This window comes from Silene latifolia, chromosome 8 (assembly GCF_048544455.1).
Source record: "Silene latifolia isolate original U9 population chromosome 8, ASM4854445v1, whole genome shotgun sequence".
NCBI lineage: Eukaryota > Viridiplantae > Streptophyta > Magnoliopsida > Caryophyllales > Caryophyllaceae > Silene > Silene latifolia.
In genome coordinates, this window is record NC_133533.1 from 18,903,174 (window position 1) to 18,975,262 (window position 72,089).

Here is a 72,089-nt window from a genome sequence, read left to right on the forward strand (position 1 = left end):
TTTTGGAATAAAAATATATGTAAGAATGGTATCTAAAAGTGTGTGATTAACACCCCTTATATAGGAAATAAGAGAGTGAAATTTGTAGAGAAATCCAAAATGGCATCCTAAGCACACTCTTAATTTTCTCTTTAATTTTTGGTTTAATGCTCAAGGTATCCAAAGTTGGTGCTTTAATGCCTTATTTATGAGTGAGATTAAGAGCATCAAGGAGGGCATCTTAAGTATTTTGACATTCCCAGCTCTTCTTTAGCATCCAAATTTTCCACCACATTTTGGACTTGAATTCTTGGGCTTTGACTTGCACAATGACTTTCCTTGCATTTTCATTTTGATCCAACACTTTCTTCATGCAAAATTCATGCACTTCCAACACTTAGTCCAATCTTGCTCTCATACTTAGCATTGTTTTTAGTGTTAACACATTTTATAGTACTTTACCTCATTTAGCTCATTTTCCTACAAAACACACTTGAACACACAATTGCACTAGAAACACAATATTAGCTTAGAAGCACTTTGATAAGTGTTAAATGATATATAAAATCAAACTAATATAAGGGGTTAAAATGTATAAAATATGCACTTATTAAATAATATTAATATTAATAATAATAATAATAATAATAATAATAATAATAATAATAAATAAATAAATAATAATAATATTAAAAAAAAAAAAATCATAATAATAATAATAATAAACAACTCATGAAGAAATTGGCAGATATATATTTCGCGAAGGTTGCCGCTACTTCAGACTTTGTTTTTTCGTTGACTCCACGTCAGGTTGCATTGTGGAAGTCTCAGCAGAGGGCTCACTCTTCTGATTGGTTGCGTGTTGTTCCTATTTCTGAGTTGGGGCAGATTATGAATGAGAGGACCTATCGTAGTGTGCTTAGCTATCGACTCGGCGTCCCGTTATTCACGGTGTCTAGGCTCCGTCCTGCCAATTCTCGGGTTTTTGATGGGGATGTCTATGGCGATCATGATGTGTCATGTGCTAGTACTGTGGACGTTAAGCATCGACATAACCTCGTTCGTGACACTTTATTGGACATCTGCTACAGGCCGGGGATCTCTGCTGGTAGGGAGGTTGATATCGGTTTGGTTGATGGACATGGTTGCTCCCTTCGTCCGGCAGATCTGCTTCTTTATTCCCGGGATAGAGGGCATGATGTGTGTGTCAATCTGACGGGGTCTTCCCCCTTGTCTGAGATTGGGTTGTCCGATTTTGTGCCTGGTCGGGTTCTTGCTGATGATGCTCAGCGAAAGTGTGCCAAGTACCGGGATTTGTGCATGACGGCTGGTTATGGTTTCCTACCTTTCTCTTTTTCTTTGCTGGGAGAGCTAGATACGGATGTTGTGGCTTTGCTCAAGCGGATCCAAAAATTCTCTATTTCTCAGGATTTAGGGGCTCGCGCGACCGCTTTCATTTTTAATAGACTTAGCTCTATTATCGCTAATGGAGTGGAGGCCCAGATTTTATCTCGGCTGCCCACTAACCGTAGTGTGCTTGGATATCGACTCGGTGTTCCGTTATTCACGATATCTAGGCCTTGTCCTCCTTGCTCTCGGGTTTTTTCTGATGATGTTTACGGGGACCACACTGTTTCTTGTACTGGTACTGTGGGTGTTAAGCATCAGCACAACCTTGTTCGTGACACCTTATTCGACATCTGCTATAGATCTCGTATTTCTACGGGTAAGGAGGTCGATATCGGTTTAGTTGACGGACATGGTGGCTCTCTTCGTCCTGCGGATTTCCTGCTTTATTCTTGGGACAGAGGGCGTGATGTGTGCGTCGATTTGACAGGGTCTTCTCCCTTGACTCAGACTGGGATGATAGATTTTGTGCCCGGCCGGGTTGTCGCTGATGCTGTTCAGCGTAAGTGTGCTAAGTATGGGGATTTATGCGCGACAACTGGCTATTGTTTCCTTCTCTTCTCCTTCTCTTCGCTTGGGGAGCTGTGTTCGGATGTTGTTGCCTTGCTCAAGCGGATCCAGAAATTCTCTGTATCTCAGGATGCGGGGGCTCGGGTGGCTGCTTATATTTTTACTAGACTTAACTTTGTTGTTGTTAAGGGTGTAGGGGCCCAGCTTGTCTCTCGGCTCCCCACCAATTTCATGTAAACTTTTATTTTTCTATCTATGAAAGCTGCGCGCATCCTTTTATAATAATAATAATAATAACAATAGTAATAATAATTTATGAATGAATGGATTATAAAAATGTCATGTAAAATAAAATTAAATAGTTTAGTTAGCCTTTTGATTGTATATGTATTTGAAATAAAATTAAATGGTTTAGATAGCCTTTGTTTAATTTTACCCTTTTAATTTTAACTAGTATAGTTTCCGTGCTACAGCACGGTATTTTTTAGATTTATTTTATAAAGAAACTTTCTTATTAAATTAATTGCATAAATTAACTATACTTGCAGTTTAATATTATAATGTACGGAGTACTAAATATAATCTTAGTAAGAGATAGAAAACGAAAGTTTACTACCATCAAAGGACACTTTAAGTTAAGTTATTTTTGTCTCAAACTATTTTTACTTTACTGTTAAAAATAACACTATAATGTTATATCGTTACATGATATGACATTAAAATAAATTTAAGTGATGTAAGATCAAATTAAAATGTGTATTACCTTATAACGAAAACATGTAAAAACAGTATACTACGCGTTTAAAAAGACAATTTACAAATAATTAACTAATATTTTTATTTTTATTTTTTATTTTTAATAAAAAAATACATAAAAATTTGTTTCATTTAGAAAATCATATTTAGAGTCTAACTGATGATGAATAATTAAAAAGGAGATTTGCGTAACTTTAGAGTGTAATGGATGAAGGATAACATTTATGGAAATGATTGTATAATAAATTAGGGATAATAATTATTTCTTGTAAAAGAGGTAAAATACAAATGTAATATTCTTTCCAGGTATAGTTTTGAGAGTTATTTTCTTAGGCGGGAAAAGATAGAATTCACGGGAAAAGGAAATTCATATGAACTTAAAAATCATGTGAATTGTATAAATCTTGTTTGGTTGAATGTGAGAACTTTATTCATGTGGGAATTCCCACTTACCTAGGGGGGGCTAGGTAAGTGGCTTCCTACATCATGTAGGAATTGAAGTTCCATAGGAAGTTCTACTTCCCATGAATTAGGCAACCAAACAAGACTTTATTTTGCAACTTCCCATGATTTTCCAATTCCCATGAATTTGGAAGGCAACCAAACAACCCCTAAGAGTTTTTATTCTCTTAGTAGTAGGGGGATTAATAATAATATAATATTTCATGGATTAATGAATTATAAAAATGTCACACGGATTAAAATTAAATGTTTCGGTTTGGATGAGACCCAGATCCTTTGGGTCGGACCCTAATGGGTCGGGTGTGAAACTTAGATAAGTATTTTGGGTTCAGGTTTGATTTATGGGACCCGTACTCAACCCTTAGACCTGTATACTTTAAAAAAAAAAAAAAATAAGCGTGTAACACACATGCTTCTATTTTCTGGATTAGAATCATCCCCAATTACTTATCTCAACCTCATTTAATAATAATTTCCTCTCTAGCTTTCATTTTTCCTTTACTTTTAAAATTAAATTTAGGACCGTTGAATCTCGACGTAAGTTTGAACTCGAATATGGACTCCTATTTTACTGTCTTTCATTACCAAAATCCCAGTTCTTTCCTTGAACCCAAAACCCACCTCTAGCTCTGACCCTAAACTCACCTCTAACCATAAACTGAGATTATACGGCAACCGACGACGATAGTGACCGGCGAAGACGACGACCAGCAAGAAGGATAAATCCCTCTTTTTTTATTCCTATTTCAAATCCATCAATTATTTAGTAAGTATGATTTTAATCTTTTTATTGTTTTTAATTTCATATGCTTATTTGAATTGAATCTCATACGAATTTGCTATTCAGTTTTCTATTCAAACGAATTTGCCCTTAAATTAGTAGTTTAGTACTGTATTAATTTGCTATTCAATTGATATTAATTTTGTTCTTAATTTCATATGTTTCGTCTGATTTTACTGATGATGATTTGTCGAAGAGTGTGCTAGTTAATGAATGAATGCTTTAAACTTTGAGCTTTGCTTATTTGATTTTCAGGGAGAATGTACATGTGCTAGTTAATGCAATTGAAATCAGTGGTGTTTGAATTTTAATTTTGCGTATACCTTTCCAATTACAAAAAAATGCATTAATTACTCTAGATAATTGTCCTCTTATTCTTTTGAGGTAAATCCAGTAGAAGAATAAGAAGATGGTGGCCGAAATTGGTAGTGAGAGAAGGATAGTGTCATAATTTGGAGTGGGTATAATGCAATTCTTTCGTGTAGCGGAAGAGGCTTTGTGAATTTTGGGATGAGCCATGCCGGGTTTTGGGCGAGTGGTTTGCTGCTTTCGCTTAAAAATAATATCTACCATGAGGGGTTGTTGCCGAATTCAAAGGAGTGGTGGTCGAATTTTAGTAGTGAGATAGTGCAATTTTGGTGGTAATTTGGCCAAGAGGCTGGTGGCCAATAATTTTGGCGGTGGTTGACCAAAGGAGTTGCGGCAAAACATTAATAGTGGGTTTGCTGTAGTTCTTGGGGTTGTGTAAGGTGGATTAAGGGTGGTGGTAGTGGAAGAAGATTAACTCTTAATTAAGGCGTTAACTTTTATCAAGAGCCTCACTCTACCACATTTGAAAAACATCTCAATCAAAGCTTTAAGGTTATGATCGACTCAATCAGTGATCATATATCTTATATCTTGGGCCATTGAAATTAAGAAACCGTTGCTTAGGAATTAGAAGAGGAGTTTTTAAATTCTAAATTTCCAATTAAAGAAGAAAAGAGTTGGGAATTCGGGTCTTTAGAAAAAAAAAAAAGAGGGTAGAGAGTCAGGGTGAGAAATTAGAAAAGCATTGCTTTGTTTTTACTAAATTAGATTTTTTTTCTTTTCCTACCACTATTATTATTTTAAAACTCTGAACAATGAGCGCTTTTCTAGCTTCGGCCCTGGGCCGCCGCCCCTCCAGACGACCCCAGAACCGGGCCTGGTGCAAACACACAATCACATTGATCAAATAAAGTCAAAATGGATCTAATCTCACTTTTACAACCCTTCATCCCTTCTTGGACCTCTGTAAGTTTCACCCTTTTCATCTCTATATATTTACCATAATTTCCCTTTTCACTTCCGCATTTTAATTCTCTTGATTTTACTGTTGTAAACAGGCAGAGTTATTGTTGACTTATTTTGGGTACTTGGCTATATTTGGGTCTTTTTTACCAGGCAAGATCGTTGCTGGTGCTACTTTGCCTGATGCTACTCATCTCAACTATTCTTGCAATGGTCTCTTTATCCATTTATCTATTCCAATTCCAATTCCGTCTTTTTCAATAGAATTGCTCATTTCGTAATCATTAATTTGATGGGTGTTTAGGTCTGTTGCAACTTTTTTTGCTGGTCTTGCTCCTTGCTGCTGGAGTTGCTGCTGGACTTGTTTCATCTACAGTAAGCTATTTTATTTATAGATATTATCGTTAAATTTCTGTCTCGTGGGTCTCAAGTAGACTCGTGAGTTTGCCGATGTTTACTAGCTTAGTTGGTAACGTCCTAGGGTATCATAGACTAATGGCTTGGAAACATGTAAAGATTGTATCATTGTCTTTTTTGGGTCCTCGTCCATAGTTGGTGATCACTTGAGAAAAAGATCCAATGAGGCTTATCTACTTAACTGGCGGGAGTATCATGCAATTCAATTTTACTTTGTTGATGGCTCTCAGTTATTGGTGCTGAGTTATTGGTGCGTCACTGTCCTACATTTCAACTTTTTTTTGAAAGAAAAGAAAAATTCATTAATAGAACGCCATACGGCACTTACAAAGGAAAAATATAATCGAAAACAAATCTAATGGAAACTAAAGAAAAAATAATTTTCTTATAAACTAAGGATCTCAAAAAAGCATCTGACAATTCGGCTCGTCCTATTATCGCTATCTTTATGTAGCTTTTGAGGGGATCCTTCGTTTGATTTATGAGATAAAATTTACCTCTGACTAGTTCCAAAGATCGTTGACAAATCACTTGTACCATTTGAAAGAACAAGCTATGAACCTTTAACGAACTACTCTTGACTGTATTACTGATGAGACTAAACCCACGAATAAATGGAAAACCCCGAAATAAGGGACAGAAAAACGATTCTCACCAAAAAGGAGATTTTAATCGAATAGAAGATAAATCTGCATACTATTAATTGAACTATGAAATAATTTTGGGGTTTACCATCGATTGATAATAGATGGAAGCCCCGTGTATAACTGATGGAGGCTAGGGTTTTAGAGAGGTTTTTTAGAGAGAGAGATATGTTATTTGTTATGAAGAAAATATAAGAAAGATAAGAGCAACGTCACTGTAGCTGAATGAGTGTGTTAAAGTCTTGTTGTTGGGTTTTAATGCTCTATAGAATGGGATTCTGCGATATGGGTGTATACGTGACGGGGTGAATGGTTTTTAGGGGTGTATGGGTGTATAGCTGTCATGGTGGATTTTAATTACTGGACATAGAACCCAAGTTATGAATTGGTGAAGGGTAACAATGAGGAAATTTTTTGAAGTGCAGATAGTCTTTTTCTGCAATTTTCTGTGTAACTTGGCTATAGCTTACAAATTTGTCACTAGATTAAGCTCTTATGCAGGCCATTGCTGATAGGGGACTTGAGCTACTCTCTGCAACATTAATTTTCAGTATTGTTGTAAGTACTACTTTTCATTTGACACAAATTAAACATAATGTTTCATGAGCTTTCGTATTCGTGTCTGTTCCGATAGTATCCACAATTGTCTTTGGTTTCCATTTTTTGCTGCCCATGTACTAGCTACAGTTTGTGATTTGTCATGGATCCTCGGCCTTTTCTAATCTTTGACTTTGGTGTATGATTGAATTTAACAAAATGGTTCAGTAAATCTCCATGTAATCTTCAGAACATGGAAGCTTTAGTTTCCTAGTGTGTCAGTGGGTGTTCTTTGCTATGTATGTTACTCTGATTCAATTGCTAGTGTCAAACACGGCACGATGTCGGATACGGTTATTTTATGGAAAGTTATCAAATTTTTGGTCAAGTGAAGCACCGAAGTCTCGTGTTGGATACTCCCAAGTATTGTACACGTGACACGACTAAAGTGAGGTGTTGAAGTAACATAGGTTCTTTGTGCACTGTGAATGGGGAATCTATTGATTTTTTATACCCTCTTTTCTCTTGGTCTCATCATTGTGACACTATCCAACTCTTGTCTGTTATTGTCTCGAGTTGGATGATGCTAAAGGTGCTATTTCAATTCGTAAGAGGGATGAAAAGCGTTAGAATAGTTTAATGAAGCTTTAGAAAATAGTTCCCTAGGATATTTGGTGGTATACTTGGATTGAAAGGAATCATTGTATTTTTTTACTATACTGCTTTTATGAGTCAAAAATTTCAAATTTTGCTTCCTTAAGTTGCCTGGTTTGAGACTTAGTGGTTTCTCATGGATTTACAATTGCATAGGATAATCCAATTGTTGGGAAATTGGGAATTAAGCTCCTTGACGAAATTCTCGTGTATTTGGCAAGAGGGTTTGGTTGCCAACTTGCCATTATATTAATAATTTAATTATACCGGAATCACTGATTGTCTATGGTACCAAAGGGTTTAGTCGCATGTATAGGAATGTAATTGTTTTGGAATCGCTGATTGTCTAAGGGAGTTAGGTAAGCCAATTCCACATATTATGAAGGGACTAGAAAATCATGGAAGCTTTATATTTCCTACATTTTGCCAAAACAAATAGCAACCAAAAACTCTTAAATGCAATTCGCGGGCTTTCTAATCCTTACATTAATACATTCTACAAGGTTCAACCAAACGTGAGAGTCAAGTGATGTGCTCTAATGACAGTATGACACTTTTCTTCTTTTATACATTAGATACCTCGTGAGTCGTGATAGTTTGAGAGCTTAATTATCCAGCATTCCAGCCCTCCTTCTTTTATAATATCCAGTATGCAACTCCCTTGGCATCTTTTTGTTGACATCTCCTATTACAAAAACAACATTACCCCAACCTTAAGGGGTCTCACAAATCGTGAGGTAAGGGGGTTTGGACGTAGACAACATTTATCCTGCATGAACAACAAAAAAGACGTTTCCAAGCTAAGTTTGCCATTTTGCTTTATTTCTTCATAATCCTGAACCAATTTAGTGTGCCATTTTGCTTTATTTCTTCATAATCCTGAACCAAAGTACAATGAGTCTTTGGCTCCATTGGAAAATGAAAAGAAGTTGATATCTTGTATTAAAAAAGTTTGTAGCTGATTGAATCGTTTCTGATGAATTTGTTCTGTTCTGATTAAATAGATTCCTCATGTTCACAAAAATGTTTTGCTTTATGTTTCATGAATTAAGGAGTAAGCGATTTTGTTAACTTCGCTTATTTATTCTGAATGTATGTATTTCCCCATTATGCATTTACCTATTTCTTTATTTCATTTGCTGAGCTACTAAAGTATAGTTCTGGTCTTATAGAGCTGTTATTGTTTATATAACGTGTCTCTATTCCTGTATGCTCAGGCAAATTTGTTTATAATACTATTGTTTCAAGTTCAGGTAACCTTATTACTTTATGTTACGGGCCGGGTTTCACGTCATCAAGGTTCATCGCTGAAACCGCATGTCTCTGGAAACTTGATTCATGACTGGTATTTCTGATTGATATCTTAACTTACCATTTAAGGTTTTCAATGTTGCCTTGTTTTCTAAGCGTCAGAATGTAGGGCAATTTAGCTTAATGGGCATGTCAATGTTTTGTTCATTATGAACAAATGATATCTAAAATGTATAGGGGAAGTGTTATGCACTCTTGTAGCTGAAAGCCTGAAACAACTTAGCACACTCATATTTAGGGGCGCACATTAGGGAAAGTGACATAATTCACCTTCGTAGATGCTACTCAGAGATATGCGATGCTACTCAGAGATATGCTTTCTCATATATAATTGCCTTCTGGGAGTTGTTGCGAAACACAAATTTGCACACACCAAACTGAATTAATTGATGGAATTGTTGACTCCTGTACACGTTAGAATGTTTGAATAACCCTCATAAATAACTTATTGCTATGAATATGGAATTCGAATTTAACAGCTACTAAGGATTTAGTGCCGTTCTATTAGTTGAAACTACATGGTACATTAAACTATTTGTCGGTTTTTTATAATTTCTATGTAATAATACACGTTGTATTCTCAAAGTGGTTGGATGGGAGAAGTCCGGGTCTCATTCGCCTACTTCGTTTCCTTGGTTGACCGAGCAATCGTTGTCCAGTCATTAAGAATATAGTGGTATTGTAGAATGAATTAACGCATTTTTTCTCTTTACGACCATTAAAATGAACCGAGTTTTTGTCAGATTTGATGCTGCTACTACAAAGCTCAACCACAAATTCTTGCTAGGGTGATATAATTTTATTATATACTGAGGATGCAGTGTTTGCTCAACTAATGCGTCTTCCAATTGTAGTATCTTATAGGGGGTACAGTGTTTCCTCTCAACTAAGTTGTCTTTCAATTGTGGTTTCTTATAGGTGGTTTGGGATACAGTTGAATCCGCAATTCATGGGTATTGATTTGAAGTATGTCTCTGTTTTCGCTTCCATTTTATACTTTTTGCAGATAGGATTTTCACATAGTGATCCTATAAATGATAACATGTAGTTCCTCCATCACATAGTGATCCTCCTAGAACTTAGTCTTGAGTAAAACAAAAGCTAGAACTTATTCTAAAAATCAGAATAATTGTTTTGATAAGTACAATGTGATATACTTAACTTCTTATTGCTACAGTGTACATTTGTAGTTTTGTACATATATAGAGAGAAATTAATTGGAAAAGATGATATTGTTTGACAACCAAAGCCAAACGAGGTCACTACAAATAGTCAAATATGATAAAGGAAGTCATTTCTTTTTGCTACAGTGTACATTTGTACTTAACTTCTTATTGCTACAGTGTACATTTGTACTTAACTTTTTTTTTTTTTTTTTTTTGGCCTTTCCATTTCACTTAAAACTGGTCTCATTTCTTTTCTAGTTTGTTGCAAATTAATTTTCTTTAGTCTAAATTTAGGAAATCATTATGATCTCCTAAGTTTACTCCCTTAAATAAAAGCACATCCAAGCTCACCTTTCCTTGACAACTCCATATCAACAAATCTCTAAGCCAAAATTATTATTTCATCACATTTGATAAAAAGTTAAAAACGGCCTTGGAAAATGAGGGCAATATAAAAGTTGAAATATGGGAGTGACAAGTTAAAAGACTCTTATAGCGACGTCATTTTCTTTGTTTCAAAATGGTTATAGGTCATCGAGGCAAAACTTGTGTAATCAAAGTTTGTGGGAGCTTCAACTCATATCCATTCTTCATTGAGTTAACATTAGACAATTTTTGCGCACAAGAACATAAGTTTTGAACTGATTTGTGCTTCATAAGTCCCCTTTTTTCTCTGTTCTTTTTTCATCGTACGTGTGTTAAATTTAGTAAAGCTCTATCATGCATCAATATTCATAACCGAGATTATGTCAACCTCAAAAAGTGTACTTGGAGTAATTGTAACTACTATGGCCACTTGTGACCTTTTACATCACACTAGGGCGACTAGGCTTCCCAAGTGTCTTGCATTTTTGTCTTTATTTGAATACATTATTTGGCGCTGGCGCTGTTGGTGTTAGCCGACCCAAGCATATTGGGTTGTTGTGATTGTGGTTGTGGATCAATGTTGAATTAGCCTAGCCTATGGGGTTTCCTTAAGTTACTTCATTTCCAGTGCTTTTCATTTGCAGATTTTTCTTCGTTCGAGCTGGAATGTTGGGGTGGTTGCTTATTAACCTTTCCGTTTTGGCTAAAAGTATCGAAGATGGCAGCTTAAACCGATCAATGGTTCTGTACCAGCTGTTCTGCACTGTAATATCTCCCTCCCCTCTCCTCTATCTTTCTCTCTCACACACCCCCACACCCACCCATACACACATGCGCACGCACACGACTCTTTCATACAGATTACCTAATTATTTTCTGTCATTATGTTTTCCATTGGACTCTAATATATGTTACTTATACTATGTATCTTTTTGTTTTTTTCCAGTTCTATATCTTGGACTACTTCTTTCACGAGGAATTCATGACTTCCACGTAAGTACCTTTCTCAATGCTAATTAAATCAAAGTATTAGATATTTGACTTTGGCTTTGAATGCTGCGATCATTTGTTTATCCTCAATCCTAGAGGAGGAGGAGGTTGTGAAATGGTTTTCTCATATTAAAAAACTTTGAAGCAATAGGAGTTCTCAATAATTGGGATGGGTATGTGCGAGAGACTTTTTCAAAGGTTCCTTAGAGTAACAAAAGTTGATTGCTATAATAGTGAGCCATCTTCAATCACCATTATATTTATTTGGAGCTTTTATTTATTTTCTTCTCAGCGAAACACCACCTTAGAATTCCTAAGTGAAACTGTTACATACAACAACAACAACATTACCCCAGTGCCTCAATGGCTCCCGCAAATTGCGGGGTAAGGGGGGGTCGGATGTACGCAACCTTACCCTTGTGTTAGAAACACAAAGAGGCTGTTTCCGAATGACCCAAGATGAAAATTGCGTCGAGAACTGCATTGAAGGACTGCTACTTCACAAGAGAAAGAAGCGCAGTCACTTTAGTAAGCCATTTTGCTTTACTCCATCATAATCCACAACCAAAGAGTAACGAGTCTTTGGCTCCATTGGAAATATGGAGAATAAGTGAAACTGTTACATACTTAGAAATAATGAGAAGTGAGGCCGTATCTTGTTTTTTTTTGTTGTGGTATGACATGTTTTAAAATCTCGCAAAGTCATATCACCCGAGATGTATTAGTATCAGAGGCGGCCGATACTAGATATCTCAGGTAAATTAAAAATAGCAAAATATCGGCCGATTAATAACGTTAACATATCGTGTATCGGCCAACCCGGCCAGATACGGTCCACGATGAAGTCGGGATGAACGAGTTATACTTGAGAGTGACCAAATTTTGTAATGCAAAGCTCTTAAAGTTGTATAGCATTGGTCAAACTGATTATTCTAAATAGAATTAATCTTAACTTTATATGAAATAGCCAATAGATGATAAATTATCTACAAAAGCTTGTATAACAAATATCACGTGATAACCGCAATCCTGAGCGCGACGACCTAGTCGAGGACGTCCATGACACCGTTACCACGATCACAATTGCGACCAATACCCGCAATTTTAAACCTTGGTTTATTTATTTACTTTTCCATTTTGACCTAGATAGTTCTCAAGAAGTGTCCTCTAGGTTAAGATCCATTCTAGTTTAGACTTAGAGCTTGAGTTTTGTTCTTGCCATTGGTTCTTGTTATTGTGCTTGTATCCTAGTCTATTTTGGCTTATGTTGTGTTAATCAGCGCAATGCTAAAGGCCTAAATATGTCCTTTAGGCGTGGGAGAGAAGGATGAAAAACGGTATGGAGTTTGGAAGAAGGTTCCTTCAACAATTTGGTGGTGTACTTGGATATCAAGGAACCATCATAGTTTTGATGACATTGTTTCTTCACATCATTTAATTTACATAAAATTTGACTACTTTATACCTTAGGTCACCAGAGTGAGGAACCTAAGGTCTCGCCATTGTGGTAAACAGCTCAAACCTCGGGCCATCGAATTTGAGTTAGCGAAACCTCATGCCACTAGTGTAATTAGATCAAACCTTAAGGCATCAAAGTGGAAATTTTCCCTTATAAAATCCCCTCTCTTTCCCCTGACTATCTCTCTCTATTTGGACTTTTCGTATTTTGGTTTCTCTTTGTTTGTTAAACAATTTTATTTGATTTTTGTTTGTTGTGGGTGGTGATACTTGATAGTTACATTATCTGAATGTATGTTCTCTTACTTTGGCAGGTGGGATATAATCGCCGAAAGACTGGGATTTATGTTGGTTTTTGGGGATCTAGTGTGGATTCCTTTCACTTTTAGTATCCAGGTACATCATTTCAAAAATCCAGCTGCGGCTTTTGAAATTTTTAGATTGCCTGTTAGCGTAAGGTCGTCCCATTTTCGGTTTAAGGGCCGCTTGGAAATATTTTGCTATTATAGGGACCTTGCATCCAGCCAACTCTTCTTGGAGCATGAGCCTCTAAATAGGCACTGTAGTTAGGAGAATGATTTGGTATTAGAGGCCTTGTAGTTGATTTTTCTTAGGGACACGTGTGGATTGTGTTTGTGTTTGTGTTTGTAAGTTGTGGATAAATACTACGGAGCAATTCATAAATTTTAGAATTTATATGCACGGTGCTACTGCCTATTTTGCCATTTTGTGGAAAAAAATTCGTGGATACAAGTCTTACAGACTAGATTAATCTATAATTATTTTTATGTCTCCTTTATTAGATGCAACTTGCATTTCTTGCTATGCCTGGACAAGTTTAAGCTCACCTATCTTTATGTCCTTTTGGATGGAAACTCTTAAAACGGGGAAATTTCGTGAGCCTTATTGATAAAGAGAACTTCTAAGAAGCTTGAAGAAGTGCTTTATGAAATGTTGGGAGGTTTAGATGGAATGAGAGGTGTCTGGAAGGGATCTTATTCTTACCTACTCCTTTAGGTAGTAACCGTTGACTATTTTCTATTTATAGTCGTCATTTTCCAAGAGCTAGCTACGAATTTAGCATGAGCAATGAGAGGCATACTCTGTTAAGCATCACAAGAATGTGACATGCGTTTTGAGAGTTTGGCGTTCAGTTTTTCTTTCTGAACTTGATAGTTGATAATATTTGGCTTCAGTTTGTGACTGTTATTGTCATTGTCATTTGGAATATTTGTGACCCTTCTGAAATTTATCTTCCACGTATTTTAGAAGTTCTTTTCCTTGATCACGTGTAAAGATGGGAAGTGATGAGCAGTATGGTTTATGGTCTGGAAAGAACCATGGGCAGGGAGCAACTATTTTCTATATCTTTCCTTTGTAACTTCCATCTTTTTTACATGGTTCCACTTTACCTGTCCTTGTAACTTGTAAGGGATAATATGTACATTCGTAAAATTTGCGTGTAAGATAAATTTCACATTTGGGTATGAGGTGAGCTTTACTAATTTGCTGGGTGTTGAAGGTTTGTATTTCGGATTGTCTGGATTGGAGAATTTGGATGGGGTTTGGGGCTTTCTCTGGCACATTTTACTAGTAGTTCCACGTTCTTTTTGTGAGTTCCACTTAGAAACTTCGTCATAATCTCCTCCTGTTCCAAGTGTCTTGCAAAAGATGCCAAAGAAGGCCAAGGCTTAGTGTCGGCAACTTGCTTACTCAAAAAATAATAATAAATGGCACGTTTCACCCAAATTGTTGTGTGAAACGGGTCCACCTAAAAAGGTTATTATATTGATGTATCCTGTAATGTCTGTATGAAGCATAAAGTCTGAAAGATGACTATTATTACCTGTCCTAAAGAGCAAATTGTTTGCAGGGGTGGTGGCTCTTGAAAAATAATGTTGAGTTAACAACAGCTGCAGTTGTCGCCAATTGTATAGTTTTTCTGATGGGGTAAGTTGTCTATATATTTCGGCTGTTCTCCCGTGTCTTTTTTCTAATTTTTCCCATCTTTCTAAATTAAAGATTTTTGGCATTTCTTTTGACATACTTGGCTTATATGTCAATTGACTATTTGTTGTGTTTCCCTTTCCATTTTTTCTTTATTTTTTTCCCCTTCAATACTACCTGTTTACGGTTTTACACGATAATTCATGTGAGCCGACCCGAACTCAAATTGAGATTAAGGATCTGCTGTTGTTGATGTCTGTTTCTCTTTCAGTGTTCTCACTGCTTGTCCCTAGCACTCTTAGTAGCTATAAGAACCAGCTTTGGTACCCTTCCTTTCTTTTGCTGACAGTTTCTTACAAAGTTTCGTAATTATCACAGGTATCGCATCTTCAGAGGCGCTAACAAGCAAAAACACGTGTTCAAGAAGAATCCTAAATCCCTTATTTGGGGCCGTCCTCCGAAGGTTATAGGGGGAAAGTTGCTTGCTTCTGGCTATTGGTAAGGGGTTTTTACTTGCACACCCTTTAAAAAATTTAGTAAATTTCCTGCTAGTAATTTTCTCTGGACCGTGACTTGTCAATTATCGAGTCAGGAACTACTTGGACAGAAATTAAGGAAACTTAGAGATACATTACACTGTCATCGAAACTCGGTTGCCAGCGTTGGATGCAAGTGCGTCTCAAATTCTCGGACACAGATATTATGTTAAAACGTTCTTTCCGCTTAAAAATACTAAAAGAAAGCCACAAGGAGAGTTTTGATGATGACGAGATTTGTGATGAACCTCACCCTCGCGGGTCGGGACTTTATTAGCTATAGCTTAGCTAACTTGCATATCCTAAAATAATGTGTTGGCCTTGTTTCCACCAAACACTTTTAAGTTTATTATTGCAAAATTCTGTGATTATAATTACTAATTCTGTGTTGACAGGGGAATCGCTAGACACTGTAATTACTTAGGAGACTTGTTGTTGGCATTGTCTTTTAGTTTACCTTGTGGAATCAGGTGACTCTCCTTTGCTATCTACACCCATTACTTAATACAATAATTTATTAGTAACTCTCTTTAAGTCCATTTATAGCTAATTTTCCATGGTGTTTCCTCTTTGTAGTTCGCCGGTTCCCTATTTTTACCCAATATATCTTCTCATTTTGCTGATATGGAGAGAGCGACGAGATGAAGCTCGATGTGCCGAAAAATACAAAGATATCTGGGCTGAGTATTGTAAAGTAGTTCCTTGGAGAATTTTGCCTTATGTTTATTAGTCTTTTGCTAATCAAGATATTCAGCCATACCTTTTTCCTCTTCAGCCAGCCATGTAGTTTTTTGGTCTAAACCATCCGGTAATCCGAACCACATTGGGCCGACTAATCCGGATTTCGGGGCGTGTCCAAGGATTACGATATTTAAACCCCTCCCAATCGTAGTTGTGGGGGATCGATCTGCAGACCTCCCTACCAAGCGCAGCCAGCCATGTAGTTAGTGTTTGTTTATTACGCTTAATAGTCTTCTTTTAACCAGCTGTAGTTGTAGACTTGTAGCTGGTTGAGTATTGGACGTTTCGTTTTATTTTGTGCTTCTTCGCAAATCTGTAAAATTGTGTGAATTTTTAACCATCCTTCAATTACTGATATTTGAATTTTCTCGTGATTCGAAAATCATAGATTTGAGTAAAAATATACATTTTAAATTGATAATTTATTGATTTATTAGTACCAAAAACAAATAAATGATAATTTATTTATTTTTTTTCTTTTTACGTTTTTCATCTTTGTAATTTGAATTCAGAAAAAAATTGAAATAACAAAATTAATTAAGATGACTAATTACTATTCTAGCTTCTTGACTTTCACCTTATTTAAGATTCGACTTTATTTGTTCTCCATTTTGGCCTAGGAGAACTATATTTAGTCATTCATCTTAAGAATAAAGATTGAAATCAAGAAGTAAAGAAATTTCTCGGAAATTTCTTTGAGTTTTATTATCATATATTGATAATAGAAGAACATGGTTTTTATTTGCTTGATTTATTCTCCGTTTTTTTGCCACAAGCTTTGGTTTTTTGCAGAAACTTTTGTTTGTTTGCCTTTATTTCCAAATGAAAAGCATTGAATGATTATGTTGTTGAGTTTTGGTTATTTGCAGAAACTTTTGTTTGTTTGCCTCTATTTCCAAATGAAAAGCATTGAATTATTATGTTGTTGAGTTGTGAGAAGAGGCAGACCTTCAGTTGTATTGAGGAGTTGTTTTTGTTTTCCGTATTTTACGGTTTTGTATCTTTTTTTTTTTTTTTTCTTTTTTTGGGTTTTAAAAGTTTTCGACTTTTTCTCGAAAGTATTCTTTTTGCCCTTGGTTCTCTTGATTTTACTTTGGTAATTTAAAAGGCTTTGCCTTTCTTTAAACGCTCACATCCGTGAGGATGTTATAGGTTAATTTTGGTTAACCTAGTTTCCTTTCCATATCAGAAAAAAAAAATGACTAATTACTGCCATGAGATTTTTCGTATAGTAGAAATAATTTTCTTACCTGAAGTTAATGATATTATTTTATAATTTCTTTCTAATAGCCTGTTTTTTTAGCCATTGTTTATCAGAAAAAAATCAACGAATTTTTTCCATAACCTAGAGATTACGATAAAATTGTGTTGATTGTGCGCATTGAATTTTATAGATAATTTCAATTTAAAAGATAGGCTATTTGTAGCGCAATATAATAGATAGATTATAAAAAATGAAGCTCAATTCAAGGTTGTGATACTTTAAGCCAGAAATTTTTGAGTTTTTTTTAGTAGAAAGGGAATGATTAAAAATTGTAATTGCTATATTTTTTTATGAAAGTTGAAAAAGAGGAGGGAAATTCTATGTTTCACTATTGAGTTTTTCGGTTTTTAATGTCGTATCATTGCCTTTTTTAAAGTCATGATATAACCCTAAAATTTGTACATTAGTCTATTCACAAGATAGTGCGAAACACAAAATAGAATAGTACTCCATTTCATTATGAGGATTTGCGCAATTTGTCTATATTATGAATACGATAAATATAAGAGTAATATGCATAGAGGGAAAAATATTGGAGAGACGAACTATATAGATATCGCTTACTTTTTACATGTTATTTATAGTTACATTTTGTTGTAACGTAGAAGTATATAATATTGATAACTTACACTTCCTCCTTCCAATCAGCTTTATACACGTGTATCAATGCTCATTTTTTTTGTTCGTATTTTTAGTTACATATTAATAAAATTATAAAAATTTGATAGTAACAATGTACTCGGTAAAACAATTTAAACAAGATCTCACATAACTATTTTTCATGCTATATATTAAAAGTTGTAGTGAAAATTCTCCTTCCTTATAAATAATGTCCAAAAAGTAAGCGTATAGAATTGAATAGAATGGAGGAAGTATAATGTTAAACGTGTAATGAACATCCATAAATAAGATATATTTTATAAGACTCCCCCTTTGACGTGGTCATTATTTACCTAACCCCTTAACTGACCTCATTTTGGATGCTATTTGTGCTAATTAAGATCATTTTTATAGTCTTTAACTTCTTATTTGTTATATTTTATAAGATTTTATACCATTTATAGGAAAGGAAGCAAAAGTGACGGAAATCTCGCATTCAAGGAGCATTTAGGAGTTAAATTGACGGTTCTAATGATCAAGCATAAAGAGGAGGTCAAGGCCAAGGACTCTTAGATCAATAATTGAAGAGCAAATTGAAAAAACAATTATTGTCCTTAGTCTTCAAATACATAACCAAGAAATTCAAGATGTGAACTATTGAAGACAAATTGAAAGAAAAATTATTGAAAGATTAATGTAAATTGGGGAAATATTAATTCTAATCTAATCCTAATTTAGAGAGAGATCTAAGCTAAGGAGGCCTCCTAAGTCTAATGAAGCATAACCTTAAATTATTACAAGCAGGGTATATATATGTGATACAAGATTAGAGGTTTTAAAGGGGAAAGGACGACGTGACAAGCTGAGAAAACCGCCGCCTCGCTCGAGCCATGGGTGAGTGTAACACCCCCATCTACCAAAGAGCCTTAACAAGACCTTCTCCAGCAGATAAGGGCGTTACCATCTCGGTTGCCCGAGGAATAATAAATATCAAACGTCAATAAAAGAACAATTAAGTTATTACAAGTTATCTCAACAAAGAAAAGAAAGGTACAACTGATAACAAACTATCAACTACGTGATACTATCCATGCCATGACTCGTGATAGACTCGTCCCTCCAAAGCACCCAGCTAAGCTTCACATATCAACACCTGCTAAGACCGACTACTCACCATAATGAATCACGGCAGACACAACACAAGAAGAAAACACAGACAACACCACACAAGGTCTGTAACTGAAGAAAAACATAAGACACTAGATACAACATACACAAACCCAACACTTTCTCCAGTCATCCATCACTCCTCTGACTACCCGAAGGTCAAGTCCTGCCAGAGTATCCGTCGCAACAGATATTTCACACCGTCAGTGAGGGACCGCAGTCGTTCCCACCTAAGCCCCGCTCATCTTTATCGAGCGCAAACCCATGTTCCTTAATGTGCACATCCCCTCTTATGGCGGGTTCCACAAGGGGCGAATCAAGGGTGTGAAGCCACTCCCACAAGTGCCTCCACTCAGGCGAGGGCGCACCTCGCGGACCACAAACAAACAACCACAACCAATTTACAATACCAACAACAATACCAAATCCAATTAGACAACGCAACCGACATATTAAACAATCAACAGTACTGAGTAGGAAAACCTACCTTTAGCAATCCACAACAACACCGTACATGACCGTATGACGACAAGCAACCACCATTGTAAACAGCATGACAAACCCTATCACTACCAACACAACCATAACCAAAACCAAGGAAGACGATGATGATGACTTACCTATACTCAACGTTCCGACGACTAGACCTTTATAGGACTCATGCTTCCCATCCCCATGGTGTCTCAACTCACATAGGGCTCCAAAGGATGAACATTGGTGAAGGAGAGAGATGTATCAACAATTAGGTTTAGGAGAAGTGAAATAAAACTGATTTTGGTTTCACGACTTCACGATATATATTTTACCGCTGAACTCCACTTACTCGATCGAGTATGGACTTACTCGATCGAGTCACAGAGCTAATCGATCAAGTAGCCTACGCTAGATCGAGCCTCTTAATCCCAAAGGTTACTATGACATAAGATCGAACTACTAAGGCTTCCAGAGGTCTAGACAAGTGTCTAAGGTCAGTCAACGGCGGTTAACGGGTCCCTAACAGGGCGGGTAGTACAGTCTTCCCCTCTTAAAAAGAACTTCGTCCCCGAAATTCAACTCATCTTCTCCCACAACTCAAGGTGTAACATGAACTAAGGTAACCGACGACAATGTAACACCCCCATTTATTTAGGAGCCTTTAGCAAGACATTCCCAATAAATAGGACTGTTACCAGCTCGGTTGCCCGAGGTAAATGACACAAATTAAAACAAACCAAAGTACTTTAATAACTTTAACTGCAATAATGGTTTTATTACATTGCCAACCGATTAAATTTAAACCTTAACATTACAATATACTACGCAGCGGAAATTACATAAAATAAAAGTTGTATAAGTCAACTAAGTGATCTAGACAGCAACTATGGTCCAAGTCGAGCTCACGTCCCAATGCTCCCAAGTCAGCTAATCTTTAGTACCTGTCAAATCTGCTCCTCATTATGGTTCATCACAGGTGTTCACGAATACACTGTCAACCACAAGGTTGAGTAGAATAACTAACAACAGTAGATGACAACAATAATATGAATATGCATGATATGACTTAATAGAACCATCCAACCGATTTTATCAGTCGTACTATTCATCCCGCCAATCCCTGGCCGGGGCAGCCTTAACCCGAAGGTGAGAGAACACACTACATTACCTGCCTCAACACGCTGACGATAAATATCCACCAGACGATCTGCAGAACCAGCCTGGGCCTGCCTCGAGAATTCACGATTATAATCGTCTGCCAGAATAAATCTGATAATATATGTAAATGTCATGCTTATATGAATGCAACGATAAATAATAATAATCAGCCGGATATGATCCACAATAATCAACCACAACGACATAACAAGTATAATTCCAGCACAATACTCATGTGAGATACAACAATAACAGCCAGTAGAGTAGTTATCCCACCTGGCAAGCAAATACTCCAAATAGTGCAATTCAAGCTAATCAAACAATATTCCTTCACAAGATCGTCACCTCGAGTTAATTAGCGATGTTAGTCTTGTGAATATCGAATGTCGATCCCAATTCTCTCCCCTTTGTGAATTCTTCAGATTTATTATGAATATATAAGCTAGGTTATAGACTATTAACTTGTATTTATAGGCTAGGTTAAGGACATGTATTTTCTAATTAGGAAATTATTATTATTAAATACAATTATTATTATTATTATTATTATTATTATTATTATTATTATTATTATTATTATTATTATTATTATTATTATTATTATTATTATTATTATTATTATTATTATTATTATTATTATTATTATTATTATTATTATTATTATTATTATTATTATTATTATTATTATTATTATTATTATTATTATTTGTAACACCCCGTAATTTCGGACCGTTATTATTTTGCGAAAGTAATTTATTAATCAAGTTGAATTTAATATTAATGTATTTGAAGTAAAAATAATTCAAAGAAATATAATTCTATTATATTTTGAAGTAAAGTATTTATTTTGATAGTTTCGAAATGTTTAAAAATAGTTTAAACCGTGTAAAAACTTTTTATTTCGAAATAAGGGCATATCGGGAAAAAAAAATGACAACTCTTTTGAAAATTGGGCAAACGATTTTGGAAATGGGTCATATGAGTACTCAATCTTCTTGTAATCTCGTGTTTAAGAACTTTGGTCTTGTCGGAATTTGCATTTGACAAACGGTTCTAATTCTTGTCGAAACGAGTCAAAACCGACTCATGAAATTCCGCCACATCCCGCTCCTTTCCTCTCCTTTCCACGACACCCTCCTCTTCCACCTTCCCATTTCTTCCTAAAACTTCTTTTGTTCTTCTTTTGGTGCTCTTGACCGAATTCCTCAAAAAAAAAAAAATAATAATCTTACAATCGTAATTTCATCATAATTTCTTCGTTTCTAGTCCGATTTTCGCAAAATTTATATTTTCGGAATCCTCTCTTCAAGATCTACAACCTAGTATGTTTTAATTTCAGTTTTCATTATGTTGATTTAAGATGATTTTGGGGCATAATTTCGGTTTTAGTGATTATTGTTGTGTTTTTGTTGTTTTTAATAGGTGAAGATTATGAGGATGATATAGGGGACTCCTATATAGTAGAGGATGATGGGTAGCTACCGTTTTTAGGGTTTTCTCAAGGGTTAATTGCCTTTTTCTAGCTTAAGGTAACATATTTCGAGTTACTCGACGAATTAATGTCACATTCTTTGCTTTTTGTGTGATTTTGTGCATGTTATTTGAGTGGTTTACTTCATATGATAAAATGGGTTAAATTCATGTCTAATTCATGTCTTTTGTATGTTTAAGTTCACATATTAGTATGGGAATGAATTGGGAATGACTAATTGATGCTTCAGACGATGTTAAACTGAACAAAAATGGAGAAATGGAGGGTTTGGGGTGGCGGCCCACTAGGCCCAGAGGCCGGCAGCCCGAGCATGCAGGCCCACGGCTGCCTTGGGGTTGGCCCGGGTTGGCCCGTTGCTTGTTTCGCGGTTTTTCATGCATTATTTGTCGTTTCGGGTGTATTAATGTTATATTTAGTATAAGTAACAAATGGGTAATCTTTTGTGATGGGGCATATTCTGCACCGCTGACCAAGTCAACATATTGAACAAGGTCAAAGATATCCACAGCAAGTCAACGACTTAGGCAGCCTAGCCGATGCAACCCATCGACCTGTCACTGGGTCTCGGCATGGCAACCTCGCCACCGGGACACATACCGCGTACTCACATCCAAGACCCCTCGGCGGTGAGTCAACGGGGCCCGCCGGCCTGCCATAGGTCCCTCGGCCGAGGGGTAGATCAGTCTTTCCACCTGCTAGCCACTTGGCCACTACGTGACAAAAGGTGAAAGTCTATAAATACTCCTCAACCTTCATTGAGGAAAGTATCCACAACTTAACCTAAGAAACACTATTCATCTGGTATAATCTTCCCTCTCTCTCTACAATATACATTTAGCCAAAGAACAACTTATCCCCTAAGTTCCGACTTGAGCGTCGGAGTGAGTACGCTTGGCACAAAGCCAAGCCCTCGGTTCGTTCATTGTTGCAGGAGAGGCCGAGAGGAACGATAAAGACGAAGGATTGACCAAAGACATCATTCTACAAGCAACGGGTGGTAACGAATATCTGCTCCGGAATTACACCGAACAATTGGCGCCGTCGTGGGGAGACGCTACTAGAAGCTAGTCACATTCATTCCCAAACAAAAAAAAAACAACAAAAACCCACCCAAAAAGCTAAGAAGATGTCAAAACAACAAGACGTTATCGTGACCGACCTAAACCGCATTCTACCAAGATGATACCTTCAACAATTCTCGAGTCGTGCAGCCCTCCACCGGCGGAGTAATCCAACCGGAGTTCGGAATGCCAATAATACCGGACACGCCATTGCCCGACCAACCCAGTCACCATCATGGGACATGTGGTTGACATAGCAAACCGAAAATGGTCCTGGACCTAATTAGTAATACGCCTGCTCACACGGTCACGCCGACAAGAGCGGCGGAAACCGTCCAAGAGACCGGGGCCCAAAATGTGACTCCGAGAAATTTGAACGGAGCACTAGGAGAAGCTGACCCGGTCAAGTCGCCGGGGGAGCCCAAAGTGGGCGTGGTAGACCTAAGTCCTTCCCGCGCTCATGGGAGGACAGCGTCCGCCGCAAAGACGAACGAGGCTTACCCCAAAGGAGCCGGAGGAGTCCGACTCGGCGAGTTGGAGAAGAAGTCCGAGTCGAAGAAGAAGTCCTTCCCGCTACGAGGAGAGGAGCCGGATTAGGAATGCGAGGAGCCGATCGCCGCGTGTCGTTCGACACGTGGTCGGTGACCCCTCAACGCCTACGTCCTAGAAGTCCAGTGCCGACTAAGCTCAAGTTGCCACCCCTATCATACAAAGGAGATAGTGATCCAGCCGACCACGCCGAGGCTTTCGAGTCTTACATGTCGGTATGGGAGCAGCCCGATGAGGTGCAGTGCCGAGTTTTCCCAACAACTTTGCATGGGATGGCTCAAAGTTGGTACAAAGGGCTTCCCGACGGCTCGGTATACTATTACGCCGACCTAAGAGACGCCTTTCTAGCCCAATACTCTTGCAACAAGAGAAGGGCCGTGGAGACATCGGACCTCCTAACTATCAAACAGGAGGGGGCGAGTCTCTACGAAGCTATGTGAAGAGGTTCGATGGAAAGGTCCAACAGATTCGAGAAATTAATCCCGAGGCGGCGGCCTTCGCGGCGATGAAGGGCCTCCCAAGGGGAGACTTAAAAAATGAGCTCATCAAGTGCGGAGGCCCGAGCTTGGATGCCGCCAGGAGGATGGCCGACCAGGCCATCAAGGTAGAAGACTATCACAAGACATGGGTAGGCCCGGCGAGGCCGAGCCCTCCGAAAAGAAGAGCCACCGGGAGGACAACCCGGATGAAAGGCGCCGTGACAACAACGGGTCACGGTCCGATGAAAGACGCCGTGAGAATAATAGGTCACGGTCGGACAAGTCCGCCAGAAACGGGACTCGACGGGCGCCGGGTGGAGTTCGGGAACGTACCACCAGAGGCGGTATAGTGATAAAACCCTCTCGTCGTATCGCCCGCCGAGGTCTTCGCCCCGAGCAAAAACGAGGGCCGAAGTGGGAGAGACCCCCAAGCCAAAAAGTGACGGTGACACGAGCCTGTGAGTACCACGGCCACACCGGCCATTTAACCAACGATCCGCAAGCATCGAAGAATGCCATTGAAGAGCGATCCCGGAAGGGGAGCCTCGGCAAGTACGTTGCCAAAGGCCAAAAGACTGACGCCGACAGTTCGGGTAAGAAATCCGTCTTCGAACGGATAGGAGTGATCCATGTTGTCATCGGGGGCAACGAGAACGGAGGGTCCGCCCATGGGCACAAACGGCACCTGAACGAGCTATATCAGGCCATCAACTTTGTGCCCAACACAGCGATCCCTGCTTCCAACATCCCCGATATAACCATTGGAAGGAAGGACTACGAAGGAGTCATCGCTCCTCACAGCGACCCACTTGTAGTCAATTTGGACATATCCAACCACCTAGTCAAGAGGTGCCTGATTGACACAGGCGCGTACACGAACATCATGTTCAGGGAATGCTTCCTCAGCCTCGGCCTGAAAGTCAAGGACTTGAGCCCCTGCACCAACCCACTATACAGCTTCTCTGGGGCCGGCCTGGTACCACTGGGATCAATCAGACTCCCGGTGACATTCGGCGAAAAGAATGCGGCTAAAAATGTCCTAGCTGAGTTCGTGGTCATCGACGGCTCGTCCGCCTACAACGTTCTCATAGGCCGAGTCACCCTGAGTGAGGCTGACGCAGTGATGTCCATCCGGGCCCTAACACTGATGTATGTCTCGGACCGGGGGGAAGCGCATAAGCTCGTCTCCAAAGACGAGAATGACGAGGTGGTCAACGTCCAGATAGCCGCCAGAGGATGCAACATGCAATCCCTCAAAGTGGCAAAGAAATCAGAGAAAGGGAAAAGTCTATCCTTACAACAGGAGGGCGACCTCATGGATGTAACTAGCGGCTGACTAGGACGGTGTGCCTTTGATAGGCCATTAGGACGCTGGTAATCTCGGGAATACTCTATGTAGCGGCGGAGGTGTCCAAAACAGCTGTGGGCACCCCGACGCATGTTTTTACCTAATGAAAAATCGTCCAAGTCTTCCATCAAAATGTTCATTTTCCCCCTAGTCACTAGGAAGCGTGACGCCTTGCCACTCACCTCTGTCATACCGACAAGAGCGGTAGTCTTTATCGATAGCGAGATGTCGGCTCACACTGTCATACCGACAAGAGCGGCGGATCTCCATCAAGAAGTGGGCGTCGTCGCAGTCACCCCAAGTAGTAGACGCCACGGCAGTCACCCCAAGAGGTTTGACGCCGTCGCAGTCACTCCAAGTGGTAGACGCCACGGCAGTCTCCATGAAGAAATAGGCGCCGTCGCAGTCACCCCAAGTAGTAGACGCCACGGCAGTCACCCCAAGAGGTTTGACGCCGTCGCAGTCACTCCAAGTGGTAGACGCCACGGCAGTCAACAACAAGAAGCGAATCTTTGGCTCACACGGTCACACACCGACAAGAGCGGCAATCACCACCAGGAAGCAGACACCTCGATGGCAACGACCGGCGCGGGTGATACTCGCAGCGTTCAAAATGCCTCAGAAGCGTTAACACAATTGAGATACGCACTCTAGACCGCCTCGGCCAAGCCGAGGCGGAAACAAAAGAGACACTCAGTTAATAACGTAAGGAGACAACCCAGACGAAGACATAGACGCTAAAGTACAATTGAGACGCTCAAATACTAGCGCAAGAAAAAGAAGTGAGGTGAAAACCTCGGCCAGGCCGGAGGCAGAAGAAACGAACTCTTATTAAAAATGTTCAACGAATTACAAGAAATTACAAGGATAAGCCAAAAGACAAAAGGTTACAGATATCATCTCCCTATGTCTGTTGTTGCTCGCCATCAGCAGCGGTAGCAGCACCTTCTTCGATGAGTAACCCAGCAGTTCCCTTAGCAGCCTTAGCCTCGGCAGCCTCAACTGCCCTTGCCCAATCGGCCTCCTCCTTGGCCGCTTTAGCCTTCTCAGCGAGAGCTGCTGCCTCCTCGGCCGCCTCTTGCTCTATCTTCACCCTCACCGCCTCCTTGACCTTCTCCTCCACAGCCTTCTCCTTAGCTTCGAGCTTGTCGTCAAACAGCTCGTCGAATTTGCTCCACGGAAAGGAACCTTCAAGAGGGAAAAGCTCCTCAATTGTTTCCCTGGCAGCTGCTTCGGTCAGATCCCGGAATTCGGAGCACATGTCAGGGAGCATTTTGGTTTGGAGCATCTCAATGTCGTCCTCCTTTTGCCTGATGATGGCCTCCTTGCTCCGAATCACCTTCCCCTGGATCTGAAACCGTCCCCTGAATTCATTCCTCTGCTGGAAATAGAGGTCGGCGTGCCTCTGAACGAGGTCACACTTCGCCAGCAGCTTTTCAACTTCGGCCGCAGCAGTCTCGGCCTTGGCTCTCTCAGCAAGGACCTCCTTTTCAGCGTCCTCCCTGAGTTTTCTCTCAGCCAAGAGCGCCTCCTCGACCTCCCCCCTAAGCCTCTCGCTCATTGAGAAGATCCGGCCGCCTTCGCGGCCACCTTCCTAGTGGCATTAAGCTCAAAAGCGGATTGAGCCACGGCCTTCTCCTGCTCCATGATACGAGCACGGTCGGCTCGTTCCACCTCGCCGATCTCTTGATCAACCTCGCGCTCTCCGCTACAAGCGAGAGGGGAAGCCTCTCGGGATGAAGAGCCGGTGGCGACGTTTCGATCACCGACTGCGGTCGGGAAAGGGAAACCTTCGGGATGAAGAGTCAATGGCGACGTTCGATCGGCAGCACTGCGCGCGGGTTCTCCTCCACCGGCCGCTCAACAAGAGCGGCCGACGGCGGGCCGATCTACAAAATTTAAAGTAAGCGTCAATATCAACATACATAGACATGCCGGAGAGCCTGTCACCGGCAGCGCCTAATGAACCGGCTAAGTCTGAGCCACAGGATAGATCAATACCGTGCTTGGCCTTCTTGGCCGAAGGACGCATTTCCTCGTCGTTGCGAAGCAACGGCAGCGGAAAAGGCTGTCTGCTTTCTTTTACGGACAAGGGGAGACCCCTCCTCCTCATCGGAGTCATCCCCATTGGAGATGTAAACGATCTCCACCGTCTCCTTCTGAACAGGGGGGATGGAAGGCGGAGCCGATGTCGACGCCATCACCGCCGAAGGTTTTGTTTTTCGCGTATGGCGCGGCATGTTACTAACAACCTTCGCCTGGGCCTCCACCGCATTCAAGCTTTTCAGCCGCTGGTCCATAAGATCATTCGGCGACGTCCTACGGTCATGGGTCAGTGCCTTGGGATGCAAGTTAGCAACGGTTTTGTCTTTGTGCAGCCCCATTCTCCGGGAGGATATCCTCGACAAATCCGGTCCAAAGTAGTCTGCGAAAGAAATAAAAGCAAGAATTAAGTAGAAGAAATAAATCGAAGTTCGAAAAACAGGAACATTAAGAGCGGTGATGGGCCTCATACCGACCCCACTCACTCTGTGCTAGGGCCGGTATGAGGCCGACATGGCAGAGAGCGGCTCATCCGAAGAATGATCTGCGTTGGGGAATCCATTTTTCGGCACCCCACCCTTGTCCGCCTCAAAAAGCCTCATCGCTGACTTCTCATCCTCTTTAAGAAGGACCTTGCTGGCATCCATCTTGAGCTTCTTAGGTGACCCATCGTCATGCTCCGCCTTAGTCTCACACCGCAAATTCACTTGGTCTTTGAAAGGAGAGAGGGGCGGATAGTCATCCAAGCACCTTAACATACACCCACCGATCTCTCCGGTCTTTGCAAGAAGTAAATTTGTCAACAGAGACATAACCTTTCTCCGTGTGCACACTGTACCAACCGACGCGCGCCAGAGAGGGTGTGGTGGAGATAATGAAGCCGGCGGAATAAATTCACCGTCGGGGCCTCCCCCTTGAAGAGACAAAGCCACACAAAGCCGACTATCGTCCTCATGGCCAACGGATGCAGTTGGGCCACAGCGACGTTCATAGCTTTAATGATGGCCATGACGTACTCATTCAATGAAACCGGAGCCGTACTCCAAATGTCGCATGTATACGCCGGTATGGCCCGGCGGAGGGCAACAGAGACGCCTTTGACCCTCCTCGGGGATAACAATCTTGTACCCCCGCCAAAAAATAAATGGCCCTCGAAAAATGTCTCACCAGAACAACTAGCCAACTTATGGGTCCAAGCTCGGTCAACGAGTACCTTACAGACGTCACCGTGATCCATAACGTACTGCCTCCCCTCTTTGGGACGAACCTCTTCAGCATCATCACCAAAATCGTCTGCGTCATCATCGACATCAGAGTCATCCTCCCATTCCTCCAAAATTCGAGGATCGACTTCAGGAGAAGGAGACCTAGGGCCCCCTGTGCCTTATCAGGAGGGCGTCCAACTTCTCCTCCTCATCAAGGCGCGACGGGGAACCCCCCCGCGTCGGTTTGCTAGGCCCGGCATCAGCAGAAGACATGTTTACAATAATAACTTACAGAGTTAAGAAATTGGAAAGTTTGTTTGTTTACCTTGAAGAAAAACACCCGCCGGAGTAACAACTCTGAAAATTAGAAGACAATGAAACCCTTGAAAGTTTAGAGAGGAAAATTTTGGAGAATGAAATTGGTGGCCAATTTCACGGGATAACTGCCCTATTTATAGGGAAAAGCCCATGAAGAAGGACCAATCGTGAGAATGTGACCCATGAAGCGTCAACAATCGGCGTGCGAGACACGTGTCGGACATGCAACCACGGGATGTCAATCGTTGCAACGATCGAACGTCAATCAATGCAACGGTGACCAAGCGTCTTCAACACGCCCATTCGTATCTCTCCGCCTATTCACCTTCCTCAACAAATTCCCAAGCATCCCGTTCTCCGCCGCCACATGATCAACCAAGCTAAGTAGCGCGCCGGGGCAATCAAAAACAACCGGCACTCTCAACCCTGGTCTCGGCCGGCGTCACTTTCTTTTCCACATCGGATGCCCTTTACGCATCCATGCGGAGGGGGATATGGTACGGCCTAAGAAAAGACCAGGCCGAGGTAAAAAAGAAGCCGCGTGAAGAAGAAGCCGATGCAGAAATTTTTTTACAAAATACTTGCGCAGAATATACGCTCAAACGTACATCGGAGCCCATACCACGGCATAGACTACGCTGGGGGCAAATTGATGGGGCATATTCTGCACCGCTGACCAAGTCAACATATTGAACAAGGTCAAAGATATCCACAGCAAGTCAACGACTTAGGCAGCCTAGCCGATGCAACCCATCGGCCTGTCAGCCTGGGTCTCGGCATGGCAACCTGCCAGCCGGGACACATACCCGCGTACTCACATCCAAGACCCCTCGGCGGTGAGTCAACAGGGCCCGCCGGCCTGCCATAGGTCCCTCGGCCGAGGGGTAGATCAGTCTTTCCACCTGCTAGCCACTTGGCCACTTGGCCACTACGTGACAAAAGGTGAAAGTCTATAAATACTCCTCAACCTTCATTGAGGAAAGTATCCACAACTTAACCTAAGAAACACTATTCATCTGGTATAATCTTCCCTCTCTCTCTACAATATACATTTAGCCAAAGAACAACTTATCCCCTAAGTTACTGACTTGAGCGTCGGAGTGAGTACGCTTGGCACAAAGCCAAGCCCTCAGTTCGTTCATTGTTGCAGGAGAGGCCGAGAGGAACGATAAAGACGAAGGATTCAGCCAAAGACATCATTCTACAAGCAACGGGTGGTAACGAATATCTGCTCTGGAATTACACCCGGAACATTTTGAAATGAATTATATTAGTAGTAAATATAATGTTGATGGTAAAATTTTGTTTACATTGGTAATTGCACATGTTAGGATAGGTTATGATATGAAATTGTAAAGAATAGGCTTAAAATGAATTTTATAGCGATAATTGCAATGTTTTGGATGAATATGCCGAAAACTGAGCCTTGGTCCCTTTGACTGAATCGATGTCAGTCAATTGTGTGATTGGTCAGCCGCGATTGAACCCGTACCTGTCGCAGGGCTGGGGTTGCGGGTAAAAATTCGGTTGGATGAAATTATTGTGTTAATTGGATAATTGGCCTTATTCTTGTTTAGGCCATTTATTATGTTTTTATTTCACATATGTTGTTGGTTGATTTGAATGGTTTCTTATGTTGTAGAAACGGCCCTAGATTCCCTGGAAACTTTAATATTGTCAAGTTTGGACTTTTTGCCTCTCTTTTGGTTAATTGGGTGTCCTACTTGTTTTGTGTGGTGCGGGCTAAAGTATTCAAGCTGGGACCTAGATTGGTTTTATTTAGGTCCTAGGTGAGTGTTTCGGCCTTCATCACAGATAGGCCATTATAGTCTTTGACGAGTATATGTTCAACGCTTGATAGCCTCTGTGTTCCGACTTGGTGGGATTATATCCAAGTTGGGGCATGACCTCGTTACTTATTTTGATAGTAAGTGGTCAGCTTAAGTACTAGCCAACCCTTTGGTGGACTCCTTAGGGTACTCACTTTGTTTTAGAAAAATTGTGGGTCTTGGGTGCGGTGGTGTGTATCCGCATGTCTAGGTCTCTTGTGAGATTTTAGGCTAGGGTTGTGTTGTGTCTTGGCCATGTTTTGATAGAACCTCTGAGCCAAGATACCGGTTCGATTACCTTCCCTACCTCGTGGTATAGACTCGAGTTACAGAGTGACTATTGACCGTACTAAGAACTTATGCCTGTCTTTGATATATTGTCCTTTCTTGTATGGTGATTTTATGAATTGTAATAGGTGAGATGCAAGCCGGTTACAATTGATAAAGTTTGATTCTTGCTTGTTATATGTTTCACATGATAGTTTGATTTGGTCAGTTTAGAGTTCACTTGTTAGAATATTTGATATCTAGATTATTTGTGATGTGGTTTACATGTTATGTTACATGTTATATTAAATATGACATTTCGTGGCTGGGAGGACTCGAAGTTACTCCCCACTGAATTGTGGCTTTCGTGTTTGTATAAAATGCGATTGACAGGTTGATGATGATTAGATGGGGTCACAGACGAGCTAGTGAGCAAAAGAACCTTGGACTTAGTTTGGTTATTTTGTAGTAAACCTTTAAACATTTGGTTGTGTTTATATTTTGAAGGGACATATGTCTCCCTCTCTTACTTTGGTTTGTATCACTTTATTCTCGCGACTTTAGCATGTTATGTAAATTAGGGTGTTAGTATTTGCAGGTTTTGGCACTCTTCATTTGGAAGTGTTTGTGGTTGGTTTAGAAAAGTTTTTAAAATTACAGGTTTTATCTGGTTGAACCAATTACAAACATATCCTGTCAGTTTTTCTGTAGAATTTTACGTGTTTATTTTACGCTAAAAATGAGGGTGTCACATTATTATTATTATAATTATTATTATTATTATTATTATTATTATTATTATTATTTTTTTTTTTTTTTTTTTTTTATTAAAATGCACGCAGCTTTCATTAAAATAAAAGTAAAATTTTACATGAAATTGGTGGGGAGCCGAGATACAATCTGGGCTCCCACACCCTTAGCAATAGAAAAGCTAAGTCTAGAAAAAATGTAAGCGGCCACCCGAGCCCCAGCATCCTGAGATACCGAGAATTTCTGGATCCGCTTAAGGAGGGCCACAGCATCCGAACCCAGCTCCCCCAGTGAAGAGAAAGAGAAAGGAAGGAAACCGTAGCCCGCCACCGCGCACAAGTCCCCATACTTAGCACACTTCCGCTGAGCAGCATCAGCGACAACCCGACCCGGCACAAAATCCGCCATCCCTGTCTGAGTCAAAGGAGAAGAACCTGTCAAGTCAACGCACACGTCACGCCCCCTGTCCCAAGAATAGAGCAATAAATCCGCAGGACGAAGAGAGCCACCGTGTCCATCAACCAAACCGATATCGACCTCCTTTCCCGCAGTAATACCAGATCGATAGCAGATGTCAAAAAGAGTGTCCCGGACAAGGTTGTGTCGATGTTTAACGCCCACAGTACCAGTACAAGAAACAGCGTGGTCCCCGAAAACATCCTCAACGAAAACCCGAGAGCAAGCCGGACAGGGCCTAGATACCGCGAATAACGGAACACCCAGACGATATCCCAGCACACAACGGTAAGTCCTCCCGTTCATAGTCTGACCCAACCCTGAAATAGGCACCGCACGCAACCAATCAGAGGAGTGCGAACCCCGCTGAGACTGCCATAAAGCAATCTGGCGAGGTGTCAAAGAGAAAACAGACTCGGAGGTAGCAGCAACCGTCGCGAAATTATTATTATTATTATTATTATTATTATTATTATTATTATTATTATTATTATTATTATTATTATTATTATTATTATTATTATTATTATTATTATTATTATTATTATTATTATTATTATTATTATTATTATTATTATTATTATTATTATTATTATTATTATTATTATTATTATTATTATTATTATTATTATTATTATTATTATTATTATTATTATTATTATTATTATTATTATTATTATTATTATTATTATTATTATTATTATTATTATTATTATTATACAATTACACATACTATTATAATTATCATTATTATTATTATTGTTACTCGAGCAACCCGAGCACACAACCCAAAACATCTACACGGCCCAATTAACTAATCACGACTCATTTTATTATATTACTCCGTCTTATTGCAATTATTATTATAAGTGCAATTATTTTGAATTAATTATTTGAGTTACATAAATTATTCACATAATTACTTATAAAATTACGGGGTATTACACGACAACTCAGCCCGACAAGAACAATCGTAACCATTCCCCATATACCACCCATCTATTTATGCCGACTACTCGTCATCATCATCTACCTCTGCGAACATGACCATCAAACACAACTTCCTATCGAGTCATCAACCACGTATCACACACTAAAGGACACACTATCACAAACTGTTACTTCTATTCTACCAACCAAATTTAACACTGCACAACTCCATACACCACACATAATATACACATCTGGCACAAACACTCTACTTACTCATCCAACAATTAATCATTAACATCCAATGTACACTACATCACCAGTCAATTATTCAATAAATGATTCAACATTCATTTACATTACTTACACAACACTTATATTGCATAAAAATTTAACAATTTAAATTACTTAATAAATTTTTACTTAATAATTATGTACATTACCTTCACACGACCAAAATTTAAATTTTAAGTTAACAAAATGGAGTACAACATAGTAAACTTTTACCAACAATTTACTCAAAACATGATATTTTTGTCATTTTTCTCATGCGACATTATTACTCTTCCCCTCTTAAAAGGAACTTCGTCCCCGAAGTTCACCTTCAAGACATATTACACGAAAATGATATCTTCACATAATCCTGACATTACGAAGTGATCCAACATATGATGAAACCGACAATTACCATCTTACCAACTTTTGACATTACTTGCATAATATGTGTGCATATGTGTATACTAAATGGAAACAACACAAAAAGTGGATATATGAAACGCTGCGTTACCAACCAATATATGTCGAAATTAAGTACTTGTTTTAGGTGATATTACAAAAACACGATTACTCAATATATAGCCAGCTTTGCAATTACCATCACCGACGATATGACTTAACCACCGTTTGAAAAGATAAACAAGGAAATTAATTAATCACATAGGATTAGAACTAGTGTAAACCGCCTTGATATCATATGAAGTGCAAAAATGAAATATAGAAGCGTGATTATCAACAATGAATCAAAATATAAATCAACCAAACCTCCCATAATTCCAAGGAAACGGAGTATATATAAGGGTTAACATGGGCACTCGATCGAGTCCGGGTTTGTCTACTCGATCGAGTGAAGGGTACTCGATCGAGTACCTAGAGGTCAAAATACTCCCTCAATGGTCCACAACAGGTACTCGATCGAGTATCTGCAGGTCAGGTTACTCTCCAAATACAACGTTAAACCAAAGAACATAATCAATCTCCGGGGTTTCACTCCGACATGGGTAAGGACGCCCGTCCTGAGTATGGGAACGCCTGGGCTAGTTTTGGGACGCCCGTCCTGTGCTGCATTTCTTCTTCTTCTTGTTTTGGTTGCCCCCTAACTCATGGGTCCTTCATAGGTCGTGGGTATCCCTCATCATTTCCCAATTACCTGTTTTATTGACTTAGGCCTTTAGTGTTGGTCTCCTCTTCGATGCTTGGTCGTTGGATGTTATCAATTTAGCTCCGTTTCACTCCGTTTAGGCAAGGTTAGTGCTTCTATCCTACAAAGGACACCAAACCTGATAGAATATGCATAATAAGAAGCTAAAGGCAAGAAAAGATCCTAATACACACTAAAAGGCATAGGAACTAGGCTAGTTAGGGGACTAAATGTGCGTAAATAGGAGTCACATCCAATATCCCCAAACCGAACCTTTGCTCGTCCCCAGTAAAGAGGTGACTAAAACTATGACCTTTATTTATACTAATATAATAACATAGCCTATATGGGACAATTAGAGGGTCTCACTCCGCCACTTCAACTCACAACAAGACATCTATGAGGCAAGTTGCCTTCTTACAAGGCAAAGGTGGGGTTTGCCAAAATGGCGATGCATCCAACATTAAGCACACAAAACACGTCCTACGATGCATCTACAAAATAATAACCACTTTCCTCATCTAAATGGCGGAAATCAACTAAAAGGTAAGTAATTTAAGGGTAGACATTCCACCATAGATATTAGTTCTACAAGTTACTAAGTCTAAGAGGATACAAATAAGTCACCTCCAAGTTGTGTTAAACTAGGCTACTTTCGTCCAAAATTGCTAAATACTTTTGTCAAGAGCTAAAGTGATGCATGTTTTCTATTAATATGAATGATAATTTGAACTAGCTTAGGTTACTTATGATCAAACCTCCACAAACCGAACCAAACACTATTGCTAGTGCAAAAAGGAGGAGGTTTGGTCATGAGTGACCATGCATGAATGCAAAATGTATGCAACTAATTATATGAGATATCTATACTATACTATACTATACTATACTATATGAGATGAGCTAATCTATATGAGCTAACTAGACTATTATGATGCATAATATCGATTTAAATGAGCGCTAATTTGAATTAACTCGGAGTACTTGTAATCAAACCTCCCCAAACCGAACAAAACATTGTTTCCAATGCAAAAAGAGAGAAGGTTTGGTTACAAGCACTAAAATAATTCTAGATGCAATTATACTAAATGAAATGCAAATTAATGAAGCTAAATGCAAAGTAAAAAGAAAGAATATCTTACAAATTGTGGTTTAAGGTAGGACTTCACCAAACTAAGTCAAATAACATTTTTCTATTGGCATTGTCCATGCCACTTAATGCTCTTAACAACCGATCAAAGGCTTTTGAATAGGCCGCAAATAAGCACAAGTAGGACCTTGGCCACTTCAAAATAGAATAGAGTCAATCCTCCACAAGGGGCTTCTTATTGAAATTTCTCCCCTTCACTTTGGCTTTTTCACCATAGCCTTTTTGGCTCTCCAAACTAGCAAGCTTAAAATTCTTGTCATCGGGAGGCTTCTATTCTCTCCCTTCTCCCTCAAATATAGTGATCGTGATAGCATTCATATTTATCAATGCTTCAAGAATAGAAGGATAATTCTCATAGCATTGATGACGGGATAGCTTAGGAATTGAGATGGTGGGTGCCAAGTCTCCACAAGTAAGCTCATTCATAACTTTGTTCTTGAGCTTTTTCACCAAGTACATTTTAAGTGACAATTTAACCTCTTAAAGAAGGTTTACCATATCATCTCAAGTAATCATAGGTTCCATGGTGGGTGCGAAAAGGTCTTCATAGTCAATAGGAAAGAGACATTCATCTTCTCCATGGAAGCAACCTCAAACTTCTCAAGGATGGGCTCCTCAAGTGAGGCAATCTCACAACTCCATTCGTCTTTTAAGTCCACCTCTTCTTCATTCCATAAGTCATTGCAAGACACATACTCCATATAATATTCTTCCATAGGCTTGTCATCATCACTATCTTCATACGAATCATAAATAGGGGCTTCACTCCTTCTCATTAACTCTTTCTCCACCACCTCAACGTCCACTTTAAATGACACACCGTCATACTCACAAAGGCTAAGAGTATTCGATTTAATCAACCTCATATCTTCTTCATCAATTACCACACTTTCATACTCACAAGAGCTCAAGGAAATTGGCTCCTCCAACTTCACATCTTCCACATCGAAGGTCACTCCTTCAAATTCACATTTATGGACAATGTTCACAAAGTTGGGTACCGATAGGAATATGGGTTGGTCAATGCTCAAGAATTGGTGAGGAACGGTTGGGGGGGGGGGGGGGAGTCACATGTGTAGCCTCATAATGTCCTTCAATCTTTTCATCACCCTCAATATCTTCCTCAATTACACCTTCCTCCCAAGTCTTCCATATGACAATTTGTGAGGGCAAGTTGCAATGAGCAAGAAAGGATACCCCCACTCTCTTTGGTGTCATCACTCTTCTCTTCAATATGTTCTTCATAGAGTTCTTGGTCGTCTTGTAATTGGGTTATATGAGTTTCCAACTTTCTCCCATTCTCCGCGATATTATTGAGAACCAAATCTCTTGCTTGCACATCTTCTTGCATTTGGGTGTAGAATTGACGTTGGTCTTGAAGTATTTGGTAGACCAACCTTTGCATGTCAAGGTTATGTTGTCTTATTGTTGTTGGCTTATAGGAGATTGGTTGTATGAGTGATTGTAGGAGTTTTGGTTTTGGAAGAGTTGGTGTGTTGGTTGTTCATTTGGGCTTTGGTTGTAATATGGGTTTTGGGTGGGTGAGTGTTGTGGAATTTTGATGTGGAGGCTTTGGTATGAAAAGTTGGGGTTAGTAGTTAAGACTTTCATTGTATGAGCTGTAAGGTAGGTTTGTGCTGACTTGCTCCTCAAACTCTCCATATCCATTATAGTTATACTCAAAAGATCCACCACATACTCCATGTGCCAAGCCATGGGCCATCATCATAGCTAAGACAAAGGTATAACTACAAACAAGGAAATTACTAGAAAACGGTAAAAAAGACCTTGAGGAACAAGTTCCTCAAGGTTAAGGCACAATTAAAATAGACAAACAAACAAGAACTTAATCACAAAACACCGTTCTCGGCAATGGCGCCATTTTAATGTTGAGCGAGTCGTTGTTCACACAATCAAACACATTTATATTATCAACAAACAACTAGTAAGTGGTTAAGTCGAGGTCGATCCACGGGACGGTGTGTTTTGGGTCCTAAGTCTATCTATTCTAAGTTGTGCAAGTGTCACGATTATATGGATTTGAGGTTGTGTTCTAAACTTTGACAAGGAAATATAAACAAATGAAGACCAAGGTAAGTAAATAGAAATAGAGATGTAAACAAATGATTAAAGACACTAGGGTGTCATGGGATCATAGGGGAATCATGGTAAGATAACATAAATGAGTCACATAGATGTAAGCAATTATTATTGTTGGAATCGAGTTAGCTTATATCTTACAATTCCTAGGAAGACTAAGGTCTCGAAGCTGACTTGATCAAAACTTTACAACACCTGCATCGACTTGGTTCTCCTTATTCAACTATATGCATGGTCTAACAAGCCTTGAGTTAGCTTATATCTTACAAGTCTTGTTGAAAAGATAAGAGAATCATGCTAGGTTGTCAATCAAGCATTTCATCAAACATAACATGTGCATAAATTGAAAGTACAATAAGAAAGCATTCATATGAACTCTTTAAACTTAGATTTATCCCATAATCACTCTCCTAATCCCCTACTAACCCTAGCTAGAAGACTACTCATTACACATCATGATTAATATGCTAGCAATAGTGCCAAACATCATAACACAAATGAACATGATGATTAAGAAAGATAATAAGCAAAGGATTAAGAAGTAAATAAAGAGAGAATAATAAAGTTACCAACTTGGAAAGTAAAGATGAACATAAATAAAAGAGAATCATTGAATAAAGATGGAGGCTTGTCATTTAGTCTTCAAATACATATCCAAGAGATCCAAATGTAAATAACTTGAGATGAACAAAGGGAATAGAAGAACAATAGAAGAAACTTTTGATTAATGGTGGAGAGTTGTCAACCCAATACAAACCCAAGAATTCTTCAAGTACAAAGCTAGATCTAAGATTGTTTGATAAATAATCGAGGAAAGACTAAAGTGCAATTATGGAAAGATTAAAGGCTAATTCTACTCTAATATACTCCTAAGAAAGCTTAATCTAAACTAAAGAGGCTTCATCTCCTCTAAATACAAGAGGAGAATATATAGTAAGTAAGCTTTAAGGTTAATTATAGGCTTAAATGAAGGCTAGGCCCATCAAACACAACTAACTTCTTGCAAGTCCCCTGAGCAGGATATGCGTCCTAGAGCTGTGAAGAAACAATCCTGGAGCTTAGGCCGAGCGTCCTGGTGGGAGCACGCATGGGCTAAGTGTAACATCCCCATACTCCAAGTGCCTTACCAGGACCACTCAGGTATGAAGACATTACCATCTCGGTTTCCCGAGGCGATGATGATCATAAGACAATAACGAAACAGAGTTTAAATAAAATAAAGTTAAGTGAAAGATTATAATCCGGAAACCAAACTGATAAAGTACGAATACATGTTCTCCAAACCAAATGTCTAAAAACTAAACATAAACTCTGACAACAGCGGAAGACTCTTCTAACTGCAGTGATGACTCATCCCAGCTAGCCCATGTATCTCTATCATACCTGCTCAACAACTGCTTACCATCCCCGAATGTATCACCACAGTTTTTAAAACAATAAACAGGGTCAGTACTAATCACACAATCTATATAATCCAGGAATACAACAAGTACACAACTCAATCATCATACACATACTCCAAACTCCATTATCAACTCCAAACTACTGACTACACACTAAAGTGTGTAGCCCTGCCAGAATGCTCATCGCAACAGGTCACTCCACGCCGCCAGTGGGGGACCGCAACCGTTCCCACCAAATCCCCGCTCATCTCATGCGAGCGATAAACCCAAATCCCTTAATGTGCACATCCCTTCTGTGGCGGGTTCCACAGAAGGCGAATAATGGGCGTGAAGCCACTCCCGCAAGTGACTCCACTCAGCCAGGGACGCGCCCCGAAGAACACAGACAGATACAAACAAACACAACTACTATACAACAATCACCACCAACAACCGTCACAATACGAGTATGATAATAATCAACAAACACAAATCACCACCAACATATTATGGGACTAATACTGAGTAAGGAAAACCCTACCTGGAATGCAACACAGTCAGACGGTCTCAACAGCTGATATCAAAAGGCCTCCTCTACGAATCCTCTTCCTAACATACGATCATACCATTACTACTAATCAAGAAACACAACAAAACCCCCAAACCCAAACCTAGGGTTTAACTAACTTTAACGAAAAACCATAAAAACAATACGTAGATCTTACCCTCGACGCAAGGATCACAAAATGAAAAGAAAGACGAATTCCGACCTTCCAAGCTCCGGGATTTGCCAATAATGCGATTGATGCGAACAACGTAGTTTGTTTTCTCTTTTGAACGTAATTAGGTTGTAAAAGTGTTTTAAAGAAAGTGACGGAAGTTTATATATATCAAATCGCATTATTAACAAAACCCGACAAATCATCTCCCCGAAAACCGGCTACTCGATCGAGTAGCTGACATACTCGATCGAGTGGCCCCCTACTCGATCGAGTATCAAGGTTACTCGATCGAGTACCCAACAGGTCAAAAACTATTTAAAACTGTAAAACACCCTTACTCGACAGAGTAAGACCACTCGATAGAGTACCCAGAGACTCATAAAACCGTAGTATTACAGTCTTCCCTTCTTAAAAAGAACTTCGTCCCCGAAGTTCAAACCACAACAAAACAAAGGCATACTCCCACACTCCCGACACATCCTCCACAACAAAACTCAACATAAAAACATGTTACTAACCAAACTCAACCCGACTCAAACCATTGCTAACCATACCGACACAACACAAAAAGATGTAAAGTCTTAAAAACTCTTTGCGATCATCTCCTACCCCCCTAAAAATAACAAGGTTATGTCCCCGTAACCATACATACCTGCTCAAAAAGGAAAGGGTAACGCTCTCTCATAGCCTCCTCTGCCTCCCATGTAGCTTCCTCAGTCTCGTAGTTAGACCAAAGGATTTTGAGCAAAACTGTCTCTCCACTCCTAGTCTTCCTAACCTTCCGGTCAAGAATCTGCTTAGGCACCTCAAGGTATGACAAGGACTCATCTAGCTCTAAGCTCTCTGCCTCTAACACATGTGACAGATCACTCACATACTTCCGCAACTGAGATACATGAAACACATTATGCACCCTCTCTAACACAGCTGGCAAAGCCAAACGATAAGCAACCTCTCCAACCCGCTTTAAGATCTCATAAGGTCCTATGAACTTCTGACTCAGCTTGCCTTTCTTCCCGAATCTCATAACCCCACGCATAGGAGACACTTTTTGAAGAACCTTGTCCCCAACCTGAAACTCTATATCCCGGCGATGTAGATCTGCATAACTCTTTTTCCTATCCTGAGCCGCTCTCATCCTTTCCCTGATCATCTTAATCTGTTAAACCATCTCATGTACCATCTCTGGTCCTAGAACCACTGCCTCAGCACTGTCGTCCCAGCAAATCGGACTCCTACATCTCCTCCCATAAAAGGCCTCAAACGGTGTCATGCCAATACTAGTGTGATAGCTGTTGTTGTTGTAAGAAAACTCTATCAAATCCAACCTCTGTTCCCAGCTACCACCAAAGTCCATCACACAAGCTCATAACATATCCTCTAGAGTCTTGATCGTTCTCTCGTCGACCGTCGTCGCGGGATGAAATTTGTACTCATCTTTAACGTTGTTCCCAAAGATTCCTGCAACTCCTTCCAAAACCTTGAGATAAATATCGCATCTCTGTCAGATACTATGTCCTTAGGGACTCCATACAACTTTAGCACATTCTTTCGATAAGCCATAGCTAATTGTGTCTTAGTCCATGTATATTTCATTGGCACAAAATGAGCTGACTTGGTCAGTCGATCCACTATTACCCATAACATGTTGTTACCCTGTTGACTGTTCAGTAAACCCACGATAAAATCCATAGAAATGGATTCCCACTTCCACTCAGGTACCTCTAAAGACTGAATCTTACCTTGTGGTTGTCACTGTTCCCCTTTAACTCTCTGGCATGTCAAACAACGGGCCACAAACTCAACTGTTTCTCTCTTCATCCCAGGCCACCAAAACGAGTTCTTTAAATCCTTGTATAGCTTGTCACCACCTGGATGTACTGAATATGGTGTACAATGTGCCTCTGTCATGATTGTCTTTTTCAGCTCCTCATCATTAGGGACACACCATCTACCATCAAACCTCAAACTACCATCTGTATGAATAGAGAATCGAGACACTGTCCATTTCTCTACTCCAGCTCTCCACTCAACTACCTTAGGATCCAACGCCTGTTTACCTCGAATATCATCATAAAGATCAGGCTGCACTGTCAAATCTCCCATGGCATCTCCTTTCTGCATCATATGTATCCCAAACTTCTCTACCTCATCTCTCAACCTCATCAAAGATAAAGCTGTACACAAAGAATGTACACTCTTCCTACTCAAAGCATCTGCAACAACATTGGCTTTCCCTTCATGGTAGATAATTTCCATGTCATAATCGCCAATCAGCTCCATCCACCTCCTCTATCTCATGTTCAACTCCTTTTGAGTGAAGATGTACTTGAGACTCTTGTGATCCGAAAATACCTTAAAGATTGCCCCATAAAGGTAATGTCTCCATATCTTGAGAGCAAACACCACTGCACCCAACTCCAGATCATGTGTAGGGTAGTTCTCCTCATAAGGCTTCAATTGCCTAGAAGCATAGGCAATCACTTTACCGTTCTGCATCAACACACATCCCAACCCATTCTTTGAGGCATCTGTATAAACCTCAAAGTTCTCGATCCCTTCAAGCAATGCTAAGATAGGAGCTGTGGTCAAACGCTCCTTTAATGTTTGGAACGCCGTCTCACAACTCTCATCCCAACGGAACCTGTTCTCTTTCCTCATCAAAGCTGTCATAGGTCTAGCAATCTTGGAGAAATCCTTCACGAACCGTCTATAGTATCCAACTAAACCCAAGAAACTCCTTATCTCAGCAACATTATTTGGTGCTTCCCACCTTGTCACTGCCTCAATCTTTGCCGGATCCACAGCTACCCCATCCTTAGAGATTACATGCCCCAGAAAAGCAACTCTCTCTAACCAGAACTCACACTTGGACAGCTTAGCATACAACTCATGCTCCCTCAAGGTCTGCAACACAATCCTCAGATGCTCCTTATGTTCCTCCTTAGTCTTGGAGTAAACTAAGATATCATCGATAAACACCACCACAAACTTGTCCAAAAACTGTCTGAAGATTCTGTTCATCAAATCCATAAACACAGCCGGTGCATTAGACAATGTAAAAGGCATCACCACATACTCATAGTGGCCATATCTCAACGTGAAAGCTGTCTTTGGTATGTCCACTTCTCTAATCTTCACCCGATGGTACCCCGACCTCAAATCAATCTTAGAAAAGCCTGATGCGCCACTCAACTGGTCAAACAAGTCATCTATCCTTGGCAAAGGATACTTGTTCTTCACCGTCACTCGGTTAAGCTCTCTGTAGTCTATGCACAACCTCAAGCTCCCATCTTTCTTCTTCACAAAAAGGACTGGTGCTCCCCACGGTGATACACTAGGTCTAATGCATCCTTTCTCTATCAGATCATCCAACTGTTTTCTGAGTTCCTCAATCTCCTTTGGACCCATCCGGTACGGTGCCTTAGAGATTGGCCCCGTCCCCGGTTTCAACTCAACCGTGAAATATATCTCCCTCCTTGGTGGTAACCCCGGAATCTCCTCTGGAAAGACATCTGCAAACTCACCCACCACTGGTATCTCCTCAACCGTCGGACTCTCTATCCGCTCATCTCTCACATGGCACAAGATCAGAGGACATCCCTTCCTCAGATAGGACTTCAAGGTCACAGCTGCAATCAACTTAACTTTGGGTTTGACCAGAAACCCACGATAAGACACACTAACACCCTTAGGACCTCTCAAAGACACTTTCTTTTAATGACAGTCTATCTTAGTTTTGTACTTTCCCAACCAGTCCATCCCGACTATCATCTCAAAACCGTCTAAAGGAAACTCTAGCAAGTCTACAGGTAGGTCAACTTGCCCAACTATCATAGAGACATCCTTATACAACCTCCCACATGATACAGACTCACCTGAAGGTATAAAAACTTTCTCACTTACAGACTCATATACCCTCAAACCCAACCGTTTAACATAACTCGAAGATACAAACGACTGAGATGCCCCTGAATCAAACAAAACAAAGGTATGAATACCGTTAACAAGAAAAGTACCAGTGATAACATGTGCGTCGTCCTCAGCTGCTTTCTTGTCCATCATGAATAGCTTTCCACTGGACTTCTGTCCACCTCCCTGGACAGTACTGGCTGATGTGGTCGGCTTACCACCCGACCCCTGATTGTTGTTGTTGTTCGTAGCTGGCTTCTGATAAGAATTACCGCCATTGCGGTTACCTCCACCCTGGTTACTCTGACCTCCCCGGTTAGACCATGACCCAACTGGTCTGTTACTCGCATAACTTTGAGTCGGACCCTTAGAATAGTTCCCCTGAGCCGGTCTCTGAAAAGCTCCAGGTGCACTAGTGCACTCATGTCTCTTGTGGCCTACACCACCATAGCCATAGCAAGTCATTCCCCAACTACCACTACCACTCACACGGCCACGCCCAAAGGAAGCCCCAACACTAAACCCTGAACCAGAAGAAAACACTCTAGCCTGATTGTAGTTGCCCTTCTTGTAGTTAGACTGGCCACCACCTTCACTCTCAGCCTTTCTTTTCTCAGTACCTCTTTCCCGAGCCATCTCTACCAACCTCTCAGCTCTCCCAGCCCTCTCATAAGCTTCCTTCACATCAGTAAGAACCCCCACGGGTAACTTGGGTGTCAACCTCCTCTCAAATCTCAGCGCTAGGTTCTCCTCACTCAAACCCATGTCCTTAGCATATCTAGACTTCTCATTAAACTGCCGGTAGTACTCAGTTACCGACATGTCAGATGTTATCTTATACCCATCAAACTCCTCCCTCAGCTTACTCCTCACATGCTCAGGTACAAACTCCTTCCTCATAGCTCTCCTAAACTCTTCCCGGGGTATGGCAGGTAGACCCTGCTTCGTGTACATCTCCCTAGCACTCGCTTTCACCTTATCCCACCATTCACCAGCCGCTTCCCTCAGGTAGAACGCAGCTTGTTCTACTTTTATCTCATCAGGACAGTGTACCAGGTCCAGGATGTTCTCCATCTCACGATGTCAACTATCAAGAAGATTTGGCTCCCCGGTTCCCTTATACTCTTTTGGGTTGAACCTCGCTATGTAAAGACTGATCTTAGAGTGATCAACATCTTTATCCTTCCCTATTCTCTTCAGGGCGTCCGTAAGAGCATCTTGGTGCTCCAACATCTTAACTACATCATCGATGTTCATGCTCTCAGCTCTCGCATACAACGCGTTTCTCTTGGGTGGCATCTTGAAACTATATAAGAAAAAGGGTAGATATAAACATACGTACTATAACCCCAAAACATGAAAACAGGCCGCCCAGAACACACTCGATCGAGTGCCTAAACCTACTCGATCAAGTAGAGGCTACTCGATCGAGTTCCCACCATACTCGATCAAGTGCCCCGACTTCAGACCCCAAACAGACCTTCTGATCTCTAACATACTCGATCGAGTAGCACAACCACTCGATCAAGTGCCCCCCTACTCGATCGAGTGCCCTATATACTCGATCGAGTACCCAAAAACACGATTCTGGTTATAAAAATGTCAAATACCCCCTCGATGGAGTCAGACCCACTCGGTCGAGTACCCCCTACTCGATCGAGTCATGCTCACTCGTATATACTACCCGCATGCTATCTCTCATAACCCAACATACTAAGCAACTTTATAACTCAACATTATAATATAACTAAGCATGCGATTCTACACAACTTCTCATTCAATCAATAAAACAACTATTTCATGTGATCAAATGCCACATAATAAACAACCATCATGCTTCTTATACAAACAACATACACACACACACCTTACTAACTTTTAAATCACCATATCAATCTTCTACTCCCAACATCCTTTAATTCTTAACACATATACCTCCACATTCACATACAAACTATCAAACGCCACATACGGCCTTAACATACACCCCTCATGTTACCGGTTCAAAATTGTGGGGCGATTTCGCGACTTTAGGACATCTCCCAAGCCTTTGCATTAGCTCCTACAACCTTTACCCCGAGTTCATTTTAATTGACTCTCTATGTTCATTAGATTCATTGGTTATAGGTTTCAGGATCGTCGCTCTGATACCATTTGTAACACCCCCATACTCCAAGTGCCTTACCAGGACCACTCAGGTATGAACACATTACCATCTCGGTTGCCCGAGGCGATGATGATCATAAGACAATAACGAAACAGAGTTTAAATAGAATAAAGTTAAGTGAAAGATTATAATCCGGAAACCAAACTGATAAAGTAAGAATATATGTTCTCCAAACCAAATGTCTAAAAACTAAACATAAACTCTGACAACAGCGGAAGACTCTTCTAACTGCAGTGATGACTCATCCAAGCTAGCCCATGTATCTCTATCATACCTGCTCAACAGCTGCTCACCATCCCCGAATGGATCACCACAGTTTTTAAAACAATAAACGGGGTCAGTACTTATCACACAATCTATATAATCCAGGAATACAACAAGTACACAGCTCAATCGTCATACACATACTCCAAACTCCATTATCAACTCCACACTACTGACTACACACTAAAGTGTGTAGCCCTGCCAGAATGCCCATCGCAACAGGTCACTCCACGCCGCCAGTAGGGGACCGCAACCGTTCCCACCAAATCCCCGCTCATCTCATCCGAGCGATAAACCCAAATCCCTTAATGTGCACATCCCTTCTGTGGCGGGTTCCACAGAAGGCGAATAATGGGCGTGAAGCCACTCCCGCAAGTGACTCCACTCAGCCAGGGACGCGCCCCGAAGAACACAGACAGATACAAACAAACTCAACTACTATACAACAATCACCACCAACAACCGTCACAATACGAGTATGATAATAATCAACAAACACAAATCACAATCAACATATTATGGGACTAATACCGAGTAGGGAAAACCCTACCTGGAATGCAACACAGTCAGACGGTCTCAACAACTGATATCAAAAGGCCTCCTCTACGAATCCTCCTCCGAACATACGATCATACCATTACTACTAATCAAGAAACACAACAAAACCCTCAAACCCCAAACTAGGGTTTAACTAACTTTAACGAAAAACCATAAAAACAATACGTAGATCTTACCCTCGACGCAAGGATCACAAAGATGAAAAGAAAGACGAATTCCGACCTTCCAAGCTCCGGGATTTGCCAATAATGCGATTGATGCGAACAACGTAGTTTGTTTTCTCTTTTGAACGTAATTAGGTTGTAAAAGTGTTTTAAAGAAAGTGACGGAAGTTTATATATATCAAATCACATTATTAACAAAACCCGATAAATCATCTCCCCGAAAACCGGCTACTCGATCGAGTAGCTGACATACTCGATCGAGTGGCCCCATACTCGATCGAGTATCAAGGTTACTCGATCGAGTACCCAACAGGTCAGAAACTATTTAAAACTGTAAAACACCCTTACTCGACAGAGTAAGACCCACTCGATAGAGTACCCAGAGACTTATAAAACCGTAATATTACACTAAGGGTAGGGACGCCCGTCTTGAGTATGAGGACGCCCGAGCTAGTTTTGGGACGCCCGTCCCGTGCTGCATTTCTTCTTCTTCTTCTTCTTTTTCTTCTTCTTCTTCTTTTGGCTGCCCCCTAAATCATGTGGGTCCTTCATAGGTCATGGGGATCCTTTGTCATTGCCCAATTACTTGTTTTTTTGACTTAGGCCTTTAGTGTTGGTCTCCTCTTCAATGCTTGGTTGTTGGATGTAATCAATTTAGCTCCGTTTCACTCTGTTTGGGCAAGGTTAGTGCTCCTCTCCTACAAAGGACACAAAACCTCATAGAATATACATAATAGGAAGCTAAAGGCAACAAACGACTCTAATACATACTAAAAAGCATAGGAACTAGGCTAGTTAGGGCCCTTAGGGGACTAAATGTGCGTAAATAAGAGTCACATCAGAGTTAATAAAATTATGTTGCATGTTAATTTTATGCATGTTTATTTATAAATAACCATTTGCATGTTCTATGAGAAGTATAATTTGTTTTTTTTATAAATTAATGTGATTAATTTAGTTTGTTTGTTGATTTTTATTTGATAAAAATCGGTAAATAATTTTATTTTGCAAATAAATATTAATTGAAATTTTTTGCTCGATATTTCTTCATTTTTAGCTACTGGAATTGGTTCCAAAATGTTCAAAATTTTATTTTGAAGTTGTCTTAGCTTTTACAATTTAATTTGGAATTAAATTGTAAAAGTTGTTTAATTACCGATAAAAATTGCAAAATTGTTTTAAATCAATTTTTTTGATCAATTTTTTTTAACATGCATGTCATTTTGGTAGGTGACCAGAATGTACAGAATTTTAATATTTGATTTTTCTAAAATATTTATGATTAATTTGATTTTTTTTCATAAAAGTTATGACTTTTTAAGGTAATTTTGCTATAAAATATATTGGAAACCCATTTAATTACCAAATAATTAGTGAGGACTAATTTTTCGAAGTAGACCAGATTAGTATGAAAAGATTATCTTAAAAATGTTTTAAGAATTGATTATGTTTTTTTTTAATGGTTAAAAATTCCACAAAAAGAGCTCATTTGATCGTTGTTGGTAAGTTAGGACGATTTGGCATGACATATTTTATTTAATGCATTTTATTATTCATGTTGATGAATGAATTTTATGCATTTTAATCATGTAATTTTACCTAATATGGCCATAGTTAGAAGTCGGTATTACCCGTAATGTAAGGGAATATCGATTAATTTGTAATTAATTGCGATTTCGTATCGCCAATTTGTAATTCATTAATAGTTTTAATTTTGTTACAAATTGTGTAATAGGATATTGCTATGTAATTTGATTATTAGTAGTTTATTCTAGTTTTCTCAAGATGGAGTATCCTGAAGACGGTGTTTTTCGGAAAGGAGTTCCGAAGTCCAAAAGATGGAGGCCATTCCAATGAAGACTCAAGGGACCAAGGAGTTGGTTTCCGAAGTGTAATAATTTTAGTTAATTAGATTAACTAAGTGGTCGTATTAAGACCTATTGTTTTTATATTTATGCTTTCAAGCCAAATCGTCACTACATGTTTTTACATTTTTTTATTATCGATTTATGATTGTCTAAAATTCACCCTTTTAGTTCACTTAAAAGTGATAGACAATTAAATTGATAAGATCCCTCACATTTCTTTAAAATTGAGATTAACCTTACCAATTAGTAGGACCTACGAGTCCCTTCTTCATTAGGGGGTAGGCTCGGCTCACCGGGGTGTCTTCTTTTTACGTTGGGTAAGTAGGGTGATAAATGTTACTACACGCGAAAATTGGTTGGACTCAACGGAATAAATAAAGGATAAATCGGCTCACCGTTCCCGTATTTGGTTCCGAGGCTACAAGATGAAAATTTAATCGTTAAAATCGTCGACCAAGAGTTCTAATAGTAGAACCAGTCAAAGAGCTGACTCACCAAATTTATATAAATATGGGATGAATTGGCCTACCGTGCCCGTGTTTATATAAAGATGGATCTTGGAATCATTTATATAATTTACTGGGATATCATTATATAAAGGATTATTTCATAGGAATAATCCATCCTATGAGTGCCCTGCAAATATCACTTCATCCTATCGGTAATTTCAATTAAATCCATCCTATCCACCATTCTTTCCATAACAGTCTAGAAAAACGGGCAACCTGAACAACAGGTCACCCTTGTTATTTTCAGGTTAAAAGCAAAGAACACTATACAATACTCCGTAACACCTCAATCCAACCCATAGAAAGTAGAAACCATATTCGGCCACCTCACTGCCACCGCCATATCCCACAGCCACCATCACTATCCTACCTTCACTTTTATACTGACCACCTCATATTAACTTGCACACACATCAAACCATATAAACCATCTCATCCACCATCAGCAGTTTTCAGTTTTCATCAAACAAACATCATCATTTAAGCCACCAGTCACGTCCACCACTGAGCCTCCGTCGACCTCACCCTCGTCGCGTTCTTAAGATGTTGTCTCCTTGAACCACCGTACGTGCTTTCCACCATCAGTAGTAATAGTTTCTGAAAACCTAGATCCCCAATTCAATTTAGGGGTAAAGTTTAATTTAGGTTTGGGTGGTTGTGGGGTGGTGGTGTTAATTTGTAATCAATGTTTATTCTTTAACACTTTTTAGCAAGTAATGATCTCTAGTTGAGGATTTTGGGGCCGAAGAAGAAGGTGACATTGGGATTCATAAGAGGAGTGTTGTCGGGTTCATAGCTGTCAAATCGAATCTCAGCGACGACACGAACAGAGTATGGTGATGATGATGGTTGTAGGGAATGGCAACAAAAGTAGAAGGGGCGGTAATTGATTTGGTAGAATTGAATTTTGGTGTATAGTGATGAATAATCAAGAGAAAGAAAAAAGAGAAGAGAGAAGTTGAAGAAGATAATAAAAGGAAGAAAATTAGTCGAAAAATACTTAAATAAGGAGGAGGGAGATGGCTACCTAAGATAACAGGTCATAATTTTAGCTAAGTTTGGTATGATAAGAATGGTGGATAGGATGGATTTAATTGGAATTACTGATAGAATGAAGTGATATTTGTAGGGTACCCATAGGATGGATTATTCTTATGAAATAATCCATATATAAATGCAAGTGTTTTAAAATTGTTAAAAAATTATATTTTTTCGATAAATGTTAATTTTTCCTTCCACTTTCGTTTTTGTAGTAATTAATATGGCTTCAAGTAGTCAACCTCCTTTCACCATTTCAAAAGATTCATATGTTCATTTATGGATAAATACACTTTAAAAGCAAATGGTAGTAATTTTCAAGATTGGGAAGAACAACTTCGTTTGGCCGCCGCAGGCGATGACAAATTATGTTATCTCGTTGATCCTCCCATCTCTTCACCAAACACAAGGTCATCTGCCGTTGCGAGGGAAGCTTATGAAGAGTACCCGAATGAGTCCATTGCGCTCAAGAACGTCTTGATTTTCGCAATGGAACCTTCTTTGCAGCGGCAATGCATCAAGTTTCACACCGCTCATGAAGTATTCTGTAGGCTTTCGACAATGTTTTCGCAAGCCCCTAGAATACTCCAATATGATGCAGCGGTCCGTTTCTTTGAGGCAAGTCTCAAATATTGGACAATTCATGAGTGTTCACGTACTCAAAATGATTGAGTACATGGAGACTCTCAATGGGCTCGGATGTAAGATCCCCGAAGAGCTCGCGGTTGACCGAGTGCTCCACTCCCTCTTACAAGTCAAGGGGTTTACCCAATTTAGGGTAAACTATAATATGGCTAACATGAAGAAAAATCTTCATGAGCTCCATTCTCTACTTATTCAAGTAGAAATGGATATGGGAGCTACTGGGAGCACAAGGAGGGATATCCTTGAAATAAAGGTGAAGGAGAAGGGTACATTTAAGAAGAGTGTGGGAAAAGGGAAAAGTGTTGGAGTAAGTGTCCTCCGACAATAATGCGATCACAATTGTCGATCATATTGATCACATATTTAAATCTCATTACAAGAATACGGAAGGGATGATACATTATATATATAGTCAACTGGTCCACACATATCGGTAATGATTGGTTGGCTAGAGTTTGACATTACTGTCGTGCGACGGTGGTGATCAGTTGATCCCTTGAGGTCACACCTAAAGGACGATTCCCTTAATTGAAAAAGTTAATTAATTGTATGTTGATACAGATTAATTAATACCTTAAAATTGAACAAATTATAATCATAAGAGAGAAAATGACATCTTATTATAATGTGATTAAATGAGATTTTATTTAGTAATTTAAGAAGTTATATTACTAAAATTAATCGGTGTTTGCGAAACACGCGAGATGAGAATGATAAGGTAGTTATAATTACAAGATGTTGTAAATTATACTAACTAGTAATTAAATGACCATTTTATGAGAAAGTAATTTTAAATTACTAGTCAATTTGTTAAATATGATTTATTTAATTTGTAAATGATATTTAATTTGTTAAATATGCATTTTAAATTAAAACATGACATAAGACATATCACATGTCACATGACATACAATTGTACAATTGACAAAAATAAAATGGACTCCATATTACTACATATAAACCGAAATTGGGTGGGCATGCTTAGAAGTTTTGTCTTTTTCCATTTGTCTTATTCATTTGTCCATGACACTTGATAGTGACATGACTATGGACAAAGCCTTACACTAGTTTGTCTTGTGAAGACAAAAAGTAAAATGAAAAGGGCCTAAAAACTAGGGCTGAGCAAAAATTTCCGAAACGGTTTTTTAATACGGATACGATACGGTATACGGTTTTAATTATACGGTTTTCCGTATATACGATTTTTATTTCCGTATACCCGATACGGTTTTTTAAAAACCGTTTCGTATCCGGGTCACTAGTATTGGAAAACCGTATACCCGGTTTGACCCGGTTTAAAAAAAAAAAAAAAGAAAAAAAAAAGAAAAAAAGGACGAATAACCCTAAACTCACCAGCCGCCTCATTCATTCATTTAGAATTTCACATAGACACATACGAAACCAAACGTCCAAACACTCAAACACACCTTCATTCCTTCATCCCTAATTTCCATTTCCCCCAATTTAAACCCTAGTTTAAAATTCATATCCCCAATACAGATCTGCGTCAGAAATCAATAAATCATCTCTTTAACAAGGTTTGTTTTCTAATTTTAATTAATTTTTGTTTGTACTTCGATTTCTGTATGCTTTTTCTGTATTTTTTTCAATTGGATTTCCTAGTTTTGTTTTCAATTCGATTTTGTTTTTATGTATTTCTTTTCAATTCGATTTATATGTATTTCTTTTCAAGCTTTTTCTGTATTTCTTTTCAATTCGATTCGAGTTTGTTTATATGTTGTTTAATGGCAATTAATTCGAGTTTGTTTATATGTTGTTTAATCGATTGTTGGATTGTTGTCATTTGCCGGAATCATTGAATTCGATTCTATACTTCATTTTCCTAAAATTTGGGTGCAATTTGTAATGTTTGAACTTTGAACTTATAATTTAGAACTTGGCATTTGGCAGGTCTTTGAAGAAGAAAATTTACATTTTGCAGACTGAGTACCATACCCGCATCTGCATCAGTATCATAAAATATATCTCAAATAGTCGTTTTAATGGAGTCACGACTACCCTTAGTCTTCCTGATGTAATGCTTGATATAGAAATTCATAAAGAGCAACAAAATACCCGAATTCAGAATCGAATTAAATCCCCAAGCTCCGATTCCGTTACACCCGCCTTTCAACAAATGCATCAAAAGTACTCCAACACTTGCAGTAGTGTACCTCAGTTTGTGTTCCTTTTTTTTTTTTGGAATTTAATAAAAATTCAGAAAACCGTATTCGGGTACCCGGATTTCGTACACGGTTTAATCGGGTACCCGAAAACCGTATACACGTTAAAAACCGTTTCGTATCCGGAAGCAAAAAATTGGTGTTCAAAAAACCGTATACCCGAAAACCGTATCGAAACCGTATCGGGTACCCGGTTTTGCTCACCCCTACTAAAAACTCCTCCCCACCGGTTTTGGCACACAACATTAGAGAGTTTTTCTCTTAATTTTTCCATTCTCTCATGTTTTGAGAAAAACATAAACTTCTCTCTCTTGTTCATCATAAAATCAAGTTTTATGAATCTAATTTGTATGAACCAATAACTAATAATACTAGTAGTAGTATATGAGTATTAGTAATCAATTTTAAGGTAAACCACATTACAAATATCCAGTACATGTTAGTTTGTGGGATTAAGGGATAGTCTTGGGTGCTACTAATTGGAGGGCTTCTATTTTGAAGTCATGAATGTTCATCCAATATTGGAAAACTCAAGAACTAACAAGAAGGAGATCTTGTTGGTGCCCATTTGACCGAAATTTAGATGGTGAGAAATTGATTTTCTTATCTCTTCTTATTTAGTTTGCATGCATAAGATTTAAATTAATTTTATGACTAAATTAATTTGTAACATATAAGAATATGTTGTATAATGAGATATAGATTTCCAACAAAAAGGCCGCATCCGTTAAGGGTAAGGGAAAGGCTATTGCGAATAGTTCTTCCAAACCCAAAAAGGGTGCTCCTTTAGGAGATAAATGTCATTATTGTGATAATGTGGGACATTGGAGACGTAATTGTCCCAAATATTTGGATGACATTAAGGCTGGTCATGTGACACCATTAAGTAACTTCTCATCCAATTTTTACGTGATTGATATTAACTAGCTTTTGAACCCGTGCCCGCAAGGGGCGATCTTCAAATTTGCATTATAATTGTCATAATTTATACGAATAATTTTCATGGTACCCTTAAAGTTTGCAATTTTTTTTTTCAAATGCCCCTACTTTTCTTAAAAATTACTTCAACTACTCATATCTCTTAGTCAAAATTTCATAAAGGCGCGTTTTGCTTCCTCAAATTGTAGATTTCGAAAAGACAATCATTTTGAAAAAAAAAAGCCAATTTCTGCACGTGTGGTCGGAAAAAAATCGGTCAAAATTTCTTGAACGAATAAACTTTGGGAAGTCGTAACTCTGTTCTAAGATATCAGAAAAATCGGTAAAATTTCAGGTACCTTGTTTTTTCGTAAACGTTTGACAAGTAGCTTATTTAACCAAATAAGCTACCTGAAATGAAATGCTACCTAGAGTAGCATTTGAGATTTCATGTACCTGATTTGCTTTTATTTTACTTTTTTTTGCCCCTTAAATCTATACTATTAAATAATTAGCATATCCTTATACGTCATTTCATCAAAACCAGTTACTTTTTCAGTTAGTTTGCCAAACATTTTTTTTATATAATCAGCTACTTTATCAGTTCTAATTTTCAGCTACCTTATCAGTTATCTTTTCAGGTTTCAGTTACCTTTTCAATTTTCAGCTACCTTTTGGTTTCAGCTACCTTTTTAGCTAGTTTTACCAAACAGAGCCTAAAAACAAATCGATTGAGTTATTGTTGTTGCACAAGTTTAGTATCACGGTCCATATAAACCTCTTTGTAAGTCCCTTGATCATCTCGACAATCACCTTTCTCACCTTGGCCTTCATTCATCTGAATCCTCTTTGAGTCTTTGACGTTTACAATCTCCCCTTTCAATTCTCTTAAACAAAAAAAAAATACTTTATCGTTGATTAAAAAAAAAAACTTTATCATCGATTATTAATTTTTTCCTACTTGGCAAAAAAAAAAAAGACGACTTATCACTGGCCATTTCGATCATTTGATCTTGGGAGTAATCATGGCTATACTATACATATATACACATTAGGCGCCATATCCATCATGTCTTGCTCTCTCATTGTTGTTTACGGCTTTACGCTGCTCATTAGCATCCAGCCACTTGCATCCCATTTGATTACTATATAGCTCTACCAATATATTACCTTGCTCATATACGCAATAATGTCTGGACATTAGTTTTAACAATTATAACATTTGTTAACAAAAAGTCCAAATAACTAACATGGAGTAACAATTGATTATTATTATTATAGCAACAATTTAATCGTCATCAAATCTTTAAGTATTTGATTATAACAACAACATCAGAGCCTTAATCCCAAAAACTTTAAGTATATGATTACAATATAAAAATAGAAATTAGATGAAACATATAAAAACACAAATAAATTACCAAAGGGAATAAGCTGCGAAGGTAAGGGCTCTTAATTGTTGTTTGACGTCCGTGATAAAGTCTTCTAATCCTAGTTACTGAATTTTGATTATGAATAAATTGATTATGTTAATAAATATTTTTAATATTATGAAAACTTGCATCATCCTATATCTAGTGATAATAACTTCCTCCTATAACTATGCTAACTTCCTTCTATAACATATTCGTATAATCGTCTTATGGGAAATTATGTGAATTGCCTTTAATATTATGACATTTTATTTTAGTTTTAAAAAAATTGAAAATCAGAGGTTAATTGGATGATATTGTAAACTGGCATTATACGTCTTTGATTATTTTATATTTGATTACAGAGAAAGGTGAACACACCTCTATATAATTGCCTTTCTTAAATCAATCAAAAGATATTGTTTAAATTTCGATGGTTCTTCAACTAATCAATGATGATTTTCCATGATTGCCACATTTTTTGGTTTTGAAATATCCTTTTCATAATTAATTAAGATATCCTGATTAATATAGCGAATCTGATTGATATTTATTGATTTTGTATTATATAATAATTTACTAAAATAATTTATTTATTTTTACTTTATTATGCCGAGTCAGATTTCTGTAGATGATGTGGCATACTAATAGCGGATGACACGTGTCGACTTAATAGGCTTACGGTTGTTGCTTTTTTGATGATATGATTACGCTACCACTACAACTTGGGTATTAGATACTGGTTGTGGTTCTCACCTATGTAATCATTTGTAGAGCCTAAAAAGCGTAAGAAAGTCAGCAAAGGGTGATGTGAACCTCGGGATGGGTAACGGCTCTAAAGTAGCAGTTGTCTCCGTAGGAACATATGTAATTAGTCTAGCTTTGGGTTTGGAGTTGTATCTTAATAATTGTTATTATGTACAAACTTTGTCTAAAAATATTATATCGGTATCTGTGTTAGACACAGAGGGTTTTTATTTTGTGATTAAGGACAAAAGTTGTATATTTTCACTTAATGACTTGGTTTATGGCCAAATCTTTTCCGTTAATGGTATATATATTCTCGACACTTCTAGCGATATTTATCATGTAGAAAATAAAAAACTCAAAACAGGTGATCCAGATCTTTCTTATCTATGACATTGTAGACTACGACATATAAACGAGAATCGCATTAAAAGACTGATTTCTACTGGTATACTCAAACCATTTAATTTAGAATCACATGGTAAATGCAAATTTTGTCTTCTAGGCCAGATGACTCGTGCACCTTTTACGGGAAAAAGGAACTCGAGCAAGTGAGTTATTGGGTTTAATACATACAAATGTATGTGGCCCAATGACAATCACTGCAAGATGAAACTTTGATTACTTCATCACTTTTATCGATGACCAAAGTAGGTTTGGTTTCGTTTACTTAATAACCTGATCCGTATTCTGACCCGACCCATTTGACAGGTCTAATTGATAGTGTGCATATATACAGATTTGTTGGGAAAGTAGTTGGTTTTTTTTTATTATTATTTTTTCAATCTTTATATGCTTGAAATTGGGTATAAAACCAGTATATATGGTTTCGTTTTGTCCAACCTGAATTCGATATAGTTTTAAATCTAATCCGTATTGTAGATACAGAAATTCATATCATAAAAAACAATATATTGTATTGCATTTGTATACGGAAATCATATTGTAATTTTTTTTTCTAACCTTTATTTCCACATTTCATAATTATAAGTAAAATTTGGAAGGAAAAAGTCTGTGGTACAAAATGAATTGAGGTTTGTAAAACCCTTTATAAAAACTTACAACTTCATAACAAAGTTTTTTTTTTCTAAATGAGAGCATGTGCATCGGTTGTTTTTTGGTGCCACAAATATTGCCTCTTTCCTCTAATGCATGGGGAGGCCCATGAGTGTGAGTAGTGTCCCAACAAATGGGGATACCCAATATATATTGGATGGGTACCTAAAAACAACAATATTGCACAAATATAAAAATTGAAGTAGGAAAATTATGGTGGGCCATGAAAAAATAGGGAAATGGCTTTTTTTTTAGGGAGCCTCATTGATGCAAGAAGTAATTGTGAAATGGGGAGGGTAGATAAAATAGTTAGTGGAAAGTGATGTGGAAAAGAAAGAGAAGATTTGGGGCACCACATGAATGCATATGCTCTGAGTGCACTATATCGCGAGGAGAATCGAACCTCCAACTTCATAACAAATTTGATAGTGCGTGGTGACACATCTCTCGTCTATTGTACATTTTTTTTTCCTTTTTGATAAGAAGGGAGGCTAAAGCCGGGTTACATAGCTATCAATCGAGCTACACTATAACCATGTGTATAATGGAGCATTGTACACTGAACACCGTGAGGAGGAGCACGAAGCTCATGATCACCAATAGGACATCTAAGTGTCGTTATAGACTGTGAAAATATTAAGAACAAAGGAGATGAAGGTAAAGGTTTTTCTTGTTATCAAACTGACGAACATCGATATACATATATAGCACAATAGGTTAGACGTAATCTTTGACCTTCTTAAAACTATTCTTATAAACAAGGAAACCGAATATACAATATCCTAAAAATAATAACTCAATATTCACAAAACAATACACCAAATCGACATATGATCATTGATATCATTCTTTCACTCCCCCTCAAGTTGGAGACCTTGGTAGACCAAGCCTCAACTCGAATTGCAAATGATCATATGGTTTCCCCTCCGAGTGCCTTAGTGAACAAATCTGCTATCTGTTCCTTACTTCGAATATGAAAAGTATTGCTAGCATTCGAAATCAAATGTTGTCGTACAAAGTGACAATCGATTTCTATGTGCTTTGTACGATCATGGAAAACCGGGTTTTTGGCTATATGTATTGATGCATGGTTATAGATTGTTAAAAAGATCTTCCATAATTTTAGCAAGAAAATATCTTTAATTATCTTATAAGATATATTTTGCTATCAAATCAAAATCTTTTCCATAACAAACTTTACCAAACTTTGAAATATATCTTTCTTTTATCTTAAGCAAATAATTTCTAAAAGAATAAGAAAGATAATGTTAACAACTTATCTCGTTCAAAGATATGGATAAAAATATATTTTCGAAATCAGTAAAGCAGCGTGTTGTGCCCTTCAAAAATCTAATCTGAACTAAACAGTTCATGGGACTGTTCAGTGCAGCTATTACGAGTTAACTCAGAACTTCTACGTTTACAAAGACTATACTCAAGACTCGACTTGATCCAAAGCTTCAATCCATTTCCAAGCATGAGTTCATCCTTGCATACCTTTGCACATCTCATATAGCATACAACATTAGTCAAGAGGAAATGAGAAGATTAAAGACTACTTGTCATCATCAACATAATTGGATCAACACCCTTGCGGAATATTCATGTATACTTCTTCATCGAGGTCTCCATGTAAGAATGCGTTGTTGACTTCTAGTTGCTCCATGAACCACCCTTTTGCAACCGCAACTGCCAACATACACCTCACACTCGTCATCTTTGCCATCGGTGCATAAGTTTCGTGAAATTCTATCCCTTCCACTTGATTGAATCCTTGTGCCACTAGTATCGCCTTGTACCGCTCCACCGTTCCATCCACTTGATATTTAATTTTGTACACCCATTTGCATCCAATTGGTTTATTTCCTTTTGGCAAATTAACAACCTTCCAAGTTCCATTGTTTTCCAATGCATCAATTTCCTTCTTCATCGCTTCTCGCCATTTAGCACTTTTCGCAGCCTCATGATAATAATTTGGCTCTGGGTTTTCGTCTATCTTCCCCACGAAAGCTCTGTGAGTTTTTGAAAAACAATTGCTAACAACATAATTGACTAAAGGATAATGCATACCTGACGACGAGGACTTAGCTTGAGCATGGTGAGCATCCGAATTAGGGGTGATTATTCTGGTCGATTTACAGTAGTAGTCCTTCTTCCAAATTGGTTCGAATTTCTGCCGTGCTCCTCTACCCATTCTCTCATTTTCTTCTGTATTATCAGGTTGTTCTTTCCTCTCATTACCAACGGTTTCTCCTCAATTTCCCTCGACATCCCCATGATTCGATCCTGCTGGGCTGCCGTCTCCATGTTCCGTCACACTTATATCGTCATTCTCATCTCGGCTATCGTCATGCTCATGGTACAATTCATCGCTCTCCCTCACAACATGGAGTGTGTCACTGGTCTGGCCGTGATCATGAGTGTTGAATAAACCCAAATCATTGCCTATTTCATTATCGTCCCCTTGTCGTGTGATTGTACCATCATTCGAAATTAAATAAGGGTAAACATTCTCATAAAATATAATATCACGTGACACAAATATTCGCTTCTCTTTTAAGTCATACACCTTCGACCCCTTTTTGCTATGTGGATACCCAATAAAAATACACCGCTTCCCTCTCTCCCCAAATTTGTCTCGTGTTCTATCTTTATTATAGACATAAGACAAGCACCCTAGTACCTTTAAGTTGTCGAAATTTGGTTTTTGCGGTATAATAATTCATAAGGTGTTTTTCCGTCTAGCAAAGGAGTAGGTGTTCTGTTTATTAAATACGTTGCTATCAATATACACTCTCCCCAAAATTGTAGAGGCAATCCTCCTTGAAAACGCAATGCCCTTGCTTTCTCAAGTATGTGACGGTGTTTTCTCTCTACCCGTCCATTTTGCTGCAGTGTATCTAAGTTAGTAGTTTGAAACAAAATTCCGTTTTTCTCATAATAGCGTTGCATAGCCCCAGATAACAACTTCGTTCCGTGTCACTTTGAATTATTTTGGCACATGTTTCGAACTGAGTCTTTACCATTTGACAAAACATTTTCATCAAGTCACTTGCCTCGCTTTTATCTTTCATGAGATATACCCATACTCCCCGACTATGGTCATCGACTATGGTTACAAAGTAATTAGCTCGTGTCAAACTAACTACCTGATACTGCCCCCAAATATCACAATGAATGAGACCGAATAAAATATCACATCTTTTATTATTTGAATTAAATAGAGTGCGAGATTGTTTAGCTCTACAACACGAACCACAAACCTCATCCGAGTTCCAATTCAAATTGCGTCCAACTAAATTAGAGAAACGAGAAAAAAATACTTTTAGAAGGGTGTCCGAGCCTCTTATGCCACAACCTTCCCTCCTTGGTAACCGTGAATCTTCCTGCTAACTCGGGTTCCTTTGGCCGATAATAATACACCCCTTGTCGATGCTCACCCCGTCCAATTTTCATCCTCGTTGTCCGGTCCTGCATTTCATAATAATCAGAATAGAATGTTATTATACAATTGTTTTCACTAATTAATTGTTTAACGGAAATAAGGTCACAAGTTAATGTAGGCACAAGCAAAACATCCTGTAAAACAAAATTATCGCTTAATTTCACTTGTCCGTGAATACTTGCTTCCACACGTCTCCCATCAGGTAGACTTACAATCGATGAGTCTGTTGTCCAGCTATTTTCGAGTAATTCACGCCTTCCCGTCATATGATGCGAGGCTCCACTGTCTATCAACCATTTAAAATTTAGTTAATTTCATACCTTACAATTTCTCATTACCGTCTGGACTAGCACTCAACAATGTTCTCAGCCTCTCGATTTCTTCATTTGTGAACGGAATATTTTGCCTTGAATACTCTCCATTCTTTGTCCCTGATCCTCCTGCTACTGCATTTGTGTGGTAAGTGGCTTGACTGCGCCCTCTTCTCGACTATTGGTGCCACGGCCATTGCCTCATCCTCGTCTCCCACGCCCTCTTTCTCTTACTTTGACCTCTTCATATCCATGCTTATCGTAGCAGTTATCCTCTATGTGATAATATTTTCCACAATAAGTGCATTGCGGTGCTGGATCCCCTTCATCGTTTTCGACCTTGGCGTTTGCACGTTTACCTCTGCCTCCTCCGTAAACTCTTGCTGCCATAGCCGCATCATTCCGCTCTTCTTTAACTTTGGTTAAAAAAGCATGTCGCTCTTCCCTTAATATCAGCGCATAGGCACGATTTAAAGAAACAATTGGGTCCTCCATCAATAGATTGGTTCGTATGTTCCCATATAATTTCGAATCCAATCCCATTTTAAATTGGTGAACCTTTTCTTCTTCCCGTTCCTTGACTATCGACACGGCTGCTCCACAAGTGCAATTCTTTATTTTGCTTAATTTGCCAATTCATCCCAGATTGTTTTTAGCGGTGTGTAGTACTCGACCACAGAATCCCTCCCTTACTTGCATTCATCCAAATGAACTGATGAACCCTAGGAGCGTTTCCTGCGGAGTATCGTCCACGCAATTCTTGCCAAACTTCTTCTATTGGCTGAGAAAAAGTAATACTTGGGTGGAACTTTAGATCGATTACATTCTGAAGCTATGCCCTTAGCATAACATTGCATTGTCGCCATGCTACCAACTAGAGACTATCTTCGTCTCCATTAACCTCCAGTTTTTTTACCTTTCCTTCAATAAAAGCTAATTTATTTTTCGCATCAAGTCCATTTTTTACGGCTTCTGCCCATATATCATAATTATTGCCATTAAAAATGATTTGTTTGACATTGAGACTCGGATTATCCGAAGAATGAAGATAGAGAGGCGATGTCATGGGAATGGTCATTGGACTTCCCATTATGCGTGTTTCAATTTGCCGTCATCACCAGGCATGGTGTAATTGACAGATTTCTGAATTTTCGTTTTGAAGAAATGTTTCGGATCGTTCTATTGCTCACGATACCATGTGAAAATATTAAGAACAAAGGAGATAAAGGTAAAGGTTTTTCTTATTATCAAACTGACGAACATCGATATACATATATAGCACAATAGGTTAGACGTAATCTTTGACCTTCCTAAAACTATTCCTATAAACAAGGAAACCGAATATACAATATCCTAAAAATACAAACTCAATATTCACAAGATAATACACCAAATCGACATATGAGCTTTGATATAATTCTTTCATAGACAGTTTATCAGCACTAAAATTTGCCTCCCTATATACATGATGGAGTACATAATCAACACCTTCGTCTAGTAGCCATTTGCATTCTTTGATAAGAACTTCATAAGTGGAGTTATCTTCAATGTCTCTTTTAACAAGGTTTACCACAACCTTAGGAGTTTGATTCCACAATGAGCTGTTATACGCCGAATCTTCTAACCATTTAAGGGCAAACCATGCATAAACCACGAAACTCGAGTAGAATCACTGTAACATAACCAATGTTCAACACAAATACAAAAACCCAGTCTCCACTAGCATTTGCTAAGCCCGGATTTCCATCCAAACTCTCATCAACATTAAGCTTCAGCATATCCTGTGGAGGAGGTTCCCATCTCACCTATTATGAAATCCTAATCTACCATGATGAGATGATTGATTGATGAACAAATGATGAAAGAATGAACGAAGAAGATGACGATTTAGAGAGAAGAAATGGGAGAGAATTATTGTAGAAATGTAACGAATTTTATTCAGTCCAAAGTAAGTATCATGTTGTTACAATCATTGTATATATAGGCTAGGTAATCTAATCTCTAACTAACTACCCTTAACCACTTTGTAACAACTTTCTAACCACCTTGATGGTAGTTAGAGTAACTAGCTCTATAACAGATTATATTCCCATAACCCCCCCTCAAGCTAGACTACACTCATTGATGTGGAGGCCAAGCTTGAAGCAAAAAGCTCTATGTTCTACAGCACCAAGTGGCTTGGTCATTATATCAGCAAGCTGTTCACCACTTCTGACATAAGCAGTCTGCAGCAAGCCTTCCTGCTGCTTATCTCTAACAAAGTGACAGTCCACGTTGAGGTGTTTAGTTCGTTCATGGAACACCGGGTGTAATGCAATATGCTCTGCTGCAGTATTATCACAATAGAGTGGGATGGGTAGTGGAACCTGTACATGAAACTCAGCAAGCAATATTTCCATCCAAACTATCTCAGATGTAGTATAAGACATGCTGCGATATTCTGCTTCAGCAGTGCTCTTACTGTAACTTGCTTTTTCGTCTTCCAAGATACTAAATTAGAACCTATCAGCAGATAATACCCACTGACAGACCTGCAACTGAATGCACAGGTCCCCCAGTCAGCATCTGAATAGGCTTTAAGAGTTGTTGATGTTGAGGAGGAATAAAATAATCCTGTGTTGACAGTCCCCTTAAGATATTTCACAAGATAAACAGCTGCTTGATAATGCTCAACCCTTGGTTCTTTCACAAATTGACTCAGGTGCTGGACACTATAAGAAATGTCTGGCCTGGTCATATTAAGGTACAGCAGCCTACCTATTAACCTTCTATAAGGCTCAGGATCCTCTAGAATTGTTCCCTTAACTGTTGATAACTTTAATCTTTTTTGCATAGGGAAGGCTACTGATTTATAATCCTCCAGACCAACATCTTTGATTATATTTAAGATGTACTTTCTTTGATTAATCATAATGCCTGATTTGTTTCTGGCAACTTCAAGCCCTAGAAAATATCTCATAGGGCCAAGGACCTTAATAGTAAACTTAGTATGTAAATTGTCCTTTAAGGATACTATTTCACTAATACTATCTCCAGTGATAAGAACATCATCAACATAAACCAGGGCTGCTAGAAAACACCCTGTAACAGGATCAGTTCGTGTGAACAAAGAGTAATCTTGTCTTGACTGAACAAACCCTTGTCCAACTAAGAACTTAGTTAATTCTAAGTTCCATTGTCTTGAAGCCTGTTTAAGGCCATACAAGGACCTTTTAAGCTTACAGACTTGACCTTTCTTTTCTCTAGAATACCCTTGAGGTGGCAACATGTAAACTTCTTCATCTAAAAATCCATGTAAGAACGCATTATTGATATCCAACTGGTGCAGGGGCCAATTTTTAATTGCTGCTAAAGCCATTGGAACCCTGACAGTGGCAAATTTTGCTACTGGGCTAAATGTAACACCCCCATATCCAGAGGAGCCTTAACTAGGCCTTCCTTAGCATATAAGGGCGTTACCATCTCGGTTGCCCGAGGAAAGTAATTATCAAACGTCAATAAAAGAACTATTAAGTTATATTACAAGTGATTTAAACCAAAATACGATATAAAAGATACAACTCAAATACTACTTGTTATGACTACCGAATCTCGTGAAGACTCATCCCTGCCCGGACTTCAACTATCACCAACATCAACACCTGCTAAGACCGACTGCTCACCATAAGGGATCACGGCAGACACATAACAAACAAGCAACCAAACAAGGTCAGTACTGAGATCAGATAAGACAATGGCAACTGAAATCAACAATACAAATAATACTATTTGTCCCAACCATAATCACAACAATCCAACCAACTCTGTCACTGACTGTCCACTAGACCAGCCCTGCCAGTGGGGGACCGCAGCCGTACCCACCAAATCCCCGCTCATCAAATCGAGCGATAACCCTGTCCATTAATGTGCACATCCCCTTCCGTGGCGGGTTCCACGAAGGGCGAAACTAGGGCGTGAAGTCACTCCCGCAAGTGACCCCACTCAGCCGAGAACGCATCTCGAGAACCATCAACAACGATCACAACCATCACGATACAATAATTATAGCAAACAACCAAACACAACACAGCCACAATATCCGACACACTAGACCATCTACAGAAACTGAGTAGGCGAACCTACCTTTAAGCAACTGCAACCAATCCACGCCGACAGATACATATCCAGCGACCAAGCAAAGCCTATAACCACCATACAAATATCTATTACTAACAAGCAAACCCTAACTATAGAGACAAAGGCACGGATGATGACTATGACATACCTATTAGGGAGAAACTCAGCAAAAGACCGCTACCCGACTCAAGAGACGCTCTCCTAAGGCACAAGAATCTTCACAAAGGTTTCCATGGAGGTTTTGAGGTGAAGGGAAGGGAAAGGGGCGACTGAAGGATAGGAGGAAAGTGGCGGAAGTGATTTGCGGATTTAACAAAACGCGATATAAAACCCTCGCTGAAAACCGGCACTCGATCGAGTACCCAACCTACTCGATCGAGTAGCCCCTACTCGATCGAGTAACCCTTGACTACTCGATCGAGTAGCCTCTACTCTATCGAGTACCACTCTTAACACGCACCCCAAGATGGTTTTGGCATACTTTTCTAAGATTACTCCCGCTCCCAAGGGCAGTCAATGATGGTCAAAGGGTCCTTAAAAGGCCGGGTATTACAGTCTTCCCCCCTTAAAAAGAACTTCGTCCCCGAAGTTCAACTCACCTCTCCCGCTCATGACTCGGAACCAACACCATCTCACCAATCTTCCCGGTCAAACCATTACTCCTTGTAAACACCATCCCCCCCATGTCATCATCATCACCGTCCACATTTAAACCTATCGATTCTTGCCACTATCATGCAAGCTTTATCACAGTCAACCGTTATTTAATATATATAAAACATCCGACTCGCAATGCGAATCGTCACTCACGATCTCCCAACATACAATAACAACTATCAAACTATCAATCTAGAACACGTCTCATATTAACTTTCATGTGGTATGACTACTGCCACCATGTTATTTGGCAACGTGATTCCAATGCGATCACACTCACTTTAAAGAACTAAAGAAAGTAAGTCGTTATACTTCAAAATTTTTTTTTTTTTAAAGAAACACATGATACCAACAACATTATAAACAACTACCAACAACATTATAAACAAGCAAAATATTATTCAAAAACAACCTTTTTATTTCGCGACATTACTCTTCCCCTCTAAAAAGGAACTTCGTCCCCGAAGTTCACCACCCAAATTACCACGCATTTTACTTATTATTTGATTCATGACATGGGTTAAAACATGTTATCTATCGCGGACATTACTCGTTAAGCACGAACTCGTTAAATTAGCAATTATACACTAACCACCGGACTAGTTAGCTGCCGTCCAGAAGGCACGATACTATGGTATGCACAAGTGTGTGAGAAGATATAATTCCGATAAATAAGTCGTAATGAGGCGTATGCAACATTAAAGTACAAGAAACTATCGCTGCTTCACTAGCTGTGACAAATACGCTTATAAACTTCAAGCACGACTTCCAACATATGAATTTAACAGTTCAAAGGTGTTACTACGCACTAATAACCACATTAAACATTAAACTTGCCGTTATAAAACAATTGAACATTTTTAATTTTCAAAAACCTCCTGTAACAGTGCTACTCGATCGAGTATGTAGCGGTACTCGATCGAGTGCCATGCTACTCGATCGAGTGTCTTGGCTACTCGATCGAGTAGCCCGAGATCAGAATGTTTCCTTTCTTCCTTTCTGCTGACTACTCGATAGAGTGTGGGGTACTCTGTCGAGTACCTGCAGGTCAAGTACCTTACATAACCCGTCATAGACCAACATATATAAACATGACTGTCACATAAATTGAGTCGGGGTGACGCCCCGACTCTCTATCATCCTGCAAACGGTTAAAGTAGCTAATCCGGCCTTATGGCCTAACGATACAAGTTCATAAATAAAGTTTCAACTAAAACAACCGAAAATCTAACCATGCTACCAACAACAACTACTACTAACAATCATGAATGAAGATAGAGACAAGGAGTATCACTTCTGCTGCTGCTGCTGCTGCTCAAACATCACCTCATCATCACCACCACCCGAAGTACCTGCTCCTGCTGACCCGATCCCCGCATCCACTCCTGCTCCTGCTCCTGGGCCCACGTACCATGGGGTCAAGCCACCGTAAGGGAAGGACTGAGCTGCCCCCCACGTCGACTGATCCACCCCGTAGGAATGGAAAACCCTCGCGTAGTCCCCAACTCCACTCCACCAAACTGGATGCAGTCCCTCGGTCCCTATCCCCTGAGCGTACGCCATCTCGTGCATGTTCTGGAGTGTCAAGGTAGATGACACTCTCTCCCATGTAATGGCGGATCGCGTCTCGGGGTGTCGAGGTAAGGGTAGCATGGAAAAGGCTGCTGCTTCTTTGTGGTGCTCCGGGCGTGGCTTAGTCTCGAGGCCCTCTCTCTCACTCGACGGGGTCCCCTCACCACTCTGGGTCTCTCTACCACCTGAACTCCCGCATTCTCACCCTTCGTCGGCTCCGGCATCTCCTCAAGGATGGTGCCGTCGATGAGGTAGGTCTGTAGCTGGCGGGGTCTGTCATCATCCTCCTCCTCCTCGTCATCGGAGTCCACCGTCACTACTGTCGGCTCCAAGGGCTCCGTGGGTGGGAGGTGCTCAGGAGCTGGAATCTTCATCCAACTCATCCCCCACACCCTCCACGCTAGGCTACCGTCAGCCAAGGTCCTCAACCATTTCAGGTCGAGATAGTATTCACGATCCATGGTAGGCACTGGGGTAGCTAGAGGCACGTACGCCGAAGAAGCCTCAAAGGAGGTTAGCTTTTCAGCTAACCGAGTGGCAATAGCACCACAACTCAGGTACCGGGAAGGGGAAGAAGCCATCAAGGCAAGGGCAGCACAAACTATGGAAGGAGCATTAAAGACCACTTTCTGGCCCGCTCGGGTTGAGGTAAGACATCGAAGTAAGACCTCATGATTATTCAATTTCCGATATCCTTTCGGTCATAGAGGAGGTTCGAAAGAGAACGGAGAAAGACCCTCAAGGTAATATGCTGAACATCATTAATCAGCATGTTGCTCGAGGTGGGAGCTTGCTTCCCAGTCAAGCAAGGCATTAGGCGGCAAACGCCGCACTCAGCTGGAATATCAGTTATGGAATCCTTGGGAGGCTTGGCCAACCCAAGGTGAGAGGCAAACAAATCCATGGTCAACAGAAAACTAGTATTCATCAATCTAAACTCAACAGTATGACCCGCTGGGTCATAGTTAAAAGAGCTCATGAACTCCAAGGTAAGAAAAGGGTAAGTATGCTTCCTCAGCCTATACAAACCCGTAAAACCCAAGGTCTCGAATATGTGACGGACATCCGTCTCTATCTCCAACTCCTCTAACACAGTGGTGTCTATACACTTTGTAGGTCTCATTTTGCGTTTTTGTAAGGCTACAAAACGCTCCCTTTGCTTGAAGTCAACAAAAACAACTGTAGGGTATTCGGGGACTGCGGGTACCACAGGTCCACTCCCCTCCCCCGTCTCAGGTGGGTTACCCCTCCCCCGCTTACTTTGGCGGAGTCCAAGGTTCAGTCTCGGCATCTGCTTAAGGCATATGTTCAAGCAACTTATATAAACATGCAAGTATTGATTTCATGTAATTTGAATTCAACTTATCAGCTAGGCACACCAATTTATCAACAACTTTCAGCATGTGGAGCACATAATTCACGCCTGTTAGCTTTGAACATGAAACTAAGTACACACATTCACCAAATAGGTTTCCAAAATTTGACATGTAAGCACGAGTTATTACTACTCATAATCCATAGTTGTGCACGAAATTATCATGGCGTTTACATATGCTCAACAAATTCGAATATCCTAGCATGATTCTAAGGTTATTCCAAACACACTTCTAATCACATGTTACTAATTCAAGAGAAAGAATAATTTATAACATATCATTATCACCCTTCACTATTATGTACAACAACTCAATTAAAATTTTCAGACGGTCTTTACAGCTGTGAAAATTTCGGCATATATTCATCAATCATCGTTTCTATTAGCATATTGAAGTTCAACTCATGCTTATACTATCAATTACAACATCAATTTTTCAATTATAAATCACGAATTTCCATTTAAGGCACTTTTAAGACGGAGTTTTAAGGCAACTTTCTAAGGGTAAAATCATCAAAATCTATCCTCCAACATGATATAAACAATACTTAAGGCTCAATTCTACCATCTAATCATTGTAAAACAACCAAAAATCGATTTCAATTTTGGAACCCTAGAAATTTCGGGTTCAACCCTTGCAATTCCTAATCTAATCTACAGCAATTAGTCACCAAAAAACATGGAAAGGAGGCATGTGAATCATATTTCAACCATCAAAAGCAACTACCTACTCATGTAAATAGAAAATTTCAGATTATTTCACTATTTTAACATATTCAAAGCAATAAACCATGTACATTAGGAAGAATAGCATACCTTGATTGATGAACAAAGTAGAGAAACGAAATTAAACTAAGAAATCAACCCCAAGATTCACTACTAACCCAAGAGAATGAGAGGATTTGAGAGGGAATAAGGAATTGAGAGTAGATTAGGTGGAGGTGTGTCGAAATATAGAGGAATAAGAAGAAGAAATAGAAAGATTAGGGGTTTTAAGAAAACCCGTAGGATTATTGTACTGATAACCTACTCGATCGAGTGCCAGGGTACTCGATCGAGTACCACCCTACTCGATCGAGTAGGAGCTAAATCGTCGAGTATCTGCAGGAATTTTCCCACATCCCGACGTTATAGCCTTCTAACTAGATCGAGTGAGGTCTACTCGGTCTAGTAAGCACTCGCACTCGGTCAAGTAGAGTTAAGTACTCGGTCCGAACACTAAGTAACTCGAAGATACCTGCAAAACAACGCCGCGTGTCGATTCCAAACTAAGTTCGGGATTCGACACTAATTATCACATTCAATCACGTTTTATAACCATTGTCGCGCAAAATACAACCCTTCAACAACTAAGAGACATATCACGTTACGTTATACAAATTACCCAACTCGGTCTACCTGTCACCGAGTTATTTATAAACCTAGTCGTGTCATTTTATTACACTTAAACTTGTTTTACATGTTACTACTAAACTCATGCTTACTTCAAGTTGAAGCGGATGATTAACAGTAGTTCTTTCTTTCACGTATTACATAAATGCATACTTTTCAAAACAAATTAATCTACCATGTTTCACATTCTATCATAAGCAATTTATTTTAGTACGAATCACACATTACGCAGCGGAAAATTTCAACCAACAAGTAGGCATGAACGCATTACTATATGCTATGTCTCGAATTATAATTCTACTATGCTATAACTATCATCATAGTGATTATTAGGGATTTATAAACTCGTATATGACTTCCGTCATCATTAACTTATAGCAAACATCTACCATGTTCGCTCTTCATGTCACAACATTCAGTTCCACATTTTCACGCATTCCTATCACGTAAACTTTCGTCACATATCTCATAGCCATTACATAAGCTCACTAATCATCCAAAGAACCTCACTAATCTCATCGACAATTACCATACACGGTCTAATATATCACTAATACACCCCTATCAATTCCAACAAGGCTTAACCGAAGGTAGCTCCGGCACAATTAACATACATATTACACCTAGACACACGGACTCCACATTCCCATACCATGTGACTGGCTTAAGTGTCATGGGGCCAAGATTTTGAAATGAGGGCGCCTACTCACCCAAAATCTAGCATCAGCTGGGGCTCCCATTACACCTACACCAGGTTCATTTTATTAGACTCCCTACGTTCATTATGTTCATTTGTTACAGGTTCCAAAATCGTCGCTCTGATACCACTTTGTAACACCCCCATATCCAGAGGAGCCTTAACTAGGCCTTCCTTAGCATATAAGGGCGTTACCATCTCGGTTGCCCGAGGAAAGTAATTATCAAACGTCAATAAAAGAACTATTAAGTTATATTACAAGTGATTTAAACCAAAATACGATATAAAAGATACAACTCAAATACTACTTGTTATGACTACCGAATCTCGTGAAGACTCATCCCCTGCCCAGGACTTCAACTATCACCAACATCAACACTGCTAAGACCGATTTGCTCACCATAAGGGATCACGGCAGACACATAACAAACAAGCAACCAAACAAGGTCAGGACTGAGATCAGATAAGACAATGGCAACTGAAATCAACAATACAAATAATACTATTTGTCCCAACCATAATCACAACAATCCAACCAACTCTGTCACTGACTGTCCACTAGACCAGCCCTGCCAGTGGGGGACCGCAGCCGTACCCACCAAATCCCCGCTCATCAAATCGAGCGATAACCCTGTCCATTAATGTGCACATCCCCTTCCGTGGCGGGTTCCACGAAGGGCGAAACTAGGGCGTGAAGTCACTCCCACAAGTGACCCCACTCGGCCGAGACCGCATCTCGAGAACCATCAACAACGATCACAACCATCACGATACAATAATTATAGCAAACAACCAAACACAACACAGCCACAATATCCGACACACTAGACCATCTACAGAAACTGAGTAGGCGAACCTACCTTTAAGCAACTGCAACCAATCCACGCCGACAGATACATATCCAGCGACCAAGCAAAGCCTATAACCACCATACAAATATCTATTACTAACAAGCAAACCCTAACTATAGAGACAAAGGCACGGATGA

The 72,089-nt window shown here is 39.4% G+C and overlaps 1 protein-coding gene and 1 long non-coding RNA gene across 5 annotated transcripts; both read left to right on the top strand.

Annotated features, from left to right (window-relative positions):
- Positions 1-3,681: 3,681 nt before the first annotated feature.
- On the top strand, positions 3,682-16,316 carry LOC141596543 (delta(14)-sterol reductase). 4 transcript variants are annotated; one of them, XM_074416746.1, is made up of 15 exons: positions 3,682-3,880; positions 5,036-5,170; positions 5,263-5,380; positions 5,472-5,542; positions 6,730-6,786; positions 8,673-8,764; positions 9,649-9,696; positions 10,907-11,027; positions 11,209-11,255; positions 13,025-13,106; positions 14,584-14,660; positions 15,036-15,155; positions 15,589-15,663; positions 15,770-15,967; positions 16,130-16,316. In XM_074416746.1, exons 2-14 carry the CDS (start codon positions 5,123-5,125, stop codon positions 15,921-15,923), a joined length of 1,110 nt encoding a protein of 369 aa, XP_074272847.1. In that variant the 5' UTR covers positions 3,682-3,880; positions 5,036-5,122; the 3' UTR covers positions 15,924-15,967; positions 16,130-16,316. The 4 variants fall into 4 exon arrangements, 1 of the variants encoding a protein (XP_074272847.1); XR_012522501.1 differs by having other exon boundaries at positions 3,721-3,880; positions 15,770-15,987; positions 16,142-16,316; XR_012522502.1 differs by having other exon boundaries at positions 3,721-3,880; positions 15,770-15,979; positions 16,138-16,316.
- A 5,514-nt stretch (positions 16,317-21,830) lies between these two features.
- Positions 21,831-31,802, top strand: LOC141594183 (uncharacterized). The gene is made up of 3 exons (XR_012522038.1): positions 21,831-21,919; positions 22,020-22,126; positions 31,582-31,802. It is a non-coding gene; the product is annotated as an uncharacterized LOC141594183 (long non-coding RNA).
- Positions 31,803-72,089: the final 40,287 nt, after the last annotated feature.

Bases quoted from the DNA above. Each gene is read 5' to 3' on its own strand.
- LOC141596543 (XM_074416746.1), top strand. From the start codon at position 5,123: ATGGATCTAATCTCACTTTTACAACCCTTCATCCCTTCTTGGACCTCT. The intron at 5,543-6,729 runs GTAAGCTATTTT...GCTCTTATGCAG, and splicing joins CTGGACTTGTTTCATCTACA to GCCATTGCTGATAGGGGACT. The intron at 15,664-15,769 runs GTGACTCTCCTT...TCCTCTTTGTAG, and splicing joins AGTTTACCTTGTGGAATCAG to TTCGCCGGTTCCCTATTTTT.